The sequence below is a fragment of the Corylus avellana genome, chromosome ca6, assembly GCF_901000735.1.
Source record: "Corylus avellana chromosome ca6, CavTom2PMs-1.0".
In the NCBI taxonomy this organism is placed as follows: Eukaryota; Viridiplantae; Streptophyta; class Magnoliopsida; order Fagales; family Betulaceae; genus Corylus; species Corylus avellana.
Window position 1 is genome coordinate 1,212,686 of NC_081546.1, and position 61,732 is coordinate 1,274,417.

General features: G+C 36.8%; 9 protein-coding genes and 1 non-coding gene across 13 annotated transcripts; 7 read left to right on the plus strand and 3 right to left on the minus strand.

Moving 5' to 3' along the window:
• The first annotated feature begins 2,519 nt into the window (after positions 1 to 2,519).
• Positions 2,520 to 5,498, plus strand: LOC132185948 (alpha-amylase-like). The gene is made up of 4 exons (XM_059599766.1): positions 2,520 to 2,648; positions 2,740 to 2,869; positions 4,001 to 4,785; positions 5,070 to 5,498. The coding sequence occupies exons 1-4, from the start codon at positions 2,565 to 2,567 to the stop codon at positions 5,319 to 5,321; spliced, it is 1,251 nt and encodes a 416-aa protein (XP_059455749.1). The 5' UTR covers positions 2,520 to 2,564; the 3' UTR covers positions 5,322 to 5,498.
• A 4,693-nt stretch (positions 5,499 to 10,191) lies between these two features.
• LOC132184237 (alpha-amylase-like) lies at positions 10,192 to 13,192 on the plus strand. The gene is made up of 4 exons (XM_059597792.1): positions 10,192 to 10,337; positions 10,434 to 10,563; positions 11,695 to 12,479; positions 12,764 to 13,192. The coding sequence occupies exons 1-4, from the start codon at positions 10,254 to 10,256 to the stop codon at positions 13,013 to 13,015; spliced, it is 1,251 nt and encodes a 416-aa protein (XP_059453775.1). The 5' UTR covers positions 10,192 to 10,253; the 3' UTR covers positions 13,016 to 13,192.
• Positions 13,193 to 13,559: 367 nt separating this feature from the next.
• Positions 13,560 to 14,485, plus strand: LOC132184476 (pentatricopeptide repeat-containing protein At2g04860-like). The gene has a single exon (XM_059598122.1). The coding sequence runs from the start codon at positions 13,633 to 13,635 to the stop codon at positions 14,215 to 14,217; it is 585 nt and encodes a 194-aa protein (XP_059454105.1). The 5' UTR covers positions 13,560 to 13,632; the 3' UTR covers positions 14,218 to 14,485.
• A 4,221-nt stretch (positions 14,486 to 18,706) lies between these two features.
• LOC132183909 (pentatricopeptide repeat-containing protein At2g04860) lies at positions 18,707 to 24,367 on the plus strand. The gene is made up of 5 exons (XM_059597375.1): positions 18,707 to 18,826; positions 18,911 to 19,040; positions 20,134 to 20,918; positions 21,240 to 21,485; positions 22,035 to 24,367. The coding sequence occupies exons 1-5, from the start codon at positions 18,743 to 18,745 to the stop codon at positions 24,264 to 24,266; spliced, it is 3,477 nt and encodes a 1,158-aa protein (XP_059453358.1). The 5' UTR covers positions 18,707 to 18,742; the 3' UTR covers positions 24,267 to 24,367.
• Positions 24,368 to 25,058: 691 nt separating this feature from the next.
• Positions 25,059 to 28,843, plus strand: LOC132185778 (protein CYPRO4). The gene is made up of 2 exons (XM_059599566.1): positions 25,059 to 26,850; positions 28,301 to 28,843. The coding sequence occupies exons 1-2, from the start codon at positions 25,201 to 25,203 to the stop codon at positions 28,580 to 28,582; spliced, it is 1,932 nt and encodes a 643-aa protein (XP_059455549.1). The 5' UTR covers positions 25,059 to 25,200; the 3' UTR covers positions 28,583 to 28,843.
• Positions 28,844 to 29,188: 345 nt separating this feature from the next.
• On the plus strand, positions 29,189 to 31,427 carry LOC132184620 (photosystem I chlorophyll a/b-binding protein 5, chloroplastic). The gene is made up of 6 exons (XM_059598315.1): positions 29,189 to 29,457; positions 29,563 to 29,695; positions 30,506 to 30,618; positions 30,786 to 30,887; positions 31,074 to 31,162; positions 31,245 to 31,427. The coding sequence occupies exons 1-6, from the start codon at positions 29,258 to 29,260 to the stop codon at positions 31,385 to 31,387; spliced, it is 780 nt and encodes a 259-aa protein (XP_059454298.1). The 5' UTR covers positions 29,189 to 29,257; the 3' UTR covers positions 31,388 to 31,427.
• Positions 31,428 to 32,255: 828 nt separating this feature from the next.
• Positions 32,256 to 38,484, minus strand: LOC132184322 (protein WEAK CHLOROPLAST MOVEMENT UNDER BLUE LIGHT 1-like). Of its 3 annotated transcripts, none has more exons than XM_059597909.1 (4): positions 38,312 to 38,484; positions 38,134 to 38,179; positions 35,962 to 36,727; positions 32,256 to 34,621 (listed from the first exon to the last, which is right to left on the minus strand). In XM_059597909.1, the coding sequence occupies exons 3-4, from the start codon at positions 36,691 to 36,693 to the stop codon at positions 32,738 to 32,740; spliced, it is 2,616 nt and encodes an 871-aa protein (XP_059453892.1). In that variant the 5' UTR covers positions 36,694 to 36,727; positions 38,134 to 38,179; positions 38,312 to 38,484; the 3' UTR covers positions 32,256 to 32,737. The 3 variants fall into 3 exon arrangements, with proteins under 3 accessions (XP_059453892.1, XP_059453893.1, XP_059453894.1); XM_059597910.1 differs by having other exon boundaries at positions 38,284 to 38,484; XM_059597911.1 differs by lacking the exon at positions 38,134 to 38,179.
• Positions 38,485 to 42,322: 3,838 nt separating this feature from the next.
• LOC132184478 (UDP-glucuronate:xylan alpha-glucuronosyltransferase 2) lies at positions 42,323 to 46,046 on the minus strand. 2 transcript variants are annotated; one of them, XM_059598123.1, is made up of 4 exons: positions 45,714 to 46,046; positions 45,290 to 45,595; positions 44,864 to 45,206; positions 42,323 to 43,443 (listed from the first exon to the last, which is right to left on the minus strand). In XM_059598123.1, exons 1-4 carry the CDS (start codon positions 45,906 to 45,908, stop codon positions 42,500 to 42,502), a joined length of 1,788 nt encoding a protein of 595 aa, XP_059454106.1. In that variant the 5' UTR covers positions 45,909 to 46,046; the 3' UTR covers positions 42,323 to 42,499. The 2 variants fall into 2 exon arrangements, with proteins under 2 accessions (XP_059454106.1, XP_059454107.1); XM_059598124.1 differs by having other exon boundaries at positions 45,709 to 45,789.
• Positions 44,680 to 44,752, plus strand: TRNAR-CCU (transfer RNA arginine (anticodon CCU)). Its single transcript has one exon. It is a non-coding gene; the product is annotated as a tRNA-Arg (tRNA).
• A 2,581-nt stretch (positions 46,047 to 48,627) lies between the features above and the next one.
• On the minus strand, positions 48,628 to 52,696 carry LOC132184479 (protein TIC 22, chloroplastic). Its single transcript, XM_059598125.1, has 9 exons — positions 52,259 to 52,696; positions 52,006 to 52,068; positions 51,752 to 51,826; positions 50,766 to 50,816; positions 50,392 to 50,451; positions 50,217 to 50,288; positions 49,439 to 49,474; positions 49,076 to 49,254; positions 48,628 to 48,982 (listed from the first exon to the last, which is right to left on the minus strand). The coding sequence occupies exons 1-8, from the start codon at positions 52,637 to 52,639 to the stop codon at positions 49,162 to 49,164; spliced, it is 831 nt and encodes a 276-aa protein (XP_059454108.1). The 5' UTR covers positions 52,640 to 52,696; the 3' UTR covers positions 48,628 to 48,982; positions 49,076 to 49,161.
• Positions 52,697 to 61,732: the final 9,036 nt, after the last annotated feature.

Sequence of the window (61,732 nt, forward strand, 5' to 3'; positions counted from 1 at the left end):
AGGTTTGTAGTAGTAAATATTTAGTGTTTAATATCATAAGGATGAGATTTGTAGTAGATATATATGTAGATGGAGTTGCTTAATCTCATGTATTATGACAGCTTTTAAAATGAATTTTTAGGGCATTTTTAAAATATATTATTATTATTATTATTATTTTGTTTTAAAGGACTTTTAAAATATATTATGAAAGCTTTTGAACAACCACAACAAAGCCTAGCTTATTGGACCAAAAAAACTCTAATTGTTTTTTTAAAAGGGCAAAAGGCTAAATTAAGCCCAAAAAGTAGGCTTAGTACCCAAAATAGGTCCAAAATGTACAAATTTTTAAAAACCCGGTTACCGGTCCAAATTATCGAGTGCCAACCGGTAACTGAGGAGTTATTACATAATCGGGTAACTGATAGCCGGTTTTCTAAATTCAACAATCGGGTACTCTTGTTTCGGTTAGCGATTTTAGCCAATAATTGGTAATCGGAATTGAGTTAACACCACTACTATGAATGGTTGGACAAGACGCGATATTGATGAATGCCGGGTGAAGAGCCGGTGGAGCTCGGCTGTAGATTTGCCGTGAAGGACCTAGATAGAGCCATGGAAGGCGACTGGGAAGCTCCTGTGAAAGGCTAGAGGAGGTGGTGGCGCTGGGCCATGGAAGGCCGGAGGTGGTGTGGCAAGGTTGTGAGTGGGAACGATAGTTGGTGGCTGACGATGTTCTCCCCGGTAGTGGCAAAGGCTGGAAGCGGCAGTGGTTAGAATTGGGAAGCAGCGGTTGGTGTTGCAAAATTGTTCCTTTTTTATTTTTTATTTTTTTCTCAATAAACTAAACAATAAATTGAAGAAGAAAGAAAAAAGAAAGAAATACACAAGACCATTGGATCGTACTGGCGTTAGCCTATTGGCTATTGCTATGATACCATGAACAAATTTATAATTAAATAAAATAAAATAAAATAAAAAAGATAAAAAGCGAAAATAATACAATTACACAAAATTTCACGTGGTTCAGTCAATGACTTACGTTTACGATTATATTCTTATTCCGTGTTATCGTTTATAATATAAAATACTCTATTTATTTATAGAGTTTACACATATATATAATCTTAATCAAATTTCATAATTTAAGGTGATCAAATCATTAACATATTCTTAAAATTAAGATAATTTAATTTTCATCAAATTTTTAACTTTAAAATCATTCAAATATACTTTAACATTCTATCTTTCTAAGCATTCTTTTGACCCCCAAAGACATTTGACATTTGGAAAAGCTCTTACCGCAAATTGAGGTGACATAAAATGTGAAAGCATATATATCTTTCGCGGCGACCTCAAATAGATGACTTCGGCCATTTGTGGCTTAAAATAGACGCCATATTGTCGTTTCATTTTCATTCTCATTCATTTTATCTTATTGTGGGATTTCACTATTGTTGAGGATAAGGTCAAGATAAAATAGACAGTGGATTATCCACTTATTAGGTTTCTCATTTGTTCTTCCATTTATTTCCATTTATGGAAGAAATAAAATAATTAAATAGACTGTGAGTGATATACTCCACTATCTCATTTGTTCCTTACGAAAGAAGTAAAAAAAAATGTTTAGCTTCATTATTCTACGCACTTTATTCATCTATGTACCATTGAATATGTAAGACGAGATATATAGAAAATGACACTAAATACATTTTATAAATAAAAGTATAAAGTTCATTTAATCACTTTAAACTACTATTTTAATAATAGTTTACCCTTCAAACTATCAAAATAATGACAATGTACCCCAAATTTTAACAAAATGACGAAATTACCCTTACTAAAATAAAAACAAAAATACCAAAATTTATTTTTTTTTTTCAAAATTGTAAGCGTATTTTTGTCTTATTGAAAATTTTATAGGGGTAATTTCATAATTTTGCTACTATTGAGGAGTACGTTATCGTTTTTGGTAGTTTGAGAGGTAAATTATCGTAATTAATAGTATGGAGGATAAATTGCCATTTGAGTGGTAGTTTGAGTGGGTTAATTAAGGGGAGGTGAGAATGTGACATAGCATTTAGGCATTCTGAGCTGGCTATAGTGATAGAGAAATAAATGGAACAAAAAAATACACTGATTTTTTTTTTTTTTTTGTAAGTAGAAAATAGACACTATTATTTGGTAAAAGAAATGAATAAAAAATAGCAAGAGTGTTTTTATTTTTTATTTTTTATTTTATTTTTTTGTTTGTTAATTTTTTTAATCAGTGAACAGGAAATAAAAGACCCAAAAAAAAAAAAAGTCGTTAACAAACGCGGCCTAGTCTCCTTTTGGTTTTTCCTTCGTCAATGCATCTCTCATTCCGTGTATTTTACGCTTAGATTTTTCTCCTACTTTCTTGACTGTCTTGATCGTTTTCCCATTTGATTTTTCTTGACCGTCCATTTTCTTCCGAATATTTGACAATCTATTTTCTTTCTTTTACGTCTAGAGTGTCACACACGCACGGTGCGAAACTTCGAACCAGACAACGATGCCTATAAAGGGAGACAGAAGTACCCAGTCCCAAAACCATCAACGCCATGAAGCTTCTAACAGGGCTCTGCTTCCTCGGCTTCTTCATTTCTCTCTCACCCTCCATGGTGGCCCCGGCCATACTATTTCAGGCATGGCTCGCAACCCATTACTCTCTCTCTCTCTCTCTCTCTCGTATATGCATAATGGAACTAATTGTTCAAGATGATGATGATATGACAGGGGTTCAATTGGGAATCAAGCAGTAAAGGTGGATGGTACAACATACTGAAGGGCTCTGTTCCTGATCTCGCTAATGCCGGAATCACTCATGTCTGGCTTCCTCCCGCTTCTCAATCTGCTGCTGACCAGGGTATTTCTAATTTCTTGTTCCGCAGGCGAATTTCGTATTCAATCACATATTTTATAACAAGTTACCCATGATGGCAGTTTTCTCTATCTGTTTTTTAGCTAGATCTTGAGTTAGTTCCGGCAATTGCTCCCCAGGGTATCTCTAATTCCATGTTCTTCTGCATGCTTATTTTGTATTCTCTTTACTCCTGGACTATTCATCTATTTTACTCTCATATGTCTAAAAAATGACATTTTACTCCCACAAAATATTTGACATTGACAAAAAAACTCATGTTTACATTTTGCCCTTGAAGTAATTTATATTTTACACTTTATTCCCGATTTTACACTTTACCCCCCACCTCCCAAGCCTTGATATTTTGTGGGGGTAAATAATAAACATAAATTACTTTAGGGGTAAAGTCTAAACATCGGGAGTTTTGTGTTAAGGTTTGAAACTTTCGGAGATCTTATGTCACTTTTTAAATATTGAGAGTAAAATTGCAAATTCATAGATACTTTAGGGGGTAAAAGTTATTTTTCCCTATTATATAACATCTGAACCATGATCTAGTTTTCGAGCTACTATATGGATCTAACATCATAACGTGAATCTAAAATGAAACCATTACGAAATTAACTGATTGGAATTGATGGATTGACTTGTTTAATTAAATTGATAGGATTAAGGTTGACCTATATAGGCTTATACATATGGTTCAACATGACTCGAATATGACATTTAATGTGGTCAATTTTTTACATGACCCGTTAACTCGACTTGAACTCAACATGAAATTAGTAGATTAGTGTTGAGGAGTTTGACTTATTTAACTAAATGTGCTAGGTTAGGGTGATCGATATATTCTTATATCAATGCCTCAATGCAATATAAACCCAACATGCGAACACGAATTACAACCCCTATTTTGAGTAGGTCTTCCAAATTCGACTTGGCCGGATGTGTTAATTATGTTTTAATATACTTTTTGTTCCATGATACTCTACTGGAATGAAGTCGATCGAGGGTCAATTTGAGTCGATACATGAAGAAAGTGTTGATAAATAATTAAATTTATTATTTTCTGTTAAGCTTTTAAGACAATCGGTGATTTAAGGTCAATGTATGTCTCTCCTTGTTTTATTCCAGGATACTTGCCTGGAAGGCTATATGATCTGGATGCCTCAAAATATGGTTCAAAGGATGAACTGAAATCACTGATTGCCGCTCTCCATGAGAAGGGAATTAAAGTTGTTGCTGACATAGTGATAAACCACAGAACTGCTGAGAAGAAAGATGGGAGAGGAATTTGGAGCATCTTTGAAGGTGGAACTTCGGATGGAAAACTCGACTGGGGGCCCTCCTTCATTTGCAGGGATGACACTACCTACTCTGATGGCACTGGGAATCTTGACAGCGGAGAGGCCTATGAACCTGCGCCTGACATTGATCATCTTAATCTACAGGTACAAAAAGAGTTGTCTGAATGGATGAATTGGCTGAAGACTGAGATTGGATTTGATGGGTGGCGATTTGATTTTGTGAAGGGGTACGCCCCAAGTATTACAAAAATTTATATGGAACAAACTAAGCCAGATTTTGCAGTTGGGGAGAAATGGGATTCTCTTAATTTGACAGATGGTAATGGACACCGTGGTGCTCTAGCTGATTGGGTACAAGCTGCTGGTGGTGCTGTAAATGCATTTGATTTCACAACCAAAGGGATTCTTCAAGCAGCTGTGAACGGAGAGCTCTGGCGATTAAAAGACTCTAATGGAAAGCCACCAGGGTTGATTGGAATTAAGCCAGAAAATGCAGTGACATTTATTGACAATCATGACACTGGGTCTACTCAAAAGATTTGGCCATTCCCCTCCGATAAAGTCATGCAAGGATATGCTTACATTCTCACCCATCCTGGGACCCCAAACATAGTACGTAATTTCTGTCCTCCATCTTATTTGTTTACATAGTTTTAATTATGATCCTAACTGCCTCACGTGGCTTAACTGCAATCTTAATCATTCAGCATTAGAATTGCCACCACATCTTTATGTACAATCTTAACCATGTGTATATATATGTCCTTGGATTTTCAAAAATGAGTTGTACATGAGGTTTATATCAAATTTTCATTCTAAATATGGCTAATAATCCGTCAGTCATATTATACTATTATTGTTGACTGGAAGAGATGGTCGTCGTATATGTTGTGCAGTTCTACGATCACTTCATTGAATGGGGTCTAAAGGCGGAGATAAGCAATTTGACAGCAATTAGGAGCCGGAATGGGATCAATGCCAGGAGCACAGTGAATATTATAGCGGCTGATGCTGACTTATATGTAGCTAAGATTGACGACGCGATCTTTATGAAGATTGGACCAAGGTTTGATGTTGGAAACCTTGTTCCCTCAAACTTCCACGTTGCCACCTCTGGCCAAGACTACGCTGTGTGGGAGAAAAACTGATTTTGTATGGAATGAATGCCACAATGGTTCAAGAGGCCTCTTGCTGATTGATTCTAAGAGATTTCTGTCTATGTTGACTACAATAAATTTGTCAGTGAAAAATAATCATTGGGATCTCTTTACAAATACAAAAATGAAAGAAACAGTTCAAATGGGAGATTAGTGAAGCTTTTATTTTGTCCATTGGTTCCTACGATTCCATTGAATTTTGAATTTCTCTTGCTTGATTGAAAATTCAGTTATTTTAACTACATAAAATATTTACCATGTAAATTTTCCACTTAACTCCCTCCATCACCGAGGAGAAAGACATTTTTTTAAAAAAAAAAATTGTTTTTTTATAATAATCACAAGTGCTGTCTTGGAAAAATTATTCTTAACTTCTAAGAAAAAAATATTGTATTAGCTTACAAACTGGTTGCACGTAGAAGCGCAGTTCACTACTTTGAATCTCCCTCTCCTTTTTGTGTGGACATGATAAAAATAAATAAATAAATAAAACGATTGGACGTACAAATAGTTTTAAAACTACACCGGAATGCGTAAGTGCGCTCTGCGTGTAGTAAAGATAGCAGCCGGACGTCTCAACTGTCAAATCTCGCGCCAAAGGGCAGAGTATGAGCTTGTCCCGTACTGTGGGTCTCTCTCCAAGCCCTTCTCTTTCTTTCTTCCACACCGTGTTTAAATCTTACATTGAAAGCAAAAACTCTGGCCGGGCTTTGGTCCTCTTTCGCCAATTGTTGCAATCCAATGTGAGACCCAATGACCTCACTTTCTCTTTACTCCTTATGGCCTGTGGATCGTCTTCGTCTTCCTCTGCTTTGAATTCAATGAAGGAAAGACTAGAAGCAAATCAGATTCAGACCCACTTGGTGAAATCAGGCGGGGACCAATTTGTGTATGTAAGTACCGCCCTTCTTAATTTATATATGAAATTGGGATGTATAAAACATGCACAGCTAATGTTTGATGATATGCGTGATGGAGATGTTGTCTCTTGGAATGCATTGATTTGTGGGTATTCGTGAAATGGGTATGATTTTGGTGCGTTGGAACTCTTCGTTCAAATGCTTTGAGAGGGTTTTATCCCTAGTCACACGACTATGGTTAGTTTAGTTCCATCTTGTGGTCCGCGTGAGCGTGGATGACGTGAATCTCAAGCGCTTTTGTTTGAGGTTGCCGCTGCTGTTTTTGGTTGTTTGTTTTTGTTTGTTTATGTTCTGGCTTTCAAGTCGAGGACGGATAATTTTCGGTGTGAGGGCTTATCTCTCATGGCCGGTTAAATAAAAACTTTTGTTGTTGAGACATAATCAACCCATCTCTTAGATCTAGTTTACCAGGAGCAGATCTATGCCATAAATGAAGTTTGTACATGGGTGAGATTGGAGGTCATAGATACAATTTGATTGTTAGATATTTCGATGTATCTACAACTTGGAAATCACATGGCTTCTGCCTATTTTCGTAAGAGCTTTATACTTTGTGATGCAAGAGCTTTATGCTCTAAATCTTTTATGGAATGAGAGGATGTTTTACTTATTCAATATATATATATACACACTATGAGTCTGTGATATATTCTTATCTATTTTACTTTAGCGTTTACTATTATTTTATATATGCATTTTTATTGTTTTGTTTAGGTTTGTAGTAGTAAATATTTATTGTTTAATCTCATGTATTATGAAAGTTTTTAAAATGAATTTTTAGGCACTTTTAAAATGTATTTTGAACAACCACAACAAAGCCTAAATTATTGGACCCAAAAAACCCCAATTTTTTTAAAGTGCAAAAGATGGCTGAATTAAGCCCAAAAAGTAGGTCTAATACCTAAAATAGGTCCAAAATGTTCAAATTTTAAAAAACCCGGGATCCGATTTTCTAAATTCAATAATCAGGTACCCTGGTTTCGGTTAGTGATTTTAGCCAATAACTAGTAATTGGAATTGGGTTGACACCCATACTATGACTGGCTGGACAAGACGCAATGTTGATAAATGTTGGGTGAAGAGCTGGTGGAGTTAAGCCGTAGATCTGTCGTGAAAGACCTAGACAGAGCCATGGAAGGCGGCTGGGAAGCTCCTGTGAAGGGCCAAAGGAGATAGTGGTGTTGGGCTGGGTTGTGGAAGGCCAGAGGTGGCGTGGCAAGGCTGTGAGTGGGAACGATACTTCTCCCCGATAGTGGCAAAGGCTGGAAGCGGCGGTGGTTAGACCTAGGAAGCAATTGTTGGTGCTGCAAATTTGTTTTTATTTTTTATTTTCTCAAGAAACAAAACAATAAATTGAAGAAAAAGAAGTAGAAATACATATGACCATTGGATCGTACTGGGGTTAGCCTATTGTTATGATACCATGAAGAAATTCATAATTAAATTAAAAAAAAAAAAGAAGATAAAAGCAGAAATAATAAAATGACGCAAAAGATTTCATGGGTTCAATCAATAACCTATGTTTACAGGATAAAGCCCAAATAGCTACATTATATTCTTTTTCCTTGTTATGGTTTATAATATAAAATGCTCTATTTATTTATAGAGCTTACACATACATATAATCTTAATCAAATCTTATAATTTAAGGTGATCAGATCATTAACATATTCTTAAAATTAAGCTAATTTAATTTCCATCAAATTTCTAACTTTAAGTTCATTCAAATATACTCTAACATTACAACATTCTTTTGACATTCGGAAAAGTTACTACAAATTGAGGTGACATGAAATGTGTAAGGATATATATATCTTTCGCGGCGAGTTCAAATGGATGACATCGGCCATTTGTCTGCTTTTCCAGATTATTTGGATTAGGGATATCTAATGTTATGGTGGCTTAAAATAGACGCCATATTTTCGTTTCATTTTCATTACCATTCATTTTATCTTATTGTGGGATTTCACTATTGTTGGGGATAAGGTGAAAATAAAATAGACAGTTTCTCATTTATGGAAGAAATAAAATAATAAAATAGACTATGAGACTATGAGTGATATACTCTGCTATCTCATTTGTTCTTTACGAAAGAAATAAAGAAAAATGTTTAGTTTCATTATTCTATACACTTTGTTCATCTATATACCATTGAATATGCAGGAAGACATATATAGAAAATGACACTAAACACATTTCATAAATAAAAGGGTAAAATCCACTTAACTCCTTAAACTACTACCCCAATGACAATTTACCCTCCAAACTACCAAAACAATGACAGTGTACCTCCCAATTTTAACAAAATGGTGAAATTACCCTTACTAAAATAAAAACAAAAATACTAAAATTTAATTTAATTTTTTTTTAAAAAAAAATTTAAGGGCATTTTTGTCTTATTGAAAATTCTACATGAATAATTTCATCATTTTGCTAGCATTGGGGAGTACATTGTCACTTTTTTTTTGTAATTTGGGAGGTAAATTGTCGTAATTGATATTTAAGTGGACGTTATCCTAAATTGTCATTTGAGTGGTAGTTTGAGGGAGTTAAGTGGACTTTACCCTAAATAAAATAATGTTAAAATATTATAAAGTAACCTCTTTTATCGACAAGATAAGGATAAGTAAATTGAGGTAAGATAAATTTTCTTTCTTTTGATTTCTATTCTCACAATAAAAATATTGACAAATAACTCAAAACACATTGACACAAAAGGAGAGGAATAGGAGAATAATTTTAGGTGGTCTACTTGTGTCATATTTAGGATGATGTGGCTATTAAAATTATCATTGAGATTGTGATTGATCATTATTGAATTTTGGTCAAATGGTGATTTTAATAGCCACATAATTCTTAATAGGATACAAGTAGGCCTTCTATAATTACTCGGAATATGATGATGGACTTGATTCATTTATGTTGAGAGTAATGTTATCATAATTAAAAATTAATTTTATACACTCCACTAAATATTATAAGAATCATGCCACGTATGCCTTGAAGAATGAAGTTCTTAAACAATACTGGGAGGTCAGAACGTGACATATAGGCCGCGTTTGTTAACGACTTTTTTTTTTTTTTTTTTTGGTCTTTTATTTCCTGTAACAAACAATAAAAATAAATAAAAAAATAAAAACACTCTTGCTATTTTTTATTCATTTCTTTTACCAAATAACAGTGTCTATTTTTTACATAATTTTTTTTTTTTTTAAGAAAAAAACAGTGTCTATTTTTTTGTTCCATTTATTTCTCTATCACTATAGCCAGCTCAGAATGCCTAAATGCTATGGCCGCGTTTGTTAACGACTTTGGGTCTTTATTTCCTGTAACAAACAATAAAAAAATAAAAAAAAATAAAAACACTCTTGCTATTTTTTATTCATTTCTTTTACCAAATAACAGTGTCTATTTTTCACATAATTTTTTTTTTTTTAAAAGAAAAAAACAGTGTCAAATTTGACACTCTCGACGTACGTCAAAGAAAGAAAACAGATTGTCACATATTCGGAAGAAAATGGACGGTCAAGAAAAATCAAATGGGAAAACGATCAAGACATTCAAGAAAGTAGGAGAAGAAGGGCACGCCGCGTGCTCTTTTGTTTTACCCGGAGAAAAATCTAAGCGTAAAATACACGGAATGAGAGATGCATTGCCGAAGAGAGATGCATTGCCGAAATACACGGAATGAGAGATGCATTGCCAAAGGCAATGTATCTTGCCAAAGGCAATGTATCTCTCATTCCGTGTATTTTACGCTTAGATTTTTCTCCGGGTAAAACAAAAGAGCACGCGGCGTGCCCTTCTTCTCCTACTTTCTTGAATGTCTTGATCGTTTTCCCATTTGATTTTTCTTGACCGTTCATTTTCTTCCGAATATTTGACAATCTATTTTCTTTCTTTTACGTCTAGAGTGTCACACACGCACCGTGCGAAACTTCAAACCAGACAACGATGCCTATAAAGGGAGACAGAAGTACCCAGTCCCAAAACCATCAACGCCATGAAGCTTCTAACAGGGCTCTGCTTCCTCGGCTTCTTCATTTCTCTCTCACCCTCCATGGTGGCCCCGGCCATACTATTTCAGGCATGTCTCGCAACCCATTTACTCTCTCTCTCTCTCTCTCTCTCTCTCGTATATGCATAATGGAACTAATTGTTCAAGATGATGATGATATGACAGGGGTTCAATTGGGAATCAAGCAGTAAAGGTGGATGGTACAACATACTGAAGGGCTCTGTTCCTGATCTCGCTAATGCCGGAATCACTCATGTCTGGCTTCCTCCCGCTTCTCAATCTGCTGCTGACCAGGGTATTTCTAATTTCTTGTTCCGCAGGCGAATTTCGTATTCAATCACATATTTTATAACAAGTTACCCATGATGGCAGTTTTCTCTATCTGTTTTTTAGCTAGATCTTGAGTTAGTTCCGGCAATTGCTCCCCAGGGTATCTCTAATTCCATGTTCTTCTGCATGCTTATTTTGTATTCTCTTTACTCCTGGACTATTCATCTATTTTACTCTCAGATGTTTAAAAAATGACATTTTACTCCCACAAAATATTTGACATTGACAAAAAAACTCATGTTTACATTTTGCCCCTGAAGTAATTTATATTTTACACTTTATTCCCGATTTTACACTTTACCCCCCACCCCCCAAGCCTTGATATTTTGTGGGGGTAAATAATAAACATAAATTACTTTAGGGGTAAAGTCTAAACATCGGGAGTTTTGTGTTAAGGTTTGAAACTTTCGGAGATCTTATGTCACTTTTTAAATATTGAGAGTAAAATTGCAAATTCATAGATACTTTAGGGGGTAAAAGTTATTTTTCCCTATTATATAACATCTGAACCATGATCTAGTTTTCGAGCTACTATATGGATCTAACATCATAACGTGAATCTAAAATGAAACCATTACGAAATTAACTGATTAGAATTGATGGATTGACTTGTTTAATTAAATTGATAGGGTTAAGGTTGACCTATATAAGCTTATTTATATGGTTCGACACGACTCGAATATGACATTTAATGTGGTCCATTTTTGACACGATCCGTTAACTCGACTTGAACTTAACATTAAATTAGTAGGTTAATGTTGAGGAGTTTGACTTATTTAACTAAATGTGTTAGGTTAGAGTGATCGATATATTCTTATATCAATGCCTCAATGCAATATAAACCCAACATGTGAACACAAATTACAACCCCTATCTTGAGTAGGTCTTCCAAATTCGACTTGGCCGGTTGTGTTAATTGCGTTTTAATATAGTTTTTGTTCCATGATACTCTACTGGAATGAAATCGATTGAGGGCCAATTTGAGTCAATTCATGAAGAAAGTGTTGATAAATAATTAAATTTATTATTTTCTGTTAAGCTTTTAAGACAATCGGTGATTTAAGGTCAATGTATGTCTCTCCTTGTTTTATTCCAGGATACTTGCCTGGAAGGCTATATGATCTGGATGCCTCAAAATATGGTTCAAAGGATGAACTGAAATCACTGATTGCCGCTCTCCATGAGAAGGGAATTAAAGCTGTTGCTGACATAGTGATAAACCACAGAACTGCTGAGAAGAAAGATGGGAGAGGAATTTGGAGCATCTTTGAAGGTGGAACTTCGGATGGAAAACTCGACTGGGGGCCCTCCTTCATTTGCAGGGATGACACTACCTACTCTGATGGCACTGGGAATCTTGACAGCGGAGAGGCCTATGAACCTGCGCCTGACATTGATCATCTTAATCTACAGGTACAAAAAGAGTTGTCTGAATGGATGAATTGGCTGAAGACTGAGATTGGATTTGATGGGTGGCGATTTGATTTTGTGAAGGGGTACGCCCCAAGTATTACAAAAATTTATATGGAACAAACTAAGCCAGATTTTGCAGTTGGGGAGAAATGGGATTCTCTTAATTTGACAGATGGTAATGGACACCGTGGTGCTCTAGCTGATTGGGTACAAGCTGCTGGTGGTGCTGTAAATGCATTTGATTTCACAACCAAAGGGATTCTTCAAGCAGCTGTGAACGGAGAGCTCTGGCGATTAAAAGACTCTAATGGAAAGCCACCAGGGTTGATTGGAATTAAGCCAGAAAATGCAGTGACATTTATTGACAATCATGACACTGGGTCTACTCAAAAGATTTGGCCATTCCCCTCCGATAAAGTCATGCAAGGATATGCTTACATTCTCACCCATCCTGGGACGCCAAACATAGTACGTAATTTCTGTCCTCCATCTTATTTGTTTACATAGTTTTAATTATGATCCTAACTGCCTCACGTGGCTTAACTGCAATCTTAATCATTCAGCATTAGAATTGCCACCACATCTTTATGTACAATCTTAACCATGTGTATATATATGTCCTTGGATTTTCAAAAATGAGTTGTACATGAGGTTTATATCAAATTTTCATTCTAAATATGGCTAATAATCCGTCAGTCATATTATACTATTATTGTTGACTGGAAGAGATGGTCGTCGTATATGTTGTGCAGTTCTACGATCACTTCATTGAATGGGGTCTAAAGGCGGAGATAAGCAATTTGACAGCAATTAGGAGCCGGAATGGGATCAATGCCAGGAGCACAGTGAATATTATAGCGGCTGATGCTGACTTATATGTAGCTAAGATTGACGACGCGATCTTTATGAAGATTGGACCAAGGTTTGATGTTGGAAACCTTGTTCCCTCAAACTTCCACGTTGCCACCTCTGGCCAAGACTACGCTGTGTGGGAGAAAAACTGATTTTGTATGGAATGAATGCCACAATGGTTCAAGAGGCCTCTTGCTGATTGATTCTAAGAGATTTCTGTCTATGTTGACTACAATAAATTTGTCAGTGAAAAATAATCATTGGGATCTCTTTACAAATACAAAAATGAAAGAAACAGTTCAAATGGGAGATTAGTGAAGCTTTTATTTTGTCCATTGGTTCCTACGATTCCATTGAATTTTGAATTTCTCTTGCTTGATTGAAAATTCAGTTATTTTAACTACATAAAATATTTACCATGTAAATTTTCCACTTAACTCCCTCCATCACCGAGGAGAAAGACATTTTTTTAAAAAAAAAAATTGTTTTTTTATAATAATCACAAGTGCTGTCTTGGAAAAATTATTCTTAACTTCTAAGAAAAAAATATTGTATTAGCTTACAAACTGGTTGCACGTAGAAGCGCAGTTCACTACTTTGAATCTCCCTCTCCTTTTTGTGTGGACATGATAAAAATAAATAAATAAATAAAACGATTGGACGTACAAATAGTTTTAAAACTACACCGGAATGCGTAAGTGCGCTCTGCGTGTAGTAAAGATAGCAGCCGGACGTCTCAACTGTCAAATCTCGCGCCAAAGGGCAGAGTATGAGCTTGTCCCGTACTGTGGGTCTCTCTCCAAGCCCTTCTCTTTCTTTCTTCCACACCGTGTTTAAATCTTACATTGAAAGCAAAAACTCTGGCCGGGCTTTGGTCCTCTTTCGCCAATTGTTGCAATCCAATGTGAGACCCAATGACCTCACTTTCTCTTTACTCCTTATGGCCTGTGGATCGTCTTCGTCTTCCTCTGCTTTGAATTCAATGAAGGAAAGACTAGAAGCAAATCAGATTCAGACCCATTTGGTGAAATCAGGCGGGGACCAATTTGTGTATGTAAGTACCGCCCTTCTTAATTTATATATGAAATTGGGATGTATAAAACATGCACAGCTAATGTTTGATGATATGCGTGATGGAGATGTTGTCTCTTGGAATGCATTGATTTGTGGGTATTCGCGAAATGGGTATGATTTTGGTGCGTTGGAACTCTTCGTTCAAATGCTTAGAGAGGATTTTATCCCTAGTCACACGACTATGGTTAGTTTAGTTCCATCTTATGGTCCGCGTGAGCGTGGATCACGTGAATCTCAAGCGCTTTTGTGTGAGGTTGCTGCTGCTGTTTTTAGTTTTTAGTTTTTGTTTGTTTATGTTCTGGCTTTCGAGTTGAGGACGGATAATTTTCGGTGTGAGGGCTTATCTCTCATGGCCGGTTAAATAAAAACTTTTGTTGTAGAGATATAATCAACTCATCTCTTAGATTTAGTTTGCCAAGAGCAGATCTATGCCATGAATGAAGTTTGTACATGGGTCAGATTAGAGGTCATAGATACGATTTGATTGTTAGATTTTTCGATGTATCTACGACTTTGAAATCACATGGCTTCTGCCTATTTTCTTAAGAGTTTTATACTCTTGTGATGCAAAAGCTTTATGCTCTGAATCTTATATGGAATGAGATGATGTTTACTTATTCAAAATATATATATATATATCAATTGTATTTATATACTACGAGTCTGTGATATATTCTTATCTATTTTACTTTAGCGTTTACATGTATTTTATATATGCATTTTTATTGTTTTGTTTAGGTTTGTAGTAGTAAATATTTAGTGTTTAATCTCATAACAATGAGATTTGTAGTTGGAATATATGTAGATGTAGTTGTTTAATCTCATGTATTATAAAAGTTTTTAAAATGAACTTTTAAGGCACTTTTAAAATGTATTTTGAACAACCACAACAAAGCCTAAATTATTGGACCAAAAAAACCCTAATTTTTTTATAGTGCAAAAAATGGCTAAATTAAGCCCAAAGAGTAGGTCTAATACCTAAAATAGGTCCAAAATGTTCAAATTTTAAAAAACCTGAAATCCGGTTTTCTAAATTCAATAATCAGGTACTCTGGTTTCGGTTAGCGATTTTAGCCAATAGCTAGTAATTGGAATCGGGTTGACACCCATACTATGAATGGCTGGACAAGACGCAATGTTGATGAATGCGGGGTGAAGAGCAGGTGGAGCTAAGCCGTAGATCTGTTGTGAAAGACCTAGATAGAGCCATGGAAGGCGGGCTGGGAAGCTCCTGTGAAGGGCCAAAGGAGATAGTGGTGTTGGGCTGGGTTGTAGAAGGCCAGAGGTGGCATGGCAAGGCTGTGAGTGGGAAAGATAGTTCTCCCCGATAGCGGCAAAGGCTGGAAGCGGCGGTGGTTAAACCTAGGAAGCAGTTGTTGGTGCTGCAAATCTGTTTTTATTTTATTTTTCTCAAGAAACAAAACAATAAATTGAAGAAAAAGAAGAAGAAATACACATGACCATTGGATCATACTGGGGTTAGCCTATTGCTATGATACCATGAAGAAATTCATAATTAAATAAAAAAGAAGAAGATAAAAGCGGAAATAATAAAATGACACAAAAGGTTTCACGGGTTCTGTCAATAACCTACGTTTATAGGATAAAGCCCAAATAGTTACATATATTCTTTTTCCTTGTTATGGTTTATAATATAAAATGCTCTATTTATTTATAGGGCTTACACATACATATAATCTTAATCAAATCCCATAATTTAAGGTGATCAAATTTTTAACATATTCTTAAAATTAAGCTAATTTAATTTCCATCAAATTTCTAACTTTAAGTTAGGGTTTTCTCGCTTTCTCTCTAGTGTCGCAGCCTCAGGTAAGCCCCCTCCCCCATGGTGAGGGGAGGAGGGATGGCCGTTTGCTACCTCCCTCCTCCCCCTCGCCTGCCCTTGCACCGTGTGCCAATAGTTTACTTGATGTCCCTGGCCCGGGTTGCCTCCTCCCTACCTGTTCTCGACCGCCCCTTCCTCTTTGTTCCGCTTTTGTCTCTGGCGGGGCTCTATGGTTGTTTTCTGTTTCTTTCCCTTTTGTTTCTTTGCTGTGTTTTTGGTATGTTGTTCTTGTAGCTTTGCATGTGTGCCACTTAGTGTGGGTGCTGATTTTGGAGTTTCTTTCAAACTCCCCTTGTTTTGTTTTGTGTTCGTCGCCGATCTCCTCTGCCCGCTCTGCCGCCCACCGTCCGCTGCTGGGTTTTTCCTCGCGCCCCTCCAACGAAGAGCCTCAACGCCCCCTGCTGCGATGGTTTTCCGGCCAACTGGCGATCGGCTTCGCCTCCCTTCGTCCACTGTTTTGGGCCTTTTTCCGCGTCCCCGCCGCGTCGAGCTTCCAGCGTTCCCTTCCGGTGTCGGTCTTTGGCGAGTGCACTATCGGCATCCACGCTGTGTGTGCATGTTCCCGTTTTGTTTTACTTTCCTTGTATTGTCTTTGTTTCTGTTTTTCCCTGTATGCATTTCATTCATGTTATTTGCTTGTAATAAAGCTCTGCCTCTTTGGTTCGCCCACGTTTTATTTCGATTTTCTTGCTTCTGTTTGTAATAAGGCTTTGGCCCCTCGATTTGCCTACTTGAATGTGAACTGAACTTTGGTCCAGACTTTTGGGTCGTGAATGTGATTTTTGGTCCAGGCCTTTGAGTTGTGGACGTGAACTTTATCCTGGCTTTTGGATCGAGGAGGAATTTGAGCTACCTATGCATTGGATTGCGTTTGTCTTATGCAGATCTGTTATCTCAACTGAAAACTAGTCATAGGTTAGCGAAGGTTTTAGGTGATGATTGTATCTTTGTAGCTTCGGCTAAAATTTGCATTTTTAGGGCTTTGTGCTCCTGCGATGTAAGAGCTTTATGCTCGTGATTATTATCAATGAAATTGAAATATTTTTCTTTCAAAAAAAAAAAAAATCATTCAAATGTACTCTAACATTACAACATTCTTTTGACATTCGGAAAAGTTGTTACCGCAAATTGAGGTGACATGAAATGTGTAAGGATATATATCTTTCGCAGCAAGTTCAAATGGATGACATCGACCATTTGTCTGCTTTTCGAGATTATTTGGATTTGGGATATCTAATATTATGGTGGCTTAAAATAGACGCCATATTTTCGTTTCATTTTCATTACCATTCATTTTATCTTATTGGGGGATTTCGCTATTGTTGGGGATAAGGTGAAAATAAAATAGACAGTGGATTATCCACTTATTAGGTTTCTCATTTATGGAAGAAATAAAATAATAAAATAGACTATGAGTGATATACTCTACTATCTCATTTGTTCTTTACGAAAGAAATAAAGAAAAATGTTTAGTTTCATTATTCTACACACTTTGTTCATCTATGTACCATTGAATATGTAGGACGACATATATAGAAAATGACACTAAACACATTTCATAAATAAAAAGGTAAAATCTACTTAACCCCTTAAACTACTACTCCAATGACAATTTACCATTCAAACTACCAAAACAATGACAATGTACCCCCCAATTTTAACAAAATGACGAAAATAAAAACAAAAATACTAAAATTTAATTTATTTTTATTTTTTTCAAAATTTTAAGGGCTTTTTTGTCTTATTGAAAATTCTATAAGGGTAATTTCATCATTTTGCTAGCATTGAGGAGTACATTGTCATTTTTTTGGTAGTTTAGGGGGTAAATTGTCTTATTTAATAGTTTGGAGGGTAGATTGTCATTTGAGTAGTAGTTTGAGGGGGATAAGTGGACTTTACCCTAAATAAAATAATGTTAAAATGTTATAAAGTAACCTCTTTTATTAACAAGAGAAGGATAAGTAAATTGAGGTAGGATAAATTTTCTTTCGTTTGATTTGTATTCTTGCAATAAAAATATTGACAAATAACTCAAAACACATTAACACAAAAGGAGAGGAATAGAAGAGTAATTCTAGGTGGCCTACATAGAATGATGTGGCTATTAAAATCACTATTGGGTTTGTGATTGATTATTATTGAATTTTGATCAAATGATGATTTTAATAGCCACATAATCCTTAGTAGGGCACAAATAAAACACAAATAAGCCTTCTAAAATTACTCAGAATAGGATAATAGATTTGATTCATTTATGTTGAGAGTAATGTTATCATAATTAAAAATTAATTTTTATACACTCCACTAAATATTATAAGAATCATGCCACGTATGCCTTGAACTTGAAGAATGAAGTTCTTAATGAATAATGGGAGGTGAGAATGTGACATATAGCATTCTACGAATGTTCGAAAATCTCTCCATGCTATTGTCGGTTTGATAATTGATAATGGGAAAGCCAAGTCAATTGATTCTAATAATACTTCCAAGACCAGACGTGAAACTTTGACTTTGACCTTCTAATTATTTATAGCAAATGGTAGGCATTCTGAGCTGGCTACAGTGATAGAGAAATAAAAGGAACAAAAAAAATACACTTTTTTTTTTAAAAAAAAAAAAAAAAATAGACACTGTTATTTGGTAAAAGAAATGAATAAAAAATAGCAAGAGTGTTTTTATTTTTTATTATTTATTATTTTATCTTTATTGTTTGTTAATATTTTTAATCAGTTAATATTTTTACGCTTGGATTTTTCTCCTACTTTCTTGATTGTCTTGATCGTTTTCCCATTTGATTTTTCTTGACCGTCCATTTTCTTCCGAATATGTGACAATCTATTTTCTTTCTTTGACGTACGTCGAGAGCGTCAAATTAGACACGCACCTTGCGAAACTTTAAACCAGACAACGATGCCTATAAAGGGAGACAGAAGTGCCCAGTCCCAAAACCATCAACGCCATGAATCTTCTAACGGGGCTCTGCTTCCTCGGCCTCTTCATTTCTCTCTCACCTTCCATGGTGTCCCCGGCCATACTATTTCAGGCATGGCTCGCAACCCATTTACTCTCTCTCTCTCTCGTATATGCATAATGGAACTAATTGTTCAAGATGATGATGATATGACAGGGGTTCAATTGGGAATCAAGCAGTAAAGTTGGATGGTACAACATACTGAAGGGCTCTGTTCCTGATCTCGCTAATGCCGGAATCACTCATGTCTGGCTTCCTCCCGCTTCTCAATCTGCTGATGAGCACGGTATTTCTAATTTCTTGTTCCGCAGGCGAATTTCGTATTCAATCACATATTTTATAACAAGTTACCCATGATGGCAGTTTTCTCTATCTGTTTTTTAGCTAGATCTTGAGTTAGTTCCGGCAATTGTTCCCCACAGGGTATCTCTAATTCCTTGTTCAGCTCTCTTTTACTCCAGAAGTATCCACTTATTTTATTTCTAAGGTTTAAAAAATGACACTTTACTCCCACAAAATATTTGACATTTTAAAAAAAGTCCATGTTTACACTTTGCCCCTTAAGTAATTTATATTTTACACTTTACCCCCTCCCCCCACCCAAGCCGAAATACTTTGTATGGGTAAATAATAAACATAAATTACTTCGGAGTAAAGTCTAAACATCAGGAGTTTTATGTTAAGGTTTGAAACTTTGGGAGATATTATGCCACTTTTTAAACATTTGAGATAAAATTGTAAATTCTAGATAATTTAGGGGGTAAAAGGTATTTTTCTGTATTATATAACATCTGAACCATGATCTAATTTTCTAGCTACTATATGGATATAGCATCATAACGTGAATATGAAATGAAACAAACACAAAATTAATTGGTTAGAATTGATGGATTGATCTGTTTAATTAAATTGATAGGGTTAAAGTTGACATATATAGGCTTATACATATGGTTCGACATGACTCGAATATGGCATTTAATGTTGTCTATTATTGACACGATCTGCTAACTTGACACGAACCCAACATAAAATTAGTAGGTTAGTGTTGAGGGGTTTGACTTATTTATCTAAATATGTTAGGTTATGGTGATCGATATATTATTATATCAATGCCTCAATACAATATAAACCCAACATGTGAACACGAATTACAACCCTATCTTTAGTAGGTCTTCCAAATTCGACTTGGCCGGATGTGTTAATTGCGTTTTAATATACTTTTTGTTCCATGATACTCTACTGGAATGAAGCCGATTGAGGGCCAATTTGAGTCAATACATGAAGAAAGTATTAATAAATAATTAAATTTATTATTTTCTGTTAAGCTTTTAAGATAATTGGTGATTTAAATTCATATGTCTCTCCTTGTTTTATTCCAGGATACTTGCCTGGAAGGCTATATGATCTGGATGCCTCAAAATATGGTTCAAAGGAGGAATTGAAGTCACTGATTGCCGCTCTCCATGAGAAGGGAATTAAAGCTGTTGCTGACATAGTGATAAACCACAGAACTGCTGAGAAGAAAGATGGGAGAGGAATTTGGAGCATCTTTGAAGGTGGAACTTCGGATGGAAAACTCGACTGGGGGCCCTCCTTCATTTGCAGGGATGACACTACCTACTCTGATGGCACTGGGAATCTTGACAGTGGAGAGGCCTATGAACCTGCGCCTGACATTGATCATCTTAATCCACAAGTACAGAAAGAGTTGTCTGAATGGATGAATTGGCTAAAGACTGAGATTGGATTTGATGGGTGGCGATTTGATTTTGTGAAGGGGTACGCCCCAAGTATTACAAAAATTTATATGGAACAAACTAAGCCAGATTTTGCTGTTGGGGAGAAATGGGATACTCTTAATTTGACAGATGTTAATGGACACCGTGGTGCTCTAGCTGATTGGGTACAGGCTGCTGGTGGTGCTGTCAATGCATTTGATTTCACAACCAAAGGGATTCTTCAAGCAGCTGTGGACGGGGAGCTCGGGCTATTAAAAGACTCTAATGGAAAGCCACCAGGGTTGATTGGAATTAAGCCAGAAAATGCAGTGACATTTATTGACAATCATGACACTGGGTCTACTCAAAAGCTTTGGCCATTCCCCTCCGATAAAGTCATTCAGGGATATGCTTACATTCTCACCCATCCTGGGACCCCAGACATAGTACGTAATTTCTGTCCTCCATCTTATTTGTTTATATAGTTTTAATTATGATCCTAACAGCCTCACGTGGTTTAACTGCAATCTTAATCATATGTATATAAAGCCAGTTTTCAAGGGTATATATCATTTGGTATCAGAATTGCCACCACATCTTTAAGTACCATCTTAACCATGTGTATATATACGTCCTTGAATTTTCAAAAATGAGTTGTACATGAGGTTTATATCAAATTTTCATTCTAAATATGGCTAATAATCCGTCAGTCATTATTATACTATTATTGTTGACTGGAAGAGATGGTGGTTGTATATGTTGTGCAGTTCTACGATCACTTCATTGAATGGGGTCTAAAGGAGGAGATAAGCAATTTGACAGCAATTAGGAGCCGGAATGGGATCAATTGCAGGAGCACAGTGAATATTATAGCGGCTGATGCTGACTTATATGTAGCTAAGATTGACGACGCGATCTTTATGAAGATTGGGCCAAGGTTTGAAGTTGGAAACCTTGTTCCCTCAAACTTCCACGTTGCCACCTCTGGCCAAGACTACGCTGTGTGGGAGAAAAACTGATTTTGTATGGAATGAATGCTACAATGGTTCAAGAGGCCTGTTGCTGATTGATTCTTACAGATTTCTGTCTATGTTGACTACAATAAATTTGTCAGTGAAAAACAATCATTGGGATCTCTGTACAAATACAAAAATAAAAGAAACAGTTCAAATGGGAGATTAGTGAAGCTTTTATTTTGCCCATTGGTTCCTACGATTCCATTGAATTTTGAATTTCTCTTGCTTGATTGAAAATTCAGTTATTTTAACTACATAAAATATTTTACCATGTAAATTTTCCACTTACCTCCCTCCATGACCGAGGAGAAAGACTTTTTTTTTTTTTTTGAATAATCACTAGTGTTGTCTAGGACAAAATATTCTGAGAAAAAAAAAAATTTTATTAGCTTACAACCGGTTCTAAGTAGAAGGGCAATTCATTAGTTAGAATTCCTCTCTCCCTCTTGTGCGTCCGCAGGTTAAAAAAAAAACCGTTGCACGTAGAAATAGTTTTAAAACTACACAGGGATCGTAAATGCGCTCTTCGTGTAGTAAAGATAACAGCCGGACGTGTCAACGGTCAAATCTCGCGCCAAAGGGCAGAGTATGAGCTTGTCCCGTACCGTGGGTCTCTCTCCAAGCCCTTCTCTTTCTTTCTTCCACACCGTGTTTAAATCTTACATTGAAAGCAAAAACTCTGGCCGGGCTTTGGTCCTCTTTCGCCAATTGTTGCAATCCAATGTGAGACCCAATGACCTCACTTTCTCTTTACTCCTTATGGCCTGTGGATCGTCTTCGTCTTCCTCTGCTTTGAATTCAATGAAGGAAAGACTAGAAGCAAATCAGATTCAGACCCATTTGGTGAAATCTGGCGGGGACCAATTTGTGTATTTAAGTACCGCCCTTCTTAATTTATATATGAAATTGGGATGTATAAAACATGCACAGCTGATGTTTGATGATATGCGTGATCGAGATGTTGTCTCTTGGAATGCATTGATTTGTGGGTATTCGCGAAATGGGTATGATTTTGGTGCGTTAGAACTCTTTGTTCAAATGCTTAGAGAGGGCTTTATCCCTAGTCACACGACTATGGTTAGTTTAGTTCCATCTTGCGGTCGGCATGAGCTAGCATTTCAAGGGAAATCTATTCATGGTTTTGGAGTTAAGGCTGGCCTTGATTTGGATTCTCAAGCTAAGAATGCGCTTACCTCTATGTATGCTAAATGTGTGGATTTGGAAGCAGCGGAACTTTTGTTTGGGGAAATGGTCGAGAGAAGTGTGGTTTCTTGGAATACCATGATTGGTGCCTATGGCCAGAATGGTTATTTTGATGAGGCAATGCTTGTTTTCAATAGAATGCGGGAGGAAGGTGTGGAAGCCAATTCAGTAACCATTATGAGCCTTCTGTCAGCCAATGCTCATCCTGAATCTATCCATTCTTATGCACTGAAAACTGGTGTGGTCAATGATCCTTCTATGATCACTGCACTAGTTTGTGTTTATGCAAGGTATGTGAACACAGAATTAGCAAAACTGCTTTACGAGTCATTTCCCCAGAACAACTTGGTTTCCCTTACTGCAATTATTTCTAGCTATGCTGAGAAGGGAAATATGGGTATGGTGGTGGAGTGTTTTTCTCAAATGCAGCATTTAAACCTGAAGTTGGATGCAGTTGCTATGGTTAGCATCCTCCATGGGATCAAACATCCTGCTCACTTTGGCTCTGGACTTGCATTCCATGGTTATGGACTAAAGAGTGGGTTGAGTGTCGATTGTTTGGTTGCAAATGGCCTGATAAGCATGTACTCCAACTTTGACGAGATAGAAGCTGCTTTTTCTTTGTTTTTTGAGATGCATGAAAAACCATTGATCAGCTGGAATTCTGTGATATCTGGCTGTGTACAGGCTGGAAGGTCAAGTGATGCCATGGAACTGTTCTGTCAAATGAAGATGTTTGGTCACAGTCCAGATGCCATTACCATTGCTAGTTTACTTTCTGGGTGCTGCCAACTTGGGTACCTGCAATTTGGGAATAAACTTCATAATTATGTCCTAAGAAACAATCTAGAAGTGGAAGATTTTGTTGGAACTGCTCTTATAGATATGTACACCAAATGCGGAAGAATAGAGTGTGCTGAAAGGGTGTTTAAGAGCATCAAAGAGCCATGTTTGGCAACATGGAATGCAATAATCTCAGGCTATAGTTTGTATGGGCTTGAGCATAAAGCTCTTGGTTGTTTTTCTCAAATGCGAGTACAAGGGCTAAAACCTGATAAAATCACTTTCTTGGGTGTTTTGGCTGCTTGTACCCATGGAGGTCTTGTTCAAGAAGGACGAAGGTACTTCCAAATTATGAGGGAAGAGTTTGGTATGGTGCCAGGTTTGCAACACTTTGCATGCATGGTTGGTCTCTTTGGTCGTGCAGGCTTGTTTGAAGAAGCAATGGATTTTATCAAGAATATGGAGATTGAGCCAGATTCTGCCGTGTGGGGAGCTTTGCTCAGCGCTTGTTGCATCCATCAAGAGGTCAGGCTTGGGGAATCTCTGGCCAAGAAGTTATTTTTCTTGGATTGCAACAATGGTGGGTTTTATGTGTTAATGTCCAATCTTTATGCTGTAAAAGGGAGGTGGGATGATGTAGCAAGGTTGAGGGAGATGATGAGAGACACTGGAGGGGATGGCTGTTCAGGAGTTAGCATTATTGAGGTGACCTCAATTGAAGACATGAAAAGAAATTTGTGTATGAGTAAAGTGAATTCGAATACAAAATTTTGGCAGCCTCAGTCTTTATAGTGATTTTCAAATGCAGATATCCCGTACCATATATTTCTGGTAAAACACTCTTACATGCCTTTAGGATTTGATACAGTTCTGTTGACACTTGACACCCTCTGAGCTTTCAATTATAATGTCTAATTGTTCTAATCAAGTGCTCTATCCACTTCCCATTAAAATCATTAATAAAAATTAGTCACACAATAATAATTGGATCTTACAGGAGGTGGGATTAGAAAGAGACGTGAGATCACTTACATCTCATGTGGCTAATTTTTGTTAATGGTGTTAATAAGAAGTGGGTGTGAATATTTGATACCACATTGGCATGTGATTAGAAAAAATTGAGAAAAAAAAAAAAAAAAACCCAAAAAGAGTCTATAGAATCACATTAAATCACACGTGCTATGCATTGGCCATGAATTTTACTATGAGTAATACTAAAAATCACATTTTTATATCATCACTATCTCACTTATCTTATGTAGCAATGACAATTAGTCATTACTCTTTAAAAAAAAAAAAAAAAAAAAAGAGGTTAATTAACATCACCACATCAACAAGTTGAGATAATAGTAAATTAAAAATGCAAAATGTAATTTTTAGCATTATTCACGCTAAAAATTTGGTCGAATTATCAAATTACATGTAGCAAAGTCGTAATCCCTACACTCTTGCCTAATTTTTCTACAGCAGGATCCGAATAAACACACCATTGGTCCATTACATCAATACAACCTAAACCGGTAAACCCGATACCCAGTGGTCCCATTGGCTAACCCGGAAACCATATTCTTCCATTTTTTTAACCAATCATAAACCCTAACTGGTCCCAATTTCAAATTTTGAACTTGGCGCTCTTCGTTTCCACATTTCCCATTTTCTCAGATCCCCCAGGCCTTCTATCTATCTATCTCTCTCTCTCTCTCTCTTTGTGCCTCTCTACAAAGCAATGGGTGCCAATCACAGCCGCGAAGATCTGGAACTGACCGACTCCGACGCCGAAGAACACGAAGAACAATCGGAACAAGAAGAAGAAGACGAAGAAGAGGAAAACTACCACGATGCCAATGATCGATCCTCGGAGCGCCGACCAAAAACCCCGTCTTCCTTGGACGAAGTGGAGGCCAAGCTCCAGGCCCTCCAGCTCAAATACTCGTCCTCAACAACGACCCAGAACTCTAATCTCAAGAACGCCGTCAAGCTCTACCTCCACATCGGCGGAAGCACACCGGCGGCTAAATGGGTCGTCTCGGATAAGCTCACTTCATATTCTTTTGTCAAGACCTCTCGGATCGATGGTGACGACGACGACGAGGAGGACGAAGACGAAGACGGAGACGGAGATTCTTGGTGGGTTCTGAGAGTCGGTTCCAAGATTAGGGTCAAGGTTTCCACGGAGGTGCAATTGAAGACCTTCGGCGATCAGCGTCGAGTTGATTTTGTGGCCAAAGGTGTTTGGGCGATGAAATTCTTTAGCGACGAGGAGTATAAGAGCTTTGTTTCAAAGTTTCAGGACTGTGTGTTTGAGAACACGTATGGGGTCGAGGCCATTGAAGAGAACAAGGTTAAAGTGTACGGGAAGGACTTTATTGGGTGGTTGAAGCCTGAAATTGCGGATGATTCGGTGTGGGAAGACACCGAAGATAGCTTCTCGAAGAGCCCGGGTTCGGAGACACCGGTGAGAGCGAACCAGGACTTGCGCGAGGAGTTCGAGGAGGCAGCCAATGGCGGAATACAGAGCTTGGCATTGGGTGCATTGGACAATAGTTTCTTGGTTGGTGATTCCGGCGTTCAGGTTGTCAAGAATTTCACTCATGGGATTCATGGGAAAGGCGTTTATGTCAATTTTGATGGTGGGAATTCCAGGAAAGGTTCGAGCTTGGTGCATTCCACGCCGAAAAAGGCGCTGCTAATGCGGGCTGAGACAAATATGCTCCTTATGAGTCCGATGAATGGTGGGAAGCCTCATTCCACAGGGCTCCATCAGTTTGATATTGAGACTGGGAAGATTGTGACCGAGTGGAAGTTTGGGAAGGACGGGACTGATATTACAATGAGGGATGTGACAAATGATAGTAAAGGAGCGCAATTGGATCCCTCGGGTTCGACATTCTTGGGATTGGATGATAACAGGCTTTGCCGGTGGGATATGCGTGATCGAAATGGGATGGTTCAGAATCTTGCCAATGCTAGCACCCCTGTGTTGAATTGGACACAGGGGCATCAGTTCTCTCGTGGGACTAATTTTCAGTGCTTTGCCACTACCGGTGATGGTTCCATTGTTGTTGGGTCTCTTGACGGGAAGATTAGATTGTATTCTACCAATTCGATGAGGCAGGCGAAGACGGCTTTTCCTGGTCTTGGTTCACCGATTACTCATGTAGATGTTACCTTTGATGGGAAGTGGATATTGGGTACCACGGATACGTATTTGATCCTTGTCTGCACCATGTTTACTGACAAGGATGGAAATACTAAGACGGGTTTTACCGGCCGTATGGGGAATAGGATCTCGGCTCCAAGATTGTTGAAGCTGAATCCTCTAGATTCACATTTAGCTGGAGTTGATAATAAGTTTCGAAATGCTCAGTTTTCGTGGGTAAGTAAGCATATTATCTGCCTGTTAGTTGCACCTTTTTTCAGCTGCTAGCCTGCAGAATAATGTGTAAGAAGTTACTAATTCTTCTTTCGGCCATTCAATTTGCAATTAGGTGCTTAGTTAGAGTCTTTTAAAACATTCTTTTGCTGGGTTTGCTTTGCTAGGACTCATAAATTGTGTGTTTCATCTGCTTTAATTGCATACTTCCATGGCCTTCTTGAATTAGGATTTTCTCAGTATAATAAATGGCAACATGGATGTCTAATACATTGGAAAATTATGAGTCTAGTTCTTAGAAATGCTTAGCCTGTTTGAAAACCCATAAATTGGCTAAAATGAATTAAATAATTGATATTCATTTAGCCCATTCAGTGTTTTTGGCTCCAAAACTCAATTCATGTGCTCGGAACCAAAATGAATTGAATTTGAATTCGGTTCATATTCTTGGAATCTTAACCTGCTTACATGAATAGAATTGAATTATAATTCATGTGAATTATGGCTAGCAAAGGACCAAATTGCACCAAATTGTTGGTCCAATGTCCTATTTATTTCATGTCACGTTAGACCCCACATATTATATACCATTTCTGTTTCTGTTTGTATATGCCAGAATCGATGCTTTAAGATTGAAGCTTTGTACATGTATTGGAATTCAAGAGAACGTCCATGTTCAGTTGGTTCATTCCTTGGGCCCCTTTGTACCCTCAGGCTTCTGGCTTGTTCACACACACACACGTATAGTTACAACATATATCTCTGGTGAGAGTGGGACTTGTCAGTGTGAATTTTCCTTTTAGTTGTGTATATCTTGTTTATTGCATTTTCCACACAGATTGCCTGCCATTGAGTTTGCAGCTCATGGATACTTTGATTTAAGGTTTGGCAATCAAGCATTTGATTGACTTGGCTAGCATTTCCTGTTGGGCTTGCTTTAATGTGATCAGTTATCATGAGCTTCTGCTGATCTGGTTGATAAGCCTCCCATTAAAGAATTTTGGTATAGTTCTGTTGTGCTTTCTTATACTTCTATACTTCCGCTTGGAGGAGTTGGGGGTTATTTCCTGTAGAGGCTGCTCAATCATGGAAATTCTTCTCATTTATCTTTCTCTCGTGCGTACAGATTCTATTCTGTGTTTCTTTGTAATTGAATGTACTGCTTAAATTCATTAATGTAGAAATTCTTCCAAAAGCCATGAAGAGAATACTTGTTATGCTGTCTAAAAGCTCATGGATGTTTGTATCATGTGGATTGCAATCAGTATTGTTCTGTGCTGATTGCAAAAAAAGAAAAAAGAAAAAAAAAAGTGGTCTTAGACCTCTCCTAACCTTGGTAATCTGTGTTCCATATGCAATTTCTATCTATTTAAAAACTCAGGTAAGTTTTTCATGTGATTTTCCTCAGTTCTATGGGTATAATCTTGACAATTTCATTTACACTATTGCTTAGGTCACAGAGAATGGGAAGCAGGAGCGCCATTTGGTTGCGACTGTGGGCAAGTTTAGTGTGATATGGAACTTCCAACAGGTGAAGAATGGGTCTCATGAGTGCTACCGCCATCAGGAGGGCTTGAAGAGCTGCTACTGTTACAAGATAGTCCTGAAGGATGACTCCATTGTTGACAGTCGCTTCATGCACGAGAAGTATGCAGTCACTGATTCACCTGAGGCCCCGCTGGTCATTGCAACCCCCATGAAAGTCAGCTCCTTCAGCATATCCAGCAGGCGATGACATTCTTAGTCATGGCCATTCCTCGTCAGCTTTCTTTGCTCCACCAATGAAGCTTCAAATCCTTTGTTTTAGAACTTCTCTGTTGTATTTTAGATTGTTGTTTCAAAATGATGTCTAATTGTACTACTATGTTCTGAAGAGAATTTTAGATGTCCTGCATTTAACAAGCTGTTTGATGCCTCTCGGCATATAGTGTCATATTAAATATTAATGCTTAATGAAGCACAAATTGCTTTCTCCACCGGAGAAATTCTCAGTGGATTTTGGTTGTCTGGAGTTGTCTTGTTTTTCTATCTGGTGATTGAAATTGAGTTGCCTCATAGCCTTCCTAGTATATGAGATCAAAAATTAAGGAATAACTTTGAGATGTAATTAATAACTTCCCCCTTAATAGATGTCACTGCAGACTAGGTAAGGGCACTTTGAAGCTTAGAGGATTGCAGCTGTATCAGGATCAAGTCAAATCTTTTACTAATCTGAAGATCTGCACATCTCAAATCCAACGACTCCAAGGAGTTGGAATAAGTGGGCCCCCATGTTATCATGTTATTTTTCTTACATGGATGGTAGTTGTATCATGTACGTGGAGTTTCTGTACCTTTGTGGTGTATATGCCTCCAGGCTCCAGGCTCCAGGCACAAGTTAGGAGTTGTAGATAAAGTGAAAGAAGTAACCATGGCTCTTGCAGTGGGCAGAGGATTTCTTCTCCAGCCGTGCTCTTCTTCAGCCTTCATTTCTAAGAATATTTATAAGGCATGGCCTGCTAGACCAGATCCAGGAACAACTCGACGTTTCACCCGAACTGTGGTTCGGGCTCAGCTCGGCCGCCCTACATGGCTGCCTGGGCTTGACCCTCCACCCTACCTTGATGGAAGGTGAGCCCCTCATATTTATACGTGTTCATTTTCATTTGTGTTCTTGGCCAGAGGTTTGTTCGAATTGTTTTTTGTTTTTTATTTTTCTCTCTCTTTCTCTTTAAGTCTGGCTGGAGATTTTGGTTTTGACCCACTTGGGCTTGGAGAGGATCCGGAAAGCTTGAAGTGGTATGTGCAGGCAGAGCTGGTTCATTCTCGCTTTGCTATGCTTGGAGTTGCTGGAATTCTTCTAACTGATGTGAGCACTCCCAAACTTCTCCTGGCCACTAACCATTTGTGAGTCCTTTGCATTAAATTGTCACTTATTTCAAAGGCTTAAACCGATATAAAATAATTAATTTGAGATCCGTTTAAGTTTATGATTTTAAAACGTGTGATTTAAAAATAATAATTTGAAAACTTGTGATTTATAAAAACACAGTTAAGCATTTGGTAAAATTGTTATTTGACTTTTAAAATCGTGCATTTTTAAAAACATTCCATCTCGCTTGCAATTTGAAAACATAGATTTTTTTTATGTTTTCAAATTGCAATTTTTTAAAAACGCTCTTTTAAATGATACATTTTTTTTTCTTTCTGGGATTTAGTTTAGAATTGTACTTTTGGTTTGAAAAATTGCAGTGCCAAATGCACTCCAATCATTTAATTAATATTCTAACACTATCCCTCACTTGTGAACTCAAACTTTCCCTTAATAAGTAAGACCCAACACTTGAAATATTTAATTAAAATAAGAAGTGAATGACAAAGATAAAATTAAAACTCAGTTCTTTGCTTTGATGCCATGTTACCATTTATTCCAAAAGCTTAAGCTAATATTCTAACATCATTTTGTTTATGTAAATGCAAAGGGGTCATGATTTGTTGCTTAATTGAACATTTTACTCACTATCAAATATAGCAAAACAAGCACAGCAATGCAGACTACAAAAAGCAAAGGCTTGAAAGTGTATAATAAGAGCCCCACACATCTTATCCAGAAAACTTCTACTCGTAATTTTTTTTATTTTTGTCATTTTCTTTTAATCTAATACTTTATATTTTACAGTTGCTTCGTGTGAGTGGAATCATCAACATACCAGTTTGGTATGAAGCAGGTGCAGTAAAATTCAAGTTTGCCAACACGGAGACTCTATTCATTGTCCAACTCATCTTGATGGGGTAGATTCTCCGCCCAATCTTGACCATTGAATTGATGATGGTTTTCTGCATTTTTTCAAATCTTGTTCATTGATGAGTGATAATCAAAAGATAGTTTTGCTATCATTTCCACTGTATGTTTCAAATCTTGTGCATTTACTTAAACATGATTTTGTTTATTTGAACAGGTTTGTTGAAACTAAGAGGTACATGGATTTTGTTAGTCCCGGATCTCAAGCTCAGGCATCTTTCTTCGGGGTGGAAGCCGCGCTGGAAGGTTTAGAACCGGGGTAATCTTTTCGGATCGAAATTTCCTACAATTACGAGTCCCTGCAATTGCTTGCTCCTTACAATTTGGCATTGCAGGGAAAGACACAGAGATTGTAGGAGATCCCGATCTAATTTTCTCATAAAAAGAATTATAAATTTATATATGTATCACTTCAAAAGTTGACATTTTGGTCCTTAACAAACAGATATCCTGGGGGTCCTTTGCTAAATCCTCTTGGCCTGGCTAAAGATATCAAAAACGCCCATGACTGGAAACTAAAAGAGATTAAAAATGGTTTGGTTTGCTCTTCTTTTTATTTTCTTACAATCAATTATCGTTTCATTATTTATGTACCATCTTTAATTGTTTGTGGCAGGACGTCTTGCAATGGTAGCCATGCTGGGCATCTTTGTGCAAGCTTATGTGACGCATGTAGGACCAATTGATAACCTTGTGGAGCACCTCTCAAATCCATGGCACAAAACTATTGTTCAAACCCTAGCTAACTCTGGATCTTAAATATAATTTATGTTTTAACACCACCTTTTCATTTGTTCAAGCCGTTGTTTTGTATTTTGAGAGTTTTTCTTCTTCTTGTATTTGGTCAGAAAAAAAAAAAAAAAAAAAAAAAAAAGAGAAAAAGAAAAAAAAGATAGCAAATGTGTTATGTTACATAACCCACCACATGTTTCCACCCATGTCGGGTTCGGGAATAAAATCTTCTCCATTTCACCCATTTTACGGTCAACATTTTGTTTCGTTTTATTTAACGATGTATAGGGTGCTACAACATTTAAAAAAAATTAATTGACATGATAACATATTTATTATTTTTGACAACATATATACTATAAGATTTGTGAAATCTAATTTGAATCATAAAATAAATTCTCTCAATTTCACTTGAAATTAGGATTGTCAATTTTTAAAATGACTCGCGAATTCGACACAAATTCTACATGGGTTGGATTACGGTTCACCTATATAGTCTTATACTTATACCTCGACATGACCTGAACTCGACATACAATATTTCAAGGTTGACAATGTTTTTTTTTTTTTTTTTTTACATGACTCACAACCCTAATACGAATAAAACACAAAATAAGTAAGTTAGAATTAAAAGACTTGGCTCATTTAATTAAATTGGTTGGGTTAAGGTTGACCTATATAGTTTTATACCAATGACCGGACATCGAACACAAATTGCCCCTTTTCCACTTGAAATGGCCTCAAATGTGCAAATACATCTCTTACATGGCTTCAAATAATTTCTACTCTACATTTTTCTAGGATATTTAGTTGTGGATATCCCAAATCCAAACTACTTGTTGGGAACCAAATCCCAGCAAATGAAAGGCACAAATAGATTCTAACATAATTGGGATAAGCAGAAAGTAATATCAATTATCTTTTCAATCCACATTGTATATGAAGTTAAATGAGAAAATTACAATTTCAATTTTCAAGACAAAAAGTATACTCACAAGGGTAGCTAACAATACACTCGGATTCTTTCTGACACACTTCTACAAGATTTGGTTTTCCACATTGCAAGCCTCTATAATACAGAACCATCTTATTACGTCTTTCCCCAACCAAACACTAACAGGAAGCTTATTATGACCTCCAATCCTTTTGGCGAATAAGTATACTAATCCAATTGACTTTATCATACAGAAAACAATCACCAACATGTAAACATTCTTCTTTTATCTTTTTTCTTGATGGGTTCCAACATGTACATTCGAGGAACTTCCTGTGAGATCAACTGCAACACTCGGGTCACTATGAGAAAAACCACCCAACAGAAAGAGGGGAAGCCATAGAAGCAAAGACCATACATACTAGTTTCTGGGCTGGGCGAGTTTACGTTGGCTTGGTTGTATGTGGCTTTCTTTTGGCCAAAAACATAAGAACCCGTGGAATGAATGCTCTCTTCTTTTTCTTTCCAACAGCCTTCCCTTCTAAGGATAACTCGCTCTCAGTGGTATTCCTATACGCATTTGCCAGTGGGCTTGACCCATAATTAGCAGGAACAACAGCATCGGGTGCCAGGTTGAAGTTCTTTGATTCTGTCTTTCCCTCAAAACTTGCCTTTGGGCTTTTAATGGGATTTACTACTCCATGAGCAGCTTCACCAGCTTTCCGTCGTTGTTCATGTTCGGCCCTCCATTTTCTCAACTCCTGTTCTACACCCAACTTCCCTTCCTTGGCCTTCTCAGCCCTATCCAATGCCAATTTCAGGGCTTCCTTTCTAGCAGCCATCTGCCTATTCACTTCTTCCAACTTTTCTAAGCTTCTTGACTCGGACTCCTTAGCTACCTCAATTTGGGAAATTGCAGCTGCCACCCTTATGTTGGCCTGCTCCTCTGCCTCATGAGCACGTTTGCTGAGCTCGTAGTACTCCTCTAGAGAAAGAGTTACACCAGTAGGTGAATCCACATCATTGGTGCTTCTAGCTGATTCACTCTCTTCCAAAGCTTTTATTGCCGCTATTGCCAACTTCTCTGAAGCCTTGGCTGCTTCTATCTCCTTTTGAGCTGCAAGTAATCTACTCTCCACAGTACTTGCTCCAGCCTTGGCTTGCTCAGCTTCTTCCTTTGCCTTTCGCAGCTCTTCACGAGCCACTTGAGCAAGTGACTTGGCCTGATCAGCCTCTTGTGCTGCTTGCTGTAATTGTTTGGGCAGCTCCACCATTTTTTCTCTAGCTTCTTTCTCCTTCAACTGAACTAGAGCTATTTCTGATCTCGTCCTGTCTAGTTCTGCTTCAAGAGATGCGACTGCTACTGATGCCATTCCTTCCCTTTGCCTAATGGTGGCAAGAGCCGATTTCTCTGTTTCAAGCTCTGACTTTAATGATGTGGCAGCCACCTTCAAGTAATTTACGTCAGCAGTTGCTTTCTCTATGTTGAGCTTCACTTCTTCAAGTTCTTTCTTTGCAGAAGCAACAGCTGCTTGTATATCACTATGAGTTTTCTTTGCTGATTCCTCTAGCTCACCATTTGAGTGTCCTCCTTCGTCAGTTTCCTCTTTTAATTTTGATTCCATATAAGCTGCTAATTCAGCTTTCAAATCAAGTAGCAAGGCTGAGGCAGTGTCAAGTTTTGATTTGAGGTCCTTCGCTGATAGAATTTGCTGGTCAAGTTTCTGAAGCTCCTCTTCTGCCTGCTTCAATTCCTTCTCCCAATAGAGAGAATCTTGCTCTCTGGCCATGGCTGCTCCTATTCTGTGTTCCTCTGCTTCCAAATGGGCAGCATGTGCAGACTCTAATGACTCCTTTGTGGCAATCAGCTCAATAGTCAGTTCTTCCACTGTCTTCTCAACTTCCTTGGATGCGGCAACAGCCTCTTCAGCTTTTTTCATAGCCACATCTTTTTCAGTTACCAGAGAAGCATATTCCTTACGCAGCGCTTCTAACTCCTCCTTAACAGATCTTAGCTCTGAAACTGCAGCTATATGCCTGGCTTTAGCCACCTCAAGCTGTGCCTTGGCTGCAACACTAGCTTCATCAGCAATTCCTTGCTCAATCTCTTCCACCCTGAGCTTGGCAAGTTCTGAGTCTTGTTTTGCCTGATGCTCCTCTGTCTGTGCCCTTTCAAGGTTCAGCTTTAGTTCTTCTATGAGTCTCTTGGAGCTGTCCAGCTCCTTCAGCACTTGCGTTTTTGCCACTTCAGCTATCTCCGACTGTATCTTATACTCGGGAATCTCCTCCTGTGCTTTCTCAAGTTCTTGTTCTACGAGCTTGCGCCTCTGCACAGCCAGAGGAGATTAACAGTTATTTTCAATGGGAAATGTCACAAGCTCCACTTGTAAGGCAAATATCACAATTTGATAAAAATGGATTATCAATACATTATGCATTCTAGAAAAGTTTCAAACACGTTATCACCAAAGAAAGCAAAAACTAACAGCAAGCAATAATTAGAAACGGGAACCTTTACCCAAGAATTGAGTTTGTATCCTCCTTTCCCCAATAGTTATTCCTAATTAAACAATAAACCTGACATAACATAAAAAATTAAACATGCGAGCAATCGTTCAGTAAAGCTTAAAAAAACATGTGCAGTCTGGTTGAAATAAAAAGTTATTGCTCTCTGGTCAAATTAAAAAGTCATTACTTTCGGAAAACAAACATTTTGTCTGGTAAATGTAGCACCTAGATTCATCATCACAAAAGTGCTACCACCATGACTACTAACAACTTCTCACCATCCATCTGCAGAACTAATCACACAACTGCTGCTGAGATGACTATAGACATTACCGCACACCATTTAACACCACAACCAGATATACCACCTTAGTAGTTAGTACACAATCATTGTGCTTCCTTTTTGTCTCTCTTTTTTTCTTTTTTTCAATTTCTGCAATGTAGCAATATAAATAAGATGCTATGCTCCCTCACAGAATTCCTTGGCACAAGATTGACTCAAGAAAAAACTTAATTAGAAGCCCTAAAAATTTAAGGCACCTAAGAAGTCACTAAATAGAAAAGAGCAGTGACTAGTCATAATCTCAGGAAAGTGAAACGTTATCTTTTGTCAGTTTTAGCTATCCTTACCAGTTTTTTGATACTGGCTAAATATCATAGCCACCTAGCAAGAAAATCAAATACTAGGATATTCTTTATAGTGACGGCAATTACAAGGAATGTATCAGGAAGTCTGTTAAATTGAAATTTGTCTATGGCGTAAAGGATACATTTGAGATACACGAGGTCAAAAAAACGAGTGTCCTCAGAAAGTTCTCATTTGGGTCTCTCTAGAGTGATGTGCACCTCCTCTACCATAACCACCATGACCGCAACTACTGCATTGGCACCAACGGTACCATCTAATCCACCTTCCCCATTGCTATTATCATCATCATCTCTATCCATGCCACTACCAGCAACATTACCACCACTATATATTGCCACTTGCATAACCACCCAAACCACACGAGTAAATCACATATTTCTTATTTTTAACATACCATATGTAGCATAGTGATCTCCAAAAACACTCGAACAAAGTGGTGCTTAAAGGATGTCATTATGGTTAAAACACAGCAGATTAAGTAATTATAATAAAATGGCATAACATATATACCTCCACAGTTTGGATTCTATGGGCTTTCCAATCAACAATTCCTCCAAACTTGGAAACAGCTTCTTTGACAGATTCAAAAGGTGCTGTGGTATCAATATGGCCTTTGTTTACATCAACCTGATTATCATATTTAGAAGGATCACTGGAGGCTGGTTTCTCAACGGCAATCTCAGTAACCTTTGCTTGGGGTAGTGGAAGCTCATCGGATGGCACTACATGAACCACATTTTTAGATTCCCTCATCTCAGGAGAGGAATGCTCATCAGATAGCACTACATGGTCCTCATTTTCTGATTCCTTCACCTCAGCAGGAGAGGACGTAGAAGACTTAATCACATCATCCACATGAACATGAGCACTGTCAATAGCATACCCATCTTGAGCTTGCTGTTCATCAGAAGAATCAACTACCCCACCAGTTTTAGAATTTGCCAACACCATATCCTGTTGATCTGTCTCTGTTTTATCAACTTTATCTGCTGAGGTTGAAGCTGAAGTGTCTGCTGGAAGAAGCTGATCTTGTCCCAGAGTTGGACCATCAGATGCATCTTCTACAGTTTCAGACAATTGGCTGTTGGGTTCTACTTTTCCATTAGTAACTGGATTTATTGTAGCTTCAATATGAGAATTACAATCATCCTGGGAGGGTAAGGAGGATTCTGGAGGAGACATCTCTTGAGCAATTTTCACATCCTGAGGAGGCTTTGCTTCTGCAATTCCTGCATCCTCCATACTAATAATGTTGTAAGGAGTGCCTCAAGGGTATCTGCATCCCAAGTAAACAGAAATCAAATTAGCAAAAATGAGCAGGAAAAAAAATCACGAGAAATGCATTGCCTCTTTCATGAAATTCTCGACGATGTAGGTAATTGAAAATTTATGACCATAGCTTGGGTTAAAACAATTAGTTAAGCTTAAACACCTCAGTGACTAGAATTATTAGAGGTCAGAACTCCTTAAATAGCTGGTCGATGACAAATTTAAGATATACAGGCTGCAGCCAATTGATAGGCCGTAAAAAATCCTAAGCCCTTGCTTTGATACCACCAGGAAACTAGGGTGTGAAACTTTTACCAGTACTTATGAGATTTTAACCTCAAGTTTTGAAGCGGAAGGTGTAAATCTTCATCTAGTTTCATTTCCCTGATTTTTCTCATATTATTTGTTTATTTATCTTTAATGTTTCCTTATTGTCAACCTCAGTCTCATTGTATCAAGCCTAGAAAGAATCACACAACATTTACATAATATGAATAGAAATGCCAATTCAATCATGACATAGGTTTTAGGACATTTTACACATCAAAATATGCCCTTCAGAGTTCAAAAAACATCTGGATCACATTTCCATGCTAGGGCCTATATACATGAACAAAATCTGCCGTAGGAAAGACGACTACCATCACCACCAATGTTCACATTTGTTTTGTGTATGTACCGTTAATCCTCATACATCATTTGTTTTGGAAAGTATTCATCATCATACACCATTGCATTTCATTCTTCCATCTAATTCAACTGTTAGGCTGATTAAGTAGGAAAGTGCAAATGATTGCAAGATCACTGATTGCTATTTCTACATCATAAATACTGAACAGGATGCAAAATCATGAATTCGAAATGGAATTAATGACATCTTCATTCTCACCAACTCATAAAAGCTAAGAAAATAAACTCATGCCATTTGGCATACCAACAGAGCAATTAAACTATTAAAGTAACAAATATTTATTACTATGTATGGTAACAATAATCCCTCACAAATTAATAAGGAAAAAAAATTAAAATTCTTACAAAATTTTAAATATACGTATTATTTCAACTCCGAGTTTCATTAATAACATTCATAGTTTAAAAAAAGAACAAAAATATTATAAAAATATTAAAGCAGCTACTTCAGCCTCAATTTTTCACTAAGCTTCCATGTTTTACGAACTCTTGTCAATCAAAAGCGAGGGAATATGGAAAATAAACTACAAAAGCATGCTTCGTAGACGAATTACCAAAACGCGAACTTACTCACGGAATTGCACAAATAATCAAAACAGATAAAGCCGCAAATCTAATCCAAAACTCAGATTCTAAGCTCCAATCAAGATTCAAGCATCAAAAGGAAGGTGATTTCACAGTTTATATGCTTAATTTGAAACAGAGGAAGAACAAGGAACGTACCAGAAACGAAACAGAGAAGTCAAACGGAGACGACAATCAAAAATTACTGAAATTCACCAAAAAAAATATGTAAATAACGATTAAAATTAGTAAGTGGAATGAAGATTAAGGTGGAAAATTTTAGAGCTAAAAATAGAGGGAGCAAATTACGGGGAGCGTTCAAGTGCGTGGAGCCTACCTCTTCCCACAGGCTAGATCCATCTGTACACTTGACTCTCTTCCTCTCCGTTCAAAATAAGCTCTATTTCTTTTCTTTTTTTTCTTCCGATTTCTTCTTATTCACTGTTTGTCGTCCCTGTTCTTTTCAGTTTTCACCGAGGAAGAAAAAAACACAGCTAGTGGTTTTCACGAAAGGGATTTTTTCTTTTTTTTTTGAAAGGAATCATTGGAACGGAAAAGTCGTTTTGGGCTTTTGACTAAATCTAGCCATTCATCTTAGTTTAGTTTGGGATTAAGATATATTTCATTTATTATTATTATTATCGACATATATCCCAATCTCAATGAATCCAATGCTCAGCTCTTACTATTACAACATGAAAACTCAAAAATAAAATTAAGAAGTAATCATTTTGATAATATATAATGTTGAGGAGATTAATTAATATCTTAGATTATTGAACGTCTTATATAACAACATATATTTATTAGTAGATATTTTTTAATGTTAAGATTTAATTCTTTTACTTGCACACATGTATATTTAATAATCTTCTAGTCTATGAGTTTGAATCTAATTATTTCATATTAATCATTTGTGTTTACAATAATCCTATTAAAAAAAATCAGAAAAAAAGCTGGTTATCTTGATTTTTTTTTTTTTAAAAAAAAACAAAAGTTTCTTTTAATTTGGGTTGGAATATATTTTTCTAATTCAGTTTACAAAAAAAAGAAAAGAAAAAAAGAAGCATGTAGTGTTGTATAAAATTCTCTTTATTATACATAAAATGAAAATAAGTTATTTTATAATTAAAATTTTATTTATTATATTTAACAATATATATAATATCACATGATAAATATATTGTAATATTATTTAAAATTTTATGATATATTATATACTAAAATATGAGTCTTTCCTGTCCGTTGTATATCAAACTCTTTAAATTTAAAACAAATGGCTAAAATATGAATAAAGTCACCGCCCATTAATTAATGACGCGGGTGCTTGGAATGGAATGACGCTCGTCTGTTTGAAAGGACTATTATACCCATCCAATTTTGTAAAAAAGAAAGGTTGTGGTTGTGGCACGGAATATTTATAGCCACGTGGAAGTAGAAATTTCAACAAGCGCAAACGGTCAGGAAGATAAGAGAGAATACAAATGATACGTCAAATGACCAAAATAACCCTTTCACCATTTCCACGTTGGGGGAGCGGGGTCCAGATCTTACCCCCACCACACGACCGACGCGTTGGACAAACTGTGACCGTTGGATGGATTGTGGTAGTTGAAGACTTGAAGTAGACTGTGGGATCCTAAGGTCTTCGAATAGAAGAATCTATTTTTGTAGAAGGTGGACTTGGGATTTGTGGAGCAAACCAGTGCTAACGTACGTGTGCGCTTTGGATAAGTTTGGCTCTTCGATAACACTAGTTGAAAATGCATAATAACTTTAAAAGTAATTTTAAATATTTTATGCAAAATGATTATTTTCATTTCATTTAAAAATAGAGATAACTTACTGGATATCCTAATGAATCTCAATCTTTATTATCCTCTACTATGCGATAAATAATAATTCAATAAATATATTAATTATCTAATAAGCAAAAGTGGGAACAAGATGCTCTTCATTTCAAATGAACTGAATTATCTAAATATTAGTCACCAATTTTTTAATTAGCGGGATGTAGTTACATTTTCAAATTTAGATTTCCACTAGTCAAAAAAATTTTAATCAGTAGGATGTGAAAGGTTATTCGGGAGCCACACGTGAGAGGCTTCTTCAAATTTGACTCGGTCATAAGATTTTTATTTCAGGATTCAAATATATGTCATTCTCGAACTCTTTGTGCACTCCACGATAACTAGCCCAAAAGGAGAGGGAGAAAGAGAGACAGCATGCCCAAACTATCTAAGCAGATGATGGGCAACGAGGCCCAAAAAATAGCCGAGCAAGGGGAAATTCTCACTTCAATGTTTATTTTGAAGTGGACTGGACTGGATCTTCAATTACTAATTTAATACACTCAACTTTTACTTTTCTTTTGTTCAACCAAAAAAAAAAAAAACTTTGAATGTTTCATGTATTACATGATCAACAGAATAAAGCTGCTTGAGCTTTGAATTGGGCATAAGATGGCACGATATATATAGTTAGACATACCAAAGGTTTTCTCATCTTAAGATGAGAAATTTAGAGCGTCATCATTGTTATTAGTAAGTAAGGCCCACGATTTGTTTTTATGTTATTATCCTCTTCACCAATAAAATATTAGCAGTTAGCACCCAATGCCCAATTTTTATTTTTTTTTTATTTTCTCTTAATATAATATTTTCTGCAACCATAGTGCAGCAATATTTTCTGAATATAATATTTGGACCAAAAGAAAGCTAAGGGCTCAAGCTGTCATGTATATATAAATGCTGATTTTCTAGGTAATTGCATCACCTAGAAAATATAATGATGATTTTTTTTTTTTTTGAGGATAAACCTCCCAATAATTGGATGAACTAACATTCCAGATTGTAAATATGAGAGACCTTTTATAAAATTCGCATGTCTCTATAGATTTCAGATAATTCATTTCTTGTTTAGACATGTAAATTTTATGAAAATTATTTAACATTTGCTATATGAATTACTATTAACCGAGACAACAAATTATTTAAACAACTTGAAAAATGGTACCTATAAAAAAAGTTGTATATATGTTATCAATGAGAATTTAGTATATTTTTATCAAAGTCTTTTTCGCTTTATGTCGTAGAAAAGCTTTGTGCCAAAAATTGTCTTTTGGTTTACTAAAAAAGTAGTATTTGTCTGTCCCCAAAAGGTAGCTCAATCGGTTAGGAACCATGCCTCATGAAGCGGAGGTCACTAGTTCGAATCTCTCCTCCCCCTCTTGTGTGGACATGTCAAAAAAAAAAAAAAAAGTACGTGTCTCTTCAAAAATAAAAACAATAAAGCTTTTTGGAAGAAAAATTATTTTTGGCTATCTTTGTAACATGCCATATTTTTAATAGGTAGCATTTTAAAATCGTTCGATCCAAGAGAAATGGCATAAATTCACATAATTCGAGAATTTATAATTTCTTTAAAGATTTTTTTTTTTTTTTACATGTCTATACAAAGAGGGGGAAGAGGGAATTCGAACTAGTGACATATGTTTTATGAAACGTGGTCCCCAGCCGATTGAATTACCTCTTGGGACCTTTAAAGAGAATCTTAATCCTAAGACAAAGTACCTGGGTTTTGAGCAACCGCAGAAAATGTCATAGAGAATTTAGTTTACATGTCTCTATCTATCAATAATGTGTCTATTTATACATGTACGTGCATGCGCACCAATACTTTTATAAGAATGAGAGAAATATCATTTGGATCTTCAGTCGCATGTTTTTTCTTTAACAACCTTCTACCGACTCCCATGGAGATATTATTATTTTCTTTGGTACTAATAATTTATATTTATAAACTTAATATATGGTGGTTGAACTATATATATATATATATCATAGAATTGACTATGTTAAGTTACCAGCAATGGTTGTGGTATCATTTCCTTTTGGGCCATGGAATTAGCTTGATTATATATATATAGTGGGTGTACCTAATTAATTAATAGGTTTGCTCAACCAACCCTTTCATAATCACTTGCCAACTCTCCCACCATCATCCCTAATTCTTTCATAATCACTCTACTTAACGGGGTGACATTCGTTACAAAATGGAATAACTCAAACATTTTTCATAAATTAAGTTACTTTAATTGAAACATTATATCACTTTCATTTTGATTTGGATGCTGCATCTGAAATATTTCATAATTTTGCACTTTTGAAATTGATGGGTCAAATATTCGAAATACATTATTATTATTATTATTATTATTTTATCAAAACACTAGCATGCATGTCTTCGATCTATGGAGTCATAAAAATTGTGTACACATAAGAATTTCTTTTGAATTATATATAAAACTTGCATTAGCAGTATTTGGAAAAAACAACATTGTCTTGGGAAATTTGTCTATGATCCCTGCAAAAAATAAATGTAAAGGATCATATAACTCGAACATCTCATATGCATTGTCTTGTAATTACACCCTATTCACACATAAATTATGTGGAAATATAAAAGAAAAAAAATCCCAAATATCCTTTCTATGGAAGAAATGAAACTAGAATGATTACAAATTCTAATCAATCAAATGAGACCGCCTAGGGTCTGTAACATTAATCCTCCAATGCCCATCAGGAAACCCCTTCTTCCCAGCTTTCCTTCTTTCCCAATTTAAGTTGGTCCTCCTCAGCTTCGTTAACCCACAAAAACCTTGCAACCTCTCATCCATGGCGTCGTGAACCTTCCACCACCTCTGGTGCGCCACGTCACTCGCATAAACACGTTGGTCCTCTATGTCCCAATTACAATCATAGTCCCTATAACACATCCAAGGCTTCAATCCCAGATAATGTACCGCATAAACCTTGGGAGGATCGGCCCCAAAGAGCTCGTTCTTCACACTCATCTCCAATGTTGTGTTTGCCCAAAAGTTCTTCAAGAAGTTTACTCTCCTGGGCAACCTGTGCCACCACACGAAGATCTCGTTAAGGAAACCCTGGTCGCCGCCGTTGTAGGAGATTATGTCTTTTCTGTTCTTCATGAGCACTCGAAACGTGCAGTTAGAGGGCTCGATGACCATGATGCCGGAGTTGAAGATCGACACGTCGTTGCCGGTGGCCGACATCTGAGGGAAGTGGAAGAGGAGGTCAAGGTTACGCAAAACAATGATGTCAGCGTCGATGAATATGATCTTGTCGTAGTCGGTGAGCTGCCAAAGTCGGAACTTGCTGTAGTTGTACTCGTTGTACGTGCGCTTCTCGGCTCTAGGGTTTCGAATACGCTGGATGAGGCGGATGGTCCACCCGGCAGCGGCAAGGGCGTCGCGTTTAATGGTGGAGATGGAATTGTCTATGAGCAGGATGAGGTCGCGCTTGGTGCCTGTTTGGAGGAGGCTTTGAGCAAGGGTTATGGCTCCACAAACGTAGCCTTCAGAGGAATGTAGAACCGTGGCGTAGGCCTCTCGTTTCGGTGTCTTTGTGGAGCTTAAGATCTTGGAGATGTCATACACTTCATCGATACCTGCGATATGTTATAAACACGTCACATCATCCGGGACTTACACTATAATTGTACTTAAGATTTATAAACAAGACTGGTAAATTTTCAGCATATAGAAGTTTCATTGGAAATTTTGGAGAGAAAATGCACATCGGTTATCCAGTATATATAGAATTTTTTCACTGCTTGTTTTGTAGAAGCTAGCCATGCATGTTGTTCGACTTTTATTCTTACTCAAAAGTTGTAATTGGTACGTACTAGAAGGCTGTACGATTTAAAAGATGACCAAATTATGTGTTGTTGCATTTAACGGTGTACATAATACCATAAATTTTAAATAATATGAGAACATATACATCATTAGATCTGTAAAAATCTAACATAAACTATGAAATGATCACTCATTTTTATTTTCATTTCACTTTAAAAAGGGTATGGAAATGATTCTATAAAGAATTAACATTAATGTATTGAATCAAATTTATCACATGTTAACAGTGAAAAATATTAATTTAGAATTATTTGCGATATTTGATACTTGTCTTCTTCATTAAAAAAGTGACGATGGTGACTATTGAGGGTACCGAATTAGTTAAAACCACTAATGAATTCCCTAATTTCCATGAAAATGGAAGATAAATGCAGATGTTTCCAAATTCTAAATGAATGCATATGCATGAAAGCAACTTTTTTGGCGCCTAGGAAGTAGTTAGGAAGGTTGCTTAGAAACACAGCTAATTAAAGGATACCACAACCACTTCCCAAATGACTCACTAAAAGCAAGCAAATGCTTTCCTCTATTTTCTCATTCTTCACATTAATAATGCACCCAACCAAACCATGCTGTCATCATCCAAAACACACACACATATATAATGATAAGTTGAAGGTGCTTTTGTTTATTATGATACACTCGATTGCACACAGCTAATATCTTCTTAGTTGTTATCTAAGAAATTGACATTATAATTATTTGGGCTTGCCAGACCTAACCCGAGCTGATTGGTTGGATACTCAGGGCCTGTTTGGAATTGCGTTTGAGAAGCTTAAAAGTGCTTTTAATACTTTTAAAAATTACCAAAAAACAATTTTGGCAAAAGCTTAAAAATGACCAAACGCTCTTTTTGACTTAAAAGTTCTATTTTTAAAACGTAAACAAGCACAGTATATTAGTTTCTTCTAATTAAGAAAAGCTTTATTATATCTTGTAATATACGACAGCTACTACTAAAATTAAGTGTTGAACCTATCAACAAAGCGCCTGTAGCTCAGTGGATAGAGCGTCTGTTTCCTAAGCAGAAGGTCATAGGTTCGACCCCTATCTGGCGCGTTTTTAATACTTTCATCAAAACCCTTATTTTTTTTTTGGTGTATATGCCAGCAGCAAGCCATGAAATGAAATCAAACAACTGGGAAAACTGTGATTCAAATTTAGGCATACCTTGTCCCCAGAGGGGTAAAGCCAGCCTGCAAGACCCAACCGGCAAGGAGACCTTCTGCTCTAATCTCCCCATCTCCGCCTCAAAAAGCCACCAATCACCTTCTTTTCTTACCAAATCGTTGCATCTAAACAGCTCCATCATTGGCCTGCACTTGCTCAAAAACACTACCTTTGTTTTTCCATACCAATCCCTCTTCCCCTTCTTCACTGCCAAATTTGCCGCTATCAGATGAACTTGGAGCCTCGACACGTCTCTCGCCCAACCCTCTTCTGGAAACTTGCATGGCAATCTAGCCACTATCATATCCATACTCTCATAGCTTCTAAACTCCGGCATCGGTATCTGATACAATATAAATTAAATAATTAAATAATTTTATTTTTATTTAAAATAAATAATTAATAATTTAACCTCCGATTAATTACCTCGGGACAGGTTGGGACATCAGTCTCTTCCTCTTCATCTATCCATTCAGGGAACAAATCTTTCCATTCAAACAGCTCTGAAACCTGTTGGAATTTGACTGGTTTAATCTCGCTGATGTCCCATCCACTCACATCCATGTCATCCATATTCACCATCCCAATTTTCATTCCTCTCACCCTCAGCATCTCCTTCATGAAGCTTGGCATTTCTATCTTGCTCAAGTTTCCGTTAGGCGGCTTTGGTGAATCAATGGCGGCGTCCGTCTCCTCCAAGACCACCTTCTTCATCTTAATGCCTGTCTCCGCCTGCAAAAGTCAATTTCAGCCAAATGGGTCATCCAAATATACGTCAGAAATATATATATTTGAGGAGAAAGAAAAAGAGAAACCACTGGCCACCGGCTAGCTAGCTCGCTCACCTTACCTTGTGATGGCACCCGCGCAATGAACACCGAACAAGCAACGCTGCATTCTCAAAATAAACAGAAGAAGATGGCTGCAGAAGAAGAACTGCGTAAACCAGTAGAAAGAAAGCGAGGAAGAAGATATTTATTCTGATAACCAAAGCCTTTGAAGGGATGGCCTTCATCATCTTTTGAAGACCAAGTGATCCTTCCATCACATTAAGCAAAAATCTGTAGTAGATCCTCAAAAAGGGCACCCGTATATATATCTATATAATTACTCCACCACCTTCGCTGAAAAATGTGTAGAGAAATTATTGTGATTGGGATATGAAAGGATGATTTGGATGCAGTGGTTAGAGAGCTTAGAGAGTGATGTTAGTGAGAAGTTCAAATTAAGAAAGTCAGACCATTTAGAGAGCTCCATGTGTCATTTGTGTGTGATGGTTTTCTTTGCTTGACGACAAAACCGTCGGAGAAATTATAATTGATTTGTTTTTGTTTCATATGCTATTAATTAGGTGCATGCTGGTATTTCTAGACAATTTTTCAGAGTTTCCTATGCACCCACCCTTGTACGTATTTACCCTTCTCTCCCAACCTACCAACTCCCACATCCACACAACCTTGCTTGCTACCTCGGCCATCTTAATAAGACCAAAGGGAAGGTTGTTATCTCATTAATGTTTATATAAGGAACAAAGTTTTCCTGCTCAGAAATAAAATGACAATTTTTTTTTATTTTTTTTCTCATACTTAAATACGAAGAAATTCTTTAAATTCAGTCGATTTTCTAACACTTTGCAAAATACATGTTTTTTGAAGGACAAAAACCTCCAAACTGGGTCGTCGAAGATTTCTTTAAATCAATCTATTAAGTTAATATAAATGAGATTGGAATTTCTTCAAATTTACTCTATACAAATATTACGTGTTCCTTAGTATGTGAGAAATACATGTTTTTTAAAAATAATTTTTATTCAAACTGGGTTAAAGAAAAAAAAAAAAAAATCTCCTTTAACCCAGTCTATGATTGATATAAATTAGCTAGATTGGATCAGTTTTTTCAAATTCAGTATATAAATTTGTCACGTGTTTCTCAATACGTGAGAAATACACTTTTTTTTTTAAGGGAAAAGTTTTTCTTCAAATTTGTCTTGAAAGCACGTGATTTTCACTGAATTTAATTGGAGAAATTTTGTTTAACTTAGTTAAGAGAAAAACTTTATCCTTAATAATAAAAAAAGGTATAAATTTGAGAGTAGTTTAAGAGAGAGAGAGAGAGAGGGGGTGGGTGATAAAACAATCTTGAGAAACTTTAGGTACGTAAAGTATTGTAAGGCTTTTTTTTTTTTTTTTCTAATGATGTATTGTAAGGCATGAATGTTGAAAGAGGCAGCTAAACAGACCGGCCAACAACTATTTGGTTGGCTGGTCAACTTCATGAAAGAAATGTCCCCATTTATTCGTTACGGAATTGTGAGTCCCCACCAATTTTCATTTTTCCAATCATTTCCTCCTTTTGGTTATCAAATTCAAAAGTAATTGATATATAAAAAAGGGGGTTTTAGGTTAGATATCAGCACATCACAAGCTCACCAAACAAATGATATGTGGGCATGCTTAACACGAACTGGCAGGGCCAATGTTATGGTAAACTATCCCAATCTTCTTCTGGTCACCCTCTTCATCAAAACGAACTCAAGCTACGCCTCTCTCTCTCTCTCTCTCTCTATAGACTATAGAATATAGACCAATAGGCTTTTTTTACACCTTATCATCATAATCTGTACTTTATACACATATATATCATGTGGATGGCGACTCCTTGTTGGTCTCATCCATTTTGGGCCTTTCTCCTTGGGTAGTTACCCTTTCCTTTTTCTGGGTTTAGGTGGTGGCCCTACGATTTGCTAACCGCCCATTTCTAAAGCAGAATGTGAAAAATGTCTCATTTGAGTCTTTTTGAACAAAAAACAATGATGATCTAAAATTGTGAAAAAATTCACGCGGGAAGCAAGGCGTGCGTTTTTTATTTTTATTTTTATATACACGATTTTTAAAATGTTCTAACTACCTCTAATTCGTTGCACTAAAATATGTCTCATATCAACTGTCAATTTAACGGTTGAGATAAATCGTTCCACTCAAACCGGCTTCACATCAATGGCCAAATTTCAAAAACCCATAAATGAGTTGATCTAATACTTCTTGCTTTTCTTTGACTCCACTCATTCGACAAAAAGGGATAGCTCGAAAGCAACAACCTATGACGCTCGAAAGATTTACGAGCGAAACTCTACTAAAATAGGGAAAGGGCTTCTACTTAGAACGAACACTATTTTACAAATTTTATCAAAAAGTAATAATACTATTCACACTTATTTATTACACCTACTGACGTATGACATTTTAAGTAAATTGACGTCACATCAACTAATATGAAACAAGTATAAAAAAGCCACTTAAACCACGCCATGTCAAACAGTGTAAAATGAGCATGAAAATGAGCATTACTCTTTGCCAAATGTTTTATGCATCCTCAAAAATCAAAATCGCATATGAATTTTGAAATCACTATATATATATATTTTTTTTTAATTTTTAATTTTTTAAACGACACGTTTTAAGAGCACTGAAGTTATACTCCAATGTGAAAAAACTAGATATCTCTCATGCAAGAGTTGACAATACTCGAGCGAGTCGGCTCATTGTAAGATCTCTTTGCTAAACGTTAGATACATAACGAGCAAATTGTGCACTGATTGGGCAATGCCAAACCAAGTACGGCCCTATTATAGCAGTCCATTTAGGCAAGCAAATGCCCTAATCTCACTTCCAGCCTCATTAGCATTTGACACAAAAAATTTCACCATGCGCCAACTCTGTCATATTGTCATTTCATTTCAACTATGTGTTGCTGAGGAAACTGAGATGTATGGACTCAATTGCGTATACCCTATGTGCTTACTGTGATGATATTCAACAACTGCCCCTTCAAAAGAGATTTATGGATGAGAATTTTCCTCCGAACCGAGTTGGAAGAATTTTCTCTAATCCAATCTATTAAACAAATAAATTCAACAGCATCATAAATGCTCTAAAACATAAAGAGCACATTTGTATCAGTATAAATCGGACTGTACATATAAAGTACAAGCAGTTCCATAATTTAAGTGTCAACATTGTGATTTCCCTGACCTTCTTCACTGGATCTCATGTAGCTGGTTCACTCCCTCATATATTTTTCAAATGGATACCCATCCACACTCCGGGAGCTTTGACTTTCCTGCATTCCATTATCCGCATGTCAAGGGGTTTATTTCGCTAACATGCAACACAAGCACAAACGCAGAGGTTACTGATAGTCATAATGGCTGACCTGCTTTATTATGAACCTGATAACATGAATTATGCTCGCAGATTCCAGATCCATTCAAATGGTCAGTTGAACTCACATCACATGCATCACGCTTTAAGCACTTCTTGAATGTGTTGAGAGTGGCTTTTGCCAGGAGGAATAAAAATTAGATCTTCCCAACCCGAGTTATTCTCGCTCATCTGCATCAGTCAAGGGGGGCATCAATTCAGTGTTTAATTCTTGTATTTCAAAACAAATTAAACATGGTAAAGCAAATTCATTGGAAGTGTCAGAGGTGCAAACCAATTCACAGGACGTATACAAGAGAAAAACACTCAAAACGATCAATTAAACATACAATTTGTATAGGCAATGTCTAATTACCTCCATTTTTCTCAAAACAGCTTCCAAGCTACCAACCTGTTCACATAATTTTAATCAACCAATGAGAATATATTAATGTAAAAGAAATAATACCAAAAATCAACATTGTAATGTTTGAGAAGATGTGTAACAAATCATTAAATACAACTTCTGTCCTGTGCTGAAATCAGGGCTAAAACCACTATAGGTGGACGATGTCTAATCCAGATGGATCCTTCCAAAAAACTTATTGGAAAAGAAGTGTTCAATGCTGTCAGGGAGGCCAACTTATTAGGACGGGAAGGGATTTCCAATCTAGAAAAAGAGCTTGCATGGTAAGTTTTGTACCAGCAAACATAAGTGGAAACATTGACAACTCTTTGCCCATATCATTAGTTGGATTAAAATGAACTTTCAAATTCAACCCAACAATTTTTCTGGTGACCAGTCACCAATTTTAAAGAGCAAAGCTATAACATGGATTCTTGCACATTTCAATTACTGAAACAAAACAAATTCAAGACAATTGAAATCAGAAATGGCTGCTGGTGCAAAAAACAGAGTTTTAGAATGAAGTATCACAATGTCTGGCGAAAGAGAAAAGATGCTAAAATTGGAGCACCTGACAAACAACGCAGAAAATGAACTATATAACATAGAATATTTTAAAATGTGCTTCTGAGCTTTTGAAATGTATACACTTATTGTCATTTGCTACGTTTTGAGTAAAATGATTTCACAGTTAATGCTATAAATACTTAAAAGAGAAGCAGGCTAAAACAATGTCAGGTTTTCATACCATAATATGTTGAGAGAACGACGGTCCTCTTGATGCCCTAGAGACTTTTGACAGTTCTTTTTCTATATCCTCCTGTATAAGAACAAGCAAATGACAGCTGCTAGTAAATCACATACTCGTATCTGCATCTTAAAACATAACAGCATCTGCAAAGAGCTCAATAGGCCAAACCAACCTTTGTAAAATATACTGGGCAGTAACGCTTGTTTTTCTTCTTCACAACCAGAAGGTCTGACTGTAGATACAGGCAACTAATTAGACAATACCGAGCAAGGAGAATTAATTCAGGACAACTAACAGCCCAATTTCTCCCCAAACACACAGGCAAGCAAGTATGGTCATCTACAATTCTACTGCTTCAGCATGTTTCTCTCTCTCCTCCTCACTCACTCCCTCCAAAATATTTCAATTGAGTGATGGACAAACACATGCATGTAAAAGCCACGCATATTTATTCCAAGTATCATCCAACGGTCCAACCTAAGAGCTCAGTTTGTTGTATTTCCGCTTTTAAGGATGGAAATTAGACTCAAAAGTAGATTAACAAACCTGAAAAACGGGAACTCCATCAAACCCACTCTTGGAATCAGCAGCTTTGAGCTAATACACACAAAAGATAATTGTGAGCCAGTCTTTAAGGTTTCGAAAATACAATCACATAATAATGGAATACATGTATACAACATGTTCATAAACAAGAATTATGAAATTCTCCCGCAACATTTTTACATGTTGCAGCATAAGTGTTTGTACTGTTAAAGTTCCCATTTCCTGCTGTCCACATGACAAGCCAAAACCCAATGGTCTTTGCAGTGTGTATGACAGCCCCACCTTTTTTTTTTCTCCTTTTTTATATAAATTTTTAAGATGAAATTTTAAAAGTCAAGTGTAACGGTATGTGGCCCTACTTTAGACAGCAAACATGTAAGATTCACGGAAAGGGGGTACAAAGAAATTAGACATTTGGGTTAATCACATATTACACTATATCATCGACCTGTTATGCTACATTATAAAAGATCAAACACAGAGCTGTTATCAAAATACCCCAAAGGATAAAAGTCAATATTTAGCGCAGAAAATAAAGGGCGTTAAAAATAAAAAGAGTTATTTAGTGCTAAACCAAATGCAGTTTCAAAACATGCGGTTTGAAATATCGATTGTAAAACACAGTAAATGAAAAGGTGATTTTTAAAGACAGAATTAACACTTAGTAAAATCACAGTTCACCCTTTAAAATAGTTATTTGCGATTTGAAAACTTAGATTATTCCAAGTTTTCTAACCCTGCCATTCTTTCCAAACCTAATCCCAAACAGACACTTGATGCATTTTTGCTTAAAAACGCACTTTTGCCGCCAAACAGATTCTAATTTCTTTGTCTACTTTTACAGACACCAATGACCATGTGACATGTTAGTGGCTTAGTGCACATCAAAAAGTTTGACTCATCGCTCTCTAAAAATAGTAATCGCTTTCAAACTAAAACAAGGGGCAACGATATGGCTTAGAAGACGAGCGGTGAGAGAAACTAACCTCCAATGCGTTCTTTATTTGAACTGGGTCAGGTAAAAAGCGGAATGCAATTCCTTCGACCTTCAACATATATACCTAGAAGTTGTAGAAACAAGAAAAAAGAAGAGCAAAAATCATATCACTCAATATGAATCTAACAGTGAATACAAATGATCTTATCTGAGGAATGAATCCACAAGTTTCCCCAAAGACCATTAACTCGCTAAATTTACGCCAATTGCCAATAAAGGCTCAATTAAACTCTAAATAAATACCTGGTCAAGAGTAATGGGAACAACCTTAGCCTCACTTCGTAGCTCTCTTCTCCGCGTTCTAACCTGAAAATCGCGACAAGCAGAGCCAACAATATATCAATACAGAACGAAGAAAATTTTCCGTTTGGTTACTGGGAAAATGTCGTACTACACAACGAACAAAATATTTCACTGATGGAAATTCAAAAGAAAAAGAGAGAGAGACAATCTATTCAATTCTATTGCTTTCCTAACATTAGAGAAAATCGCTGACCTGAGCAAGGAAGGCCTCGGCGTCCTCCTGGCGAAAGCAAAGCAATCCGATCGACTTGGCTGCATTGGGATCGGAAATGAGCACGAACTCATTGTTCGAGTTGCTGACAGTGTACACCGCTGTGCCAGCTAAAGTTTTGGCGACATGGTCGGAGCTCAAGACGGCGGCCATGGCCTCCTTCGGCTGGAAAATAGAGGCAAACGGCGGACGGTTACGCAGGATAGGTGCCTTTGGCCAGTTGCTGGCTAGGGTTCCGGCGAACCGCTTTGTGTCGTCGAGCCGGCTCGCGAGCTCGGCGCCGAGCCGGAGGCAGTTCTGGTGGATGAAGGTGGAGAGCGAGAGAAGAGGCTTTGTCGGCCCATAGGGTTTCAGGGACTCCATGCCTGAGAGAGAGAGAGAGAGAGAGAGAGAAGAGAGCCGGACAGAGTGTACGTGCCTCGAGTTTGATAATGGGGTCGGCGAGTGGTTAAACGCAAAGTTTGAGCGCGTGGAGATTGGAGTTTTCCAGGAGTCTCAATTGGGCCCATTAATATCTATCTCGAGCCCAATTTCAAGCCACTCTGTGTGAGTTGCACCCAACTTCAAGCCCAGCCCAAATGCTTAACCAAAAAATAAATAAATAACTAAATAACACAAATATAATGGATTGAATAAGATTAAGATGTAGCCGCATAGTAGTAGTATTTATTGAGTCTTGAGAGTGAGACAAAGTTACAGAATCTGTAGTTATAATTCTTTCTCACGTTATGGAAAATATCCCATCATCCAAAGCCATAAGATAACACAGAATCCTTAACAGGAAATCCATCGAAAAATTAGAATATGAAAAAGGGTTAATTAAAAAAAGAAAAGAAAAAGGAGATTCCTATTTATCAGTCTTCAACTTTTTGTTCCTTGTAAAACCAAAGGAAAAACTTTGGAAGGGAAGTTGTTACGGTCCTAAGTTTTTTACATGATTTAAGTGACAATCTTAATATAATTCTTTTTTTAAGCCAATTTTTAAATTTGAGTTCTACTTGAAGCTTCGTCATTTGGTATTATAACCAACTACTATGTTGAGTATGAGATCAAACACAGTTCATCACGTATGAGATCAAGTGCAGTTCGTCGAGTATGTGATTGAATGAGTCGCGGCTTTATGCCTGAGTAGTCATGAAGGGAACGACCTAGCTATAGGCTCGATTATGTATGAGCAAATACAGAATCAAGTCATTGAATATTGAGAGATGAGTGGGGTTGACAAAAAAGAAATGACTATTATCAAGTCAGTATTAATAGACTGAGCCGCTGTGGATGTCGTCGGTGACGAAGCTTTCTGATATTTTACAATCTTAAACGTTTCATGTAACTTCTTTTTTTTTTTTTAATTTTTTTTTATAAATAAATAAAAAATTGTAGGTCAAAGAGACCAATTGTAGCTATCCTACCTGGGTATGACCATATATAGTAGCGTCTAGCTGCCTACTTGCTGGAAACCGCATAGGAGAAGCCTAGATAGTGGGAACCGCTTGCGCTCCCTCAAATTCAACTGAGCCATAACCTAACGACCCAGCCCCACCAGAGTATCAATGGAAATTATAGCTTAAGTACAATTTTAAGCCAATTTTCAATAGTTAATATTCCCCGTAGGCCCATGTTTTCTTTTTTGGGTCCTTTGCAAGATAAAGTTTAACCATTTTCAAGCACCACGGTACACGAATAATGCTACTAGCAGTCTGGCAGATATAATAGGTAATTGCTTTTGGGCCAATTAAGCTACCGACTTTCTAGAAGCTTAATTTCTCCCGCGATTCGATCTAGGATTGGATCATCCATCATTTTCCAAGGTGTTTTATTAATGCTATAGCCGCCCATGTAATAAATACTTCATCTTTTATACGTTCAACTAAGGGAGAAAGAGGGAGATGGAGAAAGAAATGGAAAGAGGATTCAAACCGGCATGTGATAAATAATATATGTATTGTTATATCAATTTATAAAGAATTTATAGTACAACTTTGCAACTCTAGAGAATGATGATACATAATATTATAAAAGGTTAATTAGAAATTGATGTGATTATATATGATGACATGCTATATACCAAATGCATTCAGTTACACGTGTATTTCATGCATCAAATTCGCAGAAAATGGAATCATATGATTCATGCATATTTTAACTCAACACAATAGTATGGAAAAATGTATATTTATAATTGGAGAATAAAGGTTAAAACATATGAGAGCTAGCCGCATCAATATATATATATATATATCATTGCCATGCACTGATCCCTAATTAATTAATTAAGTTGCCCCAGAAGCTAAAACCCATTAAAATAACCTGAGAAAATGCGTGAGAAAGTTACCATGTTTAAACCTGTCCGTGTTTCCTTCACAAGAGATCAGCTAATGAATATTTTCAGGAGCCATGACTTGGATGGAGACGGAAAACTTTCATGGAAGGAGGTGAAGGCAGCATTCGGATATCTTGGATCACGTTGGGATTCTTATAGGGCTATGCTGGCACTTCTTCATGCTGATTCCGACCACGATGACTACATTGGAGAGGAGGAGTTGAAAAAGCTTGTTGACTACGCCCTACAATGCAAGTACACCATTGCCTAGACTGACGTAAATCTTGGTGTTATTGTGTGTGATTAATGTTGCCCTTGCTTGTAGTACTTATGTAACTTGTGAGTGCATGTGTCTGTTTGTAATAAGTCACAACTTACTTTTGATCATGTAATCGAAAGAGGTGACTCTCTCAACCCGTCTTTCTTTTTCTTTTTTTTTCTTTTTGGCTCACATATCAAGGGATAGGGGTGGGCAAAAACCCGCACCAACCTGCCCCGATCCTCTTGGATTTGGTTTTTTTTTTTTTTTTTTACGGAAACGGATTGGATTTCTTCCAACAGAGGCGGGGTGGAGAGGGTTTTGGGTTGGAAAATTTTTGGACGGTACCTGCAGTCCGCCCGCTAAGAGCCAAATAAATACGAAAAACCCTACTTCTTTTGCTTTCAGACGTCTTCTCCTCAAGACCTAGCCGCCTTCAAACGTCTTCTCCTCAAGAAACAAGGTAATAAATGATAAGATTTTTTCCTGCGAATTTTTTTCGCTTCTCTAGGGAGCTTGTCTCTCTTACTTGACTCCTTGTGAGTTTTTTCCCTTGTTCCCCTTCTGTTATTGATTCCAAGTGAGGTATTTTTGCTCTTTTTTTTTTCCTCTTCTTCCTTGGCTGGTTTTTGATGACACAGATCTACAGATTATAAGACCGATCTAGCTTAGGTGTTGTGAAAAGTAAAAACTACCACCACCATGTATAGATTCAAACGAATTCAGTTTGGGTCTGCTTTTATATTGAAAGACTATTTTTTTCAAAGAAAAAAAATATATTAAAAAAAAAAAAAATAGAAGAGAGAAAAAAAAAAATTGAAAAGAGTGGCTGGGGGACAAAATGGGGGGGCTAGACCACCCCATTTTGGCCAAGGGAGTGGCTAGAGCCAGCCCCATGGCCGGTTTGGGGGTGGACGAACCACCCCCAGCCCATGGCCAAAGGGGTGGTCCAGCCACCCGACCAACCCCAAAGGGCCAAAACCCAAACTTTTTTTTTTTTTTTTTTTGGCCTTTTGGGGTTGGCCGAACTACCCCCTTAGAGCATTCCCAGCAGACTCCCTATAAGGGAGTCTGTTCCTTATATATAGGGAATATGTCTAAAAAATTGCAAAAAATGTCCCCAGCAGACTCCCTATATTGTTCCCTAAACAATCAGATGCTACAGTAGAACCCAATGTTTTGGGTTCTACTGTACCGATCCTGATGAATTATTTATTCTAAAAACACTCTCTCTCCTCTCACGGCTATCTATGCACGCAAACCTTCTTCTTCGTCTTCGACGTCTTGCTTCCTCTTCTTTGTTCAAGCACGCTTTAGACTACTATTCCATGAGCTAGAAGTTCATGGATGAGTATCAGAAGTCGCCGAAGAGTACTCAGGCGGCAGCCACAAACTGGAGGATCTCTAGTCGTGGAGTGCTTGCTTTGGATTGATGGTTGATCTGCTTGGGATGGCTTTCGATTAGAATCATAATATGGGTTTCTTTGATTTTTGAAGGGAAATTTTGGTTATCATGGTGATTTGGTTTGCTTAGGGTGTTCTGAAATGTTGAGATGGGTCCTTTGATTTACCAGGTTGAGATGGGTCCTTTGATTTTGCAGCAAGGGCAGAGGACCGGCAGAAAGAAGAAGATGGAAAAATTTTGCAGCAAGGACTGGTTTTCTACCGACAGAAAGAGGACCTGCAGAAAAATTTTCCCTTCCAGCAAGGGCAAAAAATCCAAAGTAGAGGGAAGAAGAAGATAGCTACGGGAAGAAAGAAGAAGAAAATATGAGGGAGAGAGAGAAAGTTTGTTTAATAAATTAAAAGAATAAAATAAAAAAGTAAAATAAAAAAAATAATATTTTAATGATATAGGGAATGACGAAGGGAAGCTATTGGGGTGCATATTGACATAGGGAAGCATAAAGTAGTTTGGATCCTTAAGTTTAGGGAAAATGACAGGGAAGCTGCTGGGAATGCTCTTAGCCATGGGGGTGGTTCGTCCACCCCCAAAAGGCCAAGGGAGTGACTGGAGCCACCCCTTTCATTTTTTCTTTTTCTTTTTCTTTTACTTTTTTTTAATATTTTTAGTTTTTTAACATTTTTATTTTTTAATTATTGATTTTTTTTAATATTTAATAAATATTATATTATTACTTAAAAAAAATAGTTTTTTATTGCCCAAAACGACCCCAAACTAGGTCGTTTTGGGCTATTGCATGGTGCGGTAGTTTTGCACGACTGCACCTAAGCCAGATCCGATAAGACCAATGAAAAATTACAAAATGCCATTAACATAATACCCGAACCCGCCCCACAAAACCCGCAAAACCCACCCCGTTCTCACCCGCTCTATAACCCAATACCCAATGGATAAAATCAAATGTACCCGGGTGACGGGTTACAATTTTCAAACCCGCATGTTGCGGGGCAGGTTCCAGATATGGGCAATACCCGGCCCGCCCTGATCCGCGCCCAGCCCTATCGAGGGACATTGTAAAATTTAAAATAATTAGTTTACTCGGAGTTCTTATTTAACTAGAGATAATAGTTAATTAATTACGTTTGGAGTACTTTTGACGGTCTAACCGGTCTAGAGAATTTTCAATGATCTATTCTATTCTATGTGAGAAAAATAATAAATAAATCGTGTTGTTTTGTAATGTAGAATATATGATTTTTTAAAATTTTTAAATTTTTATTTTTTTTATATTGTGTTGATGTCTTATTTATTTTTTATTTTTTCTGTGATCAAATCTCTACTTTTCTTAGCTTCCCCATCGCCTACTTACTTTCTATATAAAAAGGGTTATTTATAACACAAATATAATGGATTGAATAAGATTAAGATGTAGGCTTGTAGCCGTGCGCTTAATTTCCAAAGTTAAAAGCATCCACTTGAGTCTAGAGTCAAAGTTACAGAACATGTAGAAGTAGTAGTATTTATTTCTCACGTGATGGAAAATGTCCCACCATCCAAAGCCATACGATAACAGAGAATCCATAACATGGAAATCCATCGAAAAATTAGAATAAGGAGAAAGCTAGCCTAGCTAGGTTAAGGAAAAAAGAAAAGAAAAGGTTATTCCTATATATCAGTCTTCAACTTTTTGTTCCCTTTTTTTTTTGGTGAGCAGCTCTTTCTTCCTCCTTATCTAGCTAGTACGTTCCTCCTTATGTATTCACATTAAATTGCAAATTTTAATAATTCTAATTGTGAAAAACATCACATCATATAAATATTGTAGAATCTGCAAAGTGGTCGAAAAAAGAAGTAATAAGAATTCGAAACTGCCTATAATATTAATATTCTATTCGAACAGCTAACATTGCTAATTTGCTAGCTAGCACGTCATTTAGTTTATATTCATCTCGACGAAAGCAAATAAAATAAATACTATAATTTTTATTTATTTTTATATAGATTGATGTTCGAGTTTATTATAATTGATAAAATGATTAAGAAGATATATTCGACAAATAAATCATTAACTAATTAAATGATCATTTAATATGTTAAGGATTTCTAGTCAAAGATGTAGGTAGTAAATAAAAGCACTCGATCAATAAATAAATGAATAAAATGCACCGATACCAAATGGAGCCGCCTGATATTTCTATATAAACCTATGTGCATGAATGCATTAGAGAGGAAAAGCAAAGTGTTATAGCAGCCAAATTCCAGCCCGAAAATGAGTCGCACTAGGTCCAAGAGACAGATGAGGGGCGCTGCAAATAGTGAAGAGCAGATGAAATTAATCTTTGAGCGCTGTGACACCGACAAAGACGGCTACCTTAACAAACAAGAGCTTAAAAAGGCTTTGGGCGATCTGGGTGTCGAGTTCCCCAACTTGCGAGCCATATCAGCTCTTTGGCATGCGGATGCCAACGAAGATGGATACATCAGCAAGAAGGAGATGGCTGAGCTTGTCAAATACACTTCAACTCTCAGCACCGTTAGATACTCTCACCGCCATTAGATATTCATATATATATATATATATATATATATATATATATATATATATACCCATTACTGGAAGATGGGAAGATATATAATAAATGAACAGTTTGTGTAACTTTTCTTTTTCTTCTTCTTCTTCTTCTTTCTCTCCCCCTGCCCGGTTTCTTTCTTCTGTCTTGTGCGGTGTTTAATTCCGACGTGTGAGTCCGTGGATCCCTGGATTTGTAATACAAGCTTTTATATAATAATAAATTCTCTCTTCCTGGTGTAATAATTCCCTGAATATTTCTCGGACTAGTCGATCTCTGCCACCTCCACCTCCAAAGAACCAACCTTGTTCAACTTGTGTTCTTTCAGCCATGCATGCATATATTGAAGCTATTCTAGATCTCTTGAAACTTATTAAATACTCTGTGACATAATTAAAGATTCTCTCTTCTCGGGTACGATTGTTAATTTGAGGGTCTTATTTTTGTTTTCGTTTGAAAAAGTGAAGTGATGTGATATAAATGTGAAAATTATTTTTGTATTTTTAATTATATGTTAATGTTTTTGTTCTGAAATCAATTTTTTATTTTTATTTTTTTTAAAAAAAGAGAACAAAAATCTTATTGAACATATACAAGTCTATTAATTGCTAGCTAGGGTGAAATCGAGACAAAATTAAACAGGTTGAAACAAAGCAATATTCCAATATGGTCTATATATAACGAATTCAATGATATATAGGTTTCAATATTATGTATCAAGCAATACGGGGCGTTTCAATGCATGACATAAACAGTTTCTTAAAAATATCTTAGATTCTGATAAGTTTATAGAGCTAGGTGAAGCCTGTGAGTTTCTCTTTTGCCACATGCAGGCTTTCATAATCACCAAAATATATTCCTTTCAAGTCTCGATCAATCTTTTTCGGTGGCGGGTGAGGGGGAGGAGTTGTTCCTGCTTTGTGAAGAATAATACACGTGGGAGATATATTCCTTCTCATCTTTTTGCCAAATCAACAATATGGAAAAAAGGAGGTATATGATACCATTGGTCCATTGGAGATAGCTAGGTGGAAAATTTCAGATAATAAAGTATATATATATGGAGGCTAAGGTTCTACGCTAATTTTTGTTTTATTCACAAAAGTCGATAGGTTTGGCTTGAGTCTACTTTCCGTTAGAGTATTTACATATATTTTACTGAGTAGTAAATTAATTTGTCCTATATATTTAAGTTAAAAATTCATAGTACAACTTTGCAACTCTAGAGAATGATGATACATAATCAATTTATAAATTAAAGGGAAGAGGATTTCAACCAGCACGTGATAAATAATATATGTATTGTTATATCAATTTATAAAGAATTCATAGTACAACTTTGCAACTCTAGAGAATGATGATACATAATATTATAAAAGGTTAATTAGAAATTGATGTGATTATATATGATGACATGCTATATACCAAATGCATTCAGTTACACGTGTATTTCATGCATCAAATTCGCAGAAAATGGAATCATATGATTCATGCATATTTTAACTCAACACAATAGTATGGAAAAATGTATATTTATAATTGGAGAATAAAGGTTAAAACATATGAGAGCTAGCCGCATCAATATATATATATATATCATTGCCATGCACTGATCCCTAATTAATTAATTAAGTTGCCCCAGAAGCTAAAACCCATTAAAATAACCTGAGAAAATGCGTGAGAAAGTTACCATGTTTAAACCTGTCCGTGTTTCCTTCACAAGAGATCAGCTAATGAATATTTTCAGGAGCCATGACTTGGATGGAGACGGAAAACTTTCATGGAAGGAGGTGAAGGCAGCATTCGGATATCTTGGATCACGTTGGGATTCTTATAGGGCTATGCTGGCACTTCTTCATGCTGATTCCGACCACGATGACTACATTGGAGAGGAGGAGTTGAAAAAGCTTGTTGACTACGCCCTACAATGCAAGTACACCATTGCCTAGACTGACGTAAATCTTGGTGTTATTGTGTGTGATTAATGTTGCCCTTGCTTGTACTTATGTAACTTGTGAGTGCATGTGTCTGTAATAAGTCACAACTTACTTTTGATCATGTAATCGAAAGAGGTGACTCTCTCAACCCGTCTTTCTTTTTCTTTTCTTTTTTTTTTCTTTTTGGCTCACATATCAAGGGATAGGGGTGGGCAAAAACCCGCACCAACCTACCCCGATCCTCTCGGATTTGTTTTTTTTTTTTTTTTTTTTTTACTGAAACGGGTTGGATTTCTTCCAACAGAGGCGGGGTGGAGAGAGTTTTGGGTTGGAAAATTTTTGGACGGTACCTGCAGTCCGCCCGCTAAGAGCCAAATAAATACGAAAAGCCCTACTTCTTTTGCTTTCAGACGTCTTCTCCTCAAGACCTAGCCGCCTTCAAACGTCTTCTCCTCAAGAAACAAGGTGATAAATGATAAGATTTCTTCCTGCGAATTTTTTTCGCTCTCTATAGAGCTTGTCTCTCTTAATTACTTGACTCCTTGTGAGTTTTTTCCCTTGTTCCCCTGCTGTTATTGATTCCAAGTGAGGTAGTTTTGATCTTTCTTTTTTTTTCCTCTTCTTCCTTGGCTGGTTTTTTTTTTTTTGCTTCTTGATGACAGATCTACAGATAGATGAAAAGACCGGATCTGGCTTAGGTGTGGTAGTGCAAAACTACCGCATCATGCAGTAGCCCAAAACGACCTAGTTTGGGGTCATTTTGGGCAATAATAGACTTTTTTTTTTAAAGAAAAATAAAAATATTAAAAAACTAAAAATATTAAAAAAAAAATAGAAGAGAACGAAAAAAAAAAATGAAAGGAGTGGCTGGGGGCCAAAATGGGGTGGCCAAACCACCCCATTTTGGCCAAGGTGATGGCTGGAGCCACCCCCATGGCCGGTCTGGGGGTGGACAAACCACCCTC

Coding starts and splice junctions, on each gene's coding strand:
- LOC132183909 (XM_059597375.1), top strand. CDS start 18,743: ATGAATCTTCTAACGGGGCTCTGCTTCCTCGGCCTCTTCATTTCTCTC. Junction 19,041..20,133: donor TCAATCTGCTGATGAGCACG/GTATTTCTAATT, acceptor GTTTTATTCCAG/GATACTTGCCTGGAAGGCTA. Junction 21,486..22,034: donor ACTACGCTGTGTGGGAGAAA/AACTGATTTTGT, acceptor TAAAGATAACAG/CCGGACGTGTCAACGGTCAA.
- LOC132184476 (XM_059598122.1), top strand. CDS start 13,633: ATGAGCTTGTCCCGTACTGTGGGTCTCTCTCCAAGCCCTTCTCTTTCT.
- LOC132185948 (XM_059599766.1), top strand. CDS start 2,565: ATGAAGCTTCTAACAGGGCTCTGCTTCCTCGGCTTCTTCATTTCTCTC. Junction 2,649..2,739: donor CCCCGGCCATACTATTTCAG/GCATGGCTCGCA, acceptor ATGATATGACAG/GGGTTCAATTGGGAATCAAG. Junction 2,870..4,000: donor TCAATCTGCTGCTGACCAGG/GTATTTCTAATT, acceptor GTTTTATTCCAG/GATACTTGCCTGGAAGGCTA.
- LOC132184478 (XM_059598123.1), bottom strand. CDS start 45,908: ATGGAAGGATCACTTGGTCTTCAAAAGATGATGAAGGCCATCCCTTCA. Junction 45,596..45,713: donor TGCGCGGGTGCCATCACAAG/GTAAGGTGAGCG, acceptor TGACTTTTGCAG/GCGGAGACAGGCATTAAGAT. Junction 43,444..44,863: donor TTTACCCCTCTGGGGACAAG/GTATGCCTAAAT, acceptor AACATATCGCAG/GTATCGATGAAGTGTATGAC.
- LOC132184237 (XM_059597792.1), top strand. CDS start 10,254: ATGAAGCTTCTAACAGGGCTCTGCTTCCTCGGCTTCTTCATTTCTCTC. Junction 10,564..11,694: donor TCAATCTGCTGCTGACCAGG/GTATTTCTAATT, acceptor GTTTTATTCCAG/GATACTTGCCTGGAAGGCTA. Junction 12,480..12,763: donor ATCCTGGGACGCCAAACATA/GTACGTAATTTC, acceptor TATGTTGTGCAG/TTCTACGATCACTTCATTGA.
- LOC132184620 (XM_059598315.1), top strand. CDS start 29,258: ATGGCTCTTGCAGTGGGCAGAGGATTTCTTCTCCAGCCGTGCTCTTCT. Junction 29,696..30,505: donor CTGGAATTCTTCTAACTGAT/GTGAGCACTCCC, acceptor TATATTTTACAG/TTGCTTCGTGTGAGTGGAAT. Junction 30,619..30,785: donor GTCCAACTCATCTTGATGGG/GTAGATTCTCCG, acceptor TTATTTGAACAG/GTTTGTTGAAACTAAGAGGT.
- LOC132185778 (XM_059599566.1), top strand. CDS start 25,201: ATGGGTGCCAATCACAGCCGCGAAGATCTGGAACTGACCGACTCCGAC. Junction 26,851..28,300: donor GAAATGCTCAGTTTTCGTGG/GTAAGTAAGCAT, acceptor ACTATTGCTTAG/GTCACAGAGAATGGGAAGCA.
- LOC132184479 (XM_059598125.1), bottom strand. CDS start 52,639: ATGGAGTCCCTGAAACCCTATGGGCCGACAAAGCCTCTTCTCTCGCTC. Junction 51,827..52,005: donor TTCCCATTACTCTTGACCAG/GTATTTATTTAG, acceptor TACAACTTCTAG/GTATATATGTTGAAGGTCGA. Junction 50,452..50,765: donor ATGGAGTTCCCGTTTTTCAG/GTTTGTTAATCT, acceptor CTGTATCTACAG/TCAGACCTTCTGGTTGTGAA.
- LOC132184322 (XM_059597911.1), bottom strand. CDS start 36,693: ATGGAGGATGCAGGAATTGCAGAAGCAAAGCCTCCTCAGGATGTGAAA. Junction 34,622..35,961: donor ATAGAATCCAAACTGTGGAG/GTATATATGTTA, acceptor CTGGCTGTGCAG/AGGCGCAAGCTCGTAGAACA.